This window comes from Barbus barbus (assembly GCF_936440315.1).
Source record: "Barbus barbus genome assembly, chromosome: 6".
Lineage (NCBI taxonomy): Eukaryota > Metazoa > Chordata > Actinopteri > Cypriniformes > Cyprinidae > Barbus > Barbus barbus.
Window position 1 is genome coordinate 2,767,658 of NC_136734.1, and position 72,089 is coordinate 2,839,746.

Consider the following 72,089-nt stretch of genomic DNA (forward strand, 5'->3'; position numbering starts at 1 on the left):
TGAATTCTTATTGTAATTTGAAGATTTTCAGAAAAGCAATAAGCCCATGAATTACAGTAATTTTAGCATTGGGTTTACCTTGCGTTCTATATGATAATGATAATAATAATGATGATAATGATAATAATAATGTTTCTTGAGCAGCAAATCAGCATATTATAATGATATCTGAAGGATCATGTGACACTAAAGACTGGAGTAATGATGCAGAAAATTCAGCACTGCATCACAGGAATAAATTACATTTTCAAATATATTCAAATAGAAAGCTATTATTTTAAATTGTAATAATATTTCACAATATTTCACAATATTTTGATCAAATAAATGCAGCCAGAAGATATATATTTTAAAAACATAAAAAAAAAACTATACCCTGAACTTCTGAATGGTATATATTAATAAATAAAACAGAGGAAAAAAATGGCAAAAACAACAATAAAAAACAATTCTCAGAATACAAGACTAACATTTACCTAAAATATTAAATGGTACAGAGAAGTTAAGCATAAGCACAAATGTCTGTGATTGCTGTCTTCGTTGCTCAGTTTGAGATTCGGGGCTGAACAGAGCGGCTGCTGCTGCTGTCTGAACTGAAGAGATTTCAGACTCATCAACCCAAGAAAGACGGCAGAGCAGTTGAGACGCTGACTAAGACTCACCCACGTGTCTGTTCAGTTATGAATTCAGACTAGATGACTGCGATATTTGAGAGATCACTGGACTAAAATGAATAAATAACTCCTCTTAGTGGTGCTAAAATGTGAGGGTGTGAAGTGAGGAGGCAGGGGTTTGAACCTCACAAAGGAAAAGCACTACAGATTGCACTTAACCACTGAATTACACTATCCTTTTAACATCAGCGTGATTCACAAACAGTGGCAGTGACTCCAGTGACTCTTTTCTGCAGCTGAAATAGTTTAGATCTGATTTCTGAAGAATGCGTCACCACTTCAGTTACAATTTAAGTAAGAATTGTTTTTCCATAGATGTTTAATAACTAAAGTCACATTTGCCGGAGGATGTAACCATAGAAACAGAGACGTCTTCAGCTCTTCCCATAGAATCAGTATTTTTGTAATGTTTCTGAAGTAATGTCTCTTCTGCTCACCAAGGCTGCATTTATTTGATTAAAAATACTGTAAAAACAGCAATATTGTGAAATATCATTACAATTAAAAAATTTCTATTCTATTTTTCTATTTGAATATACTGTAAAATGTGATTTATTCCTGTGATCAGGGGTGGACTGGCCATCTGGAGCACCGGGAGTTTTCCTTTTTTGTATTCTATAATCTTTGATTAATTCAACATTGTTGAAGAAAAATATTAATTTATATTTTTTAATCTTACCTAAGACTGAATGGTATCACATTTTCCACAAAATAATTAAGCAACACAACAGTTTTCAACACTGATAATATTCAGAAATGTTTCTTGAGCATCAAATCAGCATATTAGAATGATTTCTGAAGGATCACGGGACACTGAATGCTGGAGTAATGATGCTGAAAATGCAGCTTTGATCACAGAAATCAATAATATTTTACTATATATTCACATAGAAGACACCTATTTTAAATTTTATATCTACCTAAATACTTGTATCACTCCAGACTCCTTTGTGAATGTCATGTCGTTATAGTACATGCATTTTAACCGTATTTGTGTGTACATTAAATATTTGAACTGATCAGCGCCATGCTTGTGAGATTAGTTTACGCTGTTCGTAGCGCGAGATTCGTTCGATAGCGTGGCTCGGTCAATTGATCCGTGCCGATGACAGGTCAGCGCGGTACGAGCTCTGTAACATCACGCTGTTTCGTCCCACTTTCAGTGCATTTGACTTCCCATCTGTACGGCTGAACACTGGTTCTCTCGCTCTCAGTTATGTTGCTTCTACCGGGTGTTTATTGCTGTAGATATGCAATGCAGAGAGCCCTTTTCTGGAGACTCATTTGCATTTAAAGCCATACACTCCAAATCAGCTCTTTTTTAGACACACCCCAAAAATGAAATTTTCCAGCTCTTATCTGTTGGGTATTTTGGCCTGAAACTTCACAGACACATTTTGGGGCAAAAAGGGGCATAATAGGTGCCCTTTAAATGTATTAATGTATATCATTTTTAAAATAGCAATACTTAATCATTTTTTCTTTCTTTCTTAATTTTAAAGCCGTTTAGATCACGTCTGGACTGCAACATCAGCAAAGTACAAAACCATCCATCTTTTGTCCCATAAGCCTCTCTGTTTTCTCTTTAAATGCCAGTGGGTATTTGGCACAGTTTTAATTCATCCAGCTATCGCTCCTGAATTTCATTTCCTTTCCCTTCACCCTGCAAGGCCTACATTTGGTTTTAGGAGTGATAAGCCAGGTATTTGGAAGGAGAGAAATGGAAATAGAAATAAACAGAGTGAGAGAGATGAGTGCAGTGCTGGAGATCATGTCAGTATAGAGAGCCAAGTGACTTTAAATAGACTTCCAGTGAGAAGCAGCGGCCCGCAGGCTGTATGTCCCCTGTCTCTTCAGCTCACTCACTCATGCCCTTCACATAAACTACTCTATATCACTTTACTCACTGTGAAGAAACACTGTAGTAGTGCTTCCAAACCAGCGGGTTTCAGCTCTGTTCTGACAGGGTCACTGAGAGGTGAAACAGCTCTGATGCAAATAATAAAGTCAATTAAGAATACAATGCTTATATCCGATTGCAAAATAAATAGGCATAGTAACTTTGAAAAGGGGAGAAAGCTGCAGCCCTATTTTGCGGTGTGGACGTCATAAATCATCTTTCCAGTAAACGCCACTGTACTTAAGAAAAAAATAATCTGTCACTTGTTTAGAAAACCACTGTCAACATGGAAAGGTTGCAAGACATGCATTCATTCCCAAAAAACGTTTTTGGATGATTTTTTGTACTGTGTTGGGTATTAAAGCAAAACCATTTTAAGACCAATGCCAAAAATCCTTATTAATCTATATTTTTGTCTTGTTTTCGAGTTAAAATAACGAAAGTCCAAACAGCTGATAAAAACATCACAATAATCAAGTGATCTACACCACTCCAGCACATCAAATTTCAATTTTTGGGTCAATTATTCCTTTAAGAAACACTGTGAAACAATGTCTAGAAGGAAACATTATTATAAAAAAAGATTATTTTACAAAAATGCAAGATAATTATATAAATATTCTATAATATACTAGATTTCAGTATATACCTGTACAGTAAATATACTCTTTATCATAAAAATGGTAAATATATTGTTACACTGTTTCTATTGTGTTGCACTAACACATGCACATTTAGATACTAAGTTATTTCCATCAATATATGCAAAATATTTTGCAATCAAGTTGGTAAGTCAACATCTGCCAGCAGCATAAATACAGTGCAATTAGGCAGTCAGTTGTCAGCATCACAAATCTCTATTTTTTACTACAGTCTTTATCAGTGGGGTATAAGAGTCTTAATGTGAAGTTTCATTTGCTAAATCATAGGGATCTCTTAGAAACAGCTGAACACTTTCTGTCTTTTAACACTGTAATAAATGATCAAATTATTATGCAAATTATAATTATTTTCAATCTTTTTTCAACAGTGATGCAAGTCGCACATCTGTCCACTGCAATATTACATAGTAGTTTTATGAACGATAATATATTTATAAATTATTAATGTAGATTAATAAATGCTAAAAACATTGTTAATGCATTAAATAATGTTAACAAATTGAATCATGATGTAATGGGGTGCCTGATTTTTTCACCCATTTCACTTCCTTTGTGCCAATCTTTACCACCGTGTGTGTGTAAAATGTCACTGCGATGCATGTCACACACTATATAAGACATTCTGTGGGAGATTTCTACACTGCAAAATATATTCTAAGAAATTTCACAAAATGTTGAAAGTTGAAACACATGCACATTATCTGAGTCAAACTGGGAAGGAAACTTGCACTGTGCTGCTGGTGTGGTTGTCAGGGAGTGGCAGTGAGTCATCAGACGTGTGTGTGTGTGTGTGTGTGTGTGTGTGTGTAGTCAGGTAGGTGTGCGTTGCATATGGCAGCTCTGGCTTCTCCAGCCAGTCATGACAGAGCAAAGAGAAAGAAGTGACACAGCCATCTGCCTTCAGTCCACGGCCCACACCGCACCACCCGCCCCGTCTGGAGACCCACACACACTCACTTACTTAAAGGGGCCACTTTCTACAACTTACTTCACAAATGCAAGTCAAGGTTTCATGCACTAAAAAAAAAATTTGCATAACCACTTTAACTCTCCATTAGACTCTTAAAACAACAGGTTGTTTTTGCTACTGAACTGCATTTTTACACATTTCTGATCTTATTAACATTAATGGCTAATGCTCACAAATAGTCAAATCCAAAATACAGACTCGGTTTTTGAGCTACTGTTGCAGATAATGCAGCCTTTCTAAAATCTTGCCAATAAGTAACGTAGTAATTTAATGACAGTAAGTGTCTTTTTTTTTTTTTTGTAAATGAACAGATTTAGAGGTGTTAACAGAAAATTAAGTATTACCACTAGGATCAACTACTATAAATCAAATTTGTTAACTGAAATAAAAAAATTTGATGAAAAACCTAATCTTAGAAAATGGTTTTGAAAGTGAAAGTTAGGCACTGAAATAAGCGACTAAAGTACTGAAGTTATTAAAACTACCTCCAAATTAATAAATAAATAATAGCTAAAAAGAAATATTTTAAAAACAAAAACTAAGAAAAATAACAATTATTAAAACTTCAACTAAAAGGAATATTAACTTTAAATTGATATTTTAAATTAATAAAAAAATAGAAAAATTAAATCTAAAAATCTTACAAATACTATAACAGTTAAAATCTTAAGACACTGAAATAAATTTATTTTGAAGTACCAAAACTACTTCAATTTGAAATAAAAACTAATTAAAGATAAATATAAACTATAAAAATTCTCAAGAAAATGTTAAAATCACTAAAACTATCATTCAATTTGTTTTATAAAAGCTAATTCAAAATTTGAATAAATACTACAACAGTTAAAATAAGTTATTTTGAACATTTATAAAACTAAAAGAAAAAACATTAAAGCTATATAGAAATGTTAAAAAAATGCAACTAACAAATATACAATCACTCAAATTCAAACTAAAATGAATAAGCTAATAATTCAAAATATTAATAACAGTATAAAATAATACTAATATAACTACATTCTGATATAACATACACTTTTACATCCAAAAAAAAAAAAAAAAAAAATTGACACGTTGAATATCCTGTCATATCCTGCTATCATCCCAAAATATATCACATTATGTAAGTAAATTGAGCTTCAAATGCCCTTTCGTGTTGACAAAGTTTAAATACAGAAGTTAAGTCCATATATGCTGCTGTATAGGGTTCAGTATCGCCAGGATGCACACACACACACACACTTCTGAAGTTTTGCTAGATCAAGTGAATGACTTGGACTCTGTTTAAGCGTAGTCGTCGTCATCATCATCATCATCATCATCATCACGCCCAGTGAGCTGAAGAATTGCTGCTACGCTTCTAAAAGCCTTCGATATAAAAGTCTCCAGAGGCTGCAGGAGCGCGAAAGCAGCATCTCACCACTACTTCTCCAAATGTGCAGTGAAAGCTGATGTTAGACATTTTCATGACCACGTTTACATGCACAACATACAAATTTAGCTTTTTATTTTTTTTAAATTCAGATTTTTCCTTTATGCATGTTCATTAGAATATACTAGAATGTGGCCTTTACTGGATTATTGCAATCAGGTTAATGTATTGAAATAGCGCTCATAATAATCATATTCAGATTAAAACAGAAATATGCTTATGCATGTAAACATGACCTCTGTCTCTCATTGCAAGATTAGATTGTTTCAGAATGACATTTTAACAAAGCACACTAGAAAATGAAGCTGTCGTTGTTGAATGATTCCCGATAGTCTTCAAGGGCCGGGGAAGATCAGTGACGTCTCTCATTGATCACACTGGCTCGTGTGCTCTGAATCCCTCCGGTTCACATATTGAAGAAACAGATTTGTGGTATAAACCATCTGCTGTTTCTCACAAACACCTGTGAAATCATGACACATCCGTTACACAAATCTGTGTCAACTGCTGTCACACTAAATCTAATGCCATACCAGGAAAAAAAAGAGAAACCCCAAATATGTCAGTTTCAGCTTGGGTTTGTTGGACATCCTGCAATGTCAAAACACAGCCAGTTACACTGACCTGAAAATCAAATCTCTCTCTTTTTTGATATAGATTAAAATTATATATATATAAAAAAAAAAATATATATATATATATATTTTTTTTTTTAAATCTTATATACAAATAATATAAAAACAAATTTATATAAACATTAAAATAAAAAAATATATAAAATAGAAAACACACAAATGTTAAAAAAATATTCAAAAAAGTAGACCAAAAATAAAAAAATATTAAATGTAAAAAAAAAAAAATACACACACAAAATTAAGATATATATAAAAATACAAAATGGTTACACACACACATATACTTATATATATATCTATCTATAGATAGTGCGATGAAAAGGTTTTTGCCCCCTTATTTTTTTTTTTTTTTTTGGCATATGTCACACTTAAAAGGTTCAGATCAAACAAATTTCAATATTACACAAAGATAACCCCGAGTAAATACAAAATGCAGTTTTGAAATAATGATTTCATTTATTAAGGGAAAAAAGCTGTCCAAACCTGGCTGGCGCTAAATTAAAAAGTAATTGCTCTCTAAATCTAATAACTGGTTGTGCCACCCTTTGCAGCAACAACAGCAATCAAGAGTTTGCGATAATTGGCAATGAGTCTTTCACATCACTGTGGAAGGATTTTTGCCCACTCTTTGAACAGAATTGTTTTAATTCAGCCACATTGGAGCGTTTTTGAGCATGAATTGACTGTTTAAGGTCATGACACAGCAGACTTTGATTTGGCCACTCCAAAACCTTACTTTTGTTCATCTTGAGCTATTCAGAGGTGGACTTGCTGGTGTGTTTGGGATCACTGCTGCATAACCCAAGTGCGCTTGAAGTCACAAACTGACAGCTGAACATTCTCCTTCAGGATTTTCTGACAGAGAGCAGAATTCTTGGTTCCATCAATTATGGCAAGTCATCCAGATCCTGAAGCGGCAAAGCAGCCCCAGACCATCACACTACCACCACCATGTTTGATTGTTTGTATGATGTAACGGGACACACACCTTCCAAAAAGTTCAACTTTTGTCTCATCAGTCCACAGAATATTTGCCCAAAAGTCTAGGGGGTAATCATGATATTTTTTGGCAAATGTGAGACGAGCCTTTGTGTTCTTTTTGGTCAGCAATGGCTTTTGCCTTGGAACTCTCCCATGGATGACGTTTTTGCCCAGTCTCTTTCTTATTGTTGAATCATGAACACTGACCTTAATTGAGGCAAGTGAGGCCTGCAGTTCTTTAGATGTTGTTCTGGGTTCTTTTATGACCTCCTGGATGAGTCGCCGTTGCGCTCTTGGGGTAATTGGTTCGCTGGAGTCCCAAAGCCTTAGAAATGGCTTTGGGAAACTATTTTGTTTCTCATCTGTTTTTGAATTTCTTTAGATCGTGGCATGATGCGTTGCTCTTTAAGCATGCTTGGATTTGTCAGACAGGTTCTATTTAAGTGATTTCTTGATTCAACAGGTCTGGCAGTAATCAGGCCTGGGTGTGGCTAGTGAAATTGAACTCAGCTTTCTAAAATATTGTGGTTAATCACAGTTCTTTCATGATTTAACAGGAGGGGGTAATTCATTTTTCACGTAGAGCCAGGTTTTTTTCCCTTAATAAATGAAGTCATCATTAAAAACTGAAATTTGTATTTACTTGCATTACCTTTGTGTAATATTAAAATTAGTTTGATGATCTGAATCTTATAAGATCTGAATATATATATATATATATATATATATATATATATATATATATATATATATATATATATATATATATATATATATAGAGAGAGAGAGAGAGGGAGAGAGAGAGAGAGAGAGAGAAATATAAGAGGAAAATATATAAAATGCAAATATAATATAAAATTATATATGAAAAATAATATAAAAGTAAAATAAATATAAAAAATGCAACTTATATCCTAATTTTTTGTCTCAATTAATGGATATCATGTTTCACTGTGAAATAAACCACATTACTGAAGTTAAACGGTTTGTGAAAGTCATCAACATATGGACTATAACAATAAACAGAATTCGTATCGTCGTTGCTGCCATTGTAACATCCCTTAAACATGGTAAAAATGACTGTAACAGCCTCTGTTGGCTTATTGCTTTAATCAGTAGGCATTTGTTTCTACTTCAGCCTGTGTCACCTGCAGACGCGATGCATCATTAACTCTGGAGTGTGTACACACACACACACACACACACACACACTCCTGGCATGCTGTTAATCAGTTATGTGATCGGCATCACTCCAGAGACTCTCTACAGCCCGAGATAATTAATAAATTGTTGCACAGAAAACTCAGAGCTACAACAGAGAAGCCGAGAGATTGAACCATGACATTTCTGTAGTATAAATCCTCATTAGTGCTTCTCTGGGAAAGTGTGAGACTTCTGGTGAATCACATTTTTAGTATTTGCACATGTGTGACAGCCCATTAAAACGCCTGTTAAACTGACTGCAAGGCTCTGTTCCAACACCTAGTGAATGGCCTTGCTGTCTGCTGCCTACTTAGGCATCCTGATGTAACCTAATAAGTGATTTAGAACACTCTACACAGACAGCAACTCTAAGCATCATACAAATAAATTCTCTTCAGTTGATGCGCATAAAAGTCTCCACTTGCATTATTATACAGTTTGACGTTTACACATTGATAAGCTACACTCTAAGAAATGCTGGGTTAAATACAACCCAGCGCTGTGTAAAATATGGATGAACCCAGCGATTGGGTTAAACATTTAACCCAACTGTTGGTTGAAAACAACCCAGCATGTGTTCTGTCCAATATTTACCCAGCAACAGGAAAGCATTTCTTATTTAATTATGAATGACTTATTTCCATTTGGTCTTTAAGGGAAAACTAATCAGCAGAAAGTTTCTTAACCCTATAAAGCTGACGGTATTGTATGTAATACACAAATTTCTGTGCCTGAAAATAATCAACAAGATCAAAATGAGTCAAAACTACTCATTAAATGTTATTTAAATTGGTCTTTCAAGGCTATTCTAGGTAGATGGACATATATGGATTCATGTAAACGCATTGTCATTCACCTTAGCGCTAGCAACACCAAGGTCATGGGATCGATTCCCAGAGAATGCATGTACTGATAAGATGTATAGGCTGAATGCAACGTAAGCACTTTGAGTTAGATTTTTATGCATTAAGCGTCTGCCAAATTTATAAATGACAGTCCATGTACTGAACAGCACACCACAGATGCGGTCCATAGACATCAAGACAATGACCCAGATATTCCTTTAACACCCTCCTGGACGGAGGCCATGCAGTTAATGTGGTCTATAAGATAAGAGAAGGGGAAGAGAAGGACATGGAAAGAGACTTTGGCAGTATAAATAAGAGTTACTACTTACGGAAATGACAGAAGTTGGCATCAGTGACTGCCTTCATCAGCACTGAATACTGAAACACCATTCTGTGAATTATTAAATTAAGCAGGAAACAAACTGCACTGGAAATCACAGTTCATTGCTGATAAGCAAGCGAGCGAGCAAGTAAATAATAAAATAAAATAAAATAAATCTCTGAAGACAACTGCTGCTCCAAACACATCCTAAGGCTCAAGCAAACTCAACCAGGTTACTTGAACCTTCTGCTAACTGTATGGTTAAGTCAAAACTGCTCCCTCCAGTGGCAAGAAAACGTCACACCCAAAAACATGCAAGTCCTCGTTGTGAATTGGGCTGCAAAACTATAATAGCATTGAAGTGGTTGCTAAAATGATCTGTAAATAACCAAGAAAAAACATTGAAAGCACTGAAACCAAAGTCCTGGTGCTAATACTACACCTACATTTTAAAAGGTAAAAAAAAATAATAATAAAGTAAAAATAAAAATATCTATCCATCTATATATCTGCACGCACTCACACACGTTCAAAGGTTTGGGATTAGTAAGATTTTTAAAGTTTCTCATGCTCATCAAGGCTGTATTTGATTAAAACTACAGAAAAATATTGTGAAATATTATTGCAATTTCTAATATTTCTTTCCTATTTTAATATACTTTAAAACTATTTATTTCTGTGATGCAGCGCTGAATTTTTTCATCAGCCGTTACTCTAGTCTTGTGTCAGAAATCATTCTAATAATCTAATTTATTATGTGTTGAAACGGTTTAATATATTTTTTTTTGAACCTGTGATACTTTTTTCTTTGATTCTCTGATTTATAAAAATTTATAATTAAAAAAAAAATTAAAATTCTAAAAAGAACAGCATTTATTCTAAATTTAAATATTTTCTAACAATATAAGTCTTTAATATCACCTTTTGTCCATTTAACACATCCTTGCTGAATAAAAATATTAATTTCTTAAAAAAGAAAAAATATACACTGACCCCAAACCTTTGAATAGTGGAGTATATTGTAACACATAACATTTCTATTTTGAATAAAAACTGTTCTTTTTTACTTGTTATTTATCAAAGAATCCTGAAAAAAGTATCACAGGTCCCAAAAAATATTAAGCAGCACAAGTTTCAAAACTCATAATAAATCAGCATATTAGAATGATTTCTGAAGGATCACGTGGCACTAAAGACTGCAAATGGTAATGATGCTGAAAATTCAGCTTTGCTTTAAAATAGATTATATTTTATATTTAGATTATATTAAGTATATTAAAATAGAAAAGTTATTTTAAATAATAATATAAAAAAATATAAAAAAGATAGCATTGATGAAGATGAAACGTCTTTAAAAAAAACAAAAAAATCTTACTGATCCCAAACTTTTATATAGTATATTTTATATACTAATATACACTGTATATTATATTTAATACAATATATATATGAAAATATATAATAATTATTTTTCATCATTAAGAGACAAATAAATCACATTGAACTTAAGCAGCTCAACTCCTACAAACCTGGTCAAATTTCTCTTGCATTTATTACACAATTGAAACACATAAATCAAATATGAATAGGGTAGTGAAACAGGGTAACAAAAACAATAAATAGGCAAACACAATCATGTATGGTCCCAAACAAAGGCTTTGGAATGCATATATGCTGTATGAATAAAATAAAACCGATATACGGCTTAAAAATAGCGTTCCCAAAACATTTCCGCTCCATTAAAGAAGTCATTGTGAAACGCTGTGCAGGAAGTATGTTGATAACTGCATGCAGTACAACAGCCAGCAAGAGCTAGTGCAGCACCAATGCATTCATTTCCCATCTCCTTTTCTCGTACGGTGGGAAGAATATGCATGCCAAACGGACAGATAAATAAATCAATCAAGGGCCCAGAGTGAAGAGGAAGTTGATATGTGTTCGAGGTGCGCACTTCTGCTGGTTTGGGGTGAGAGTATTAACAGTGGAGAGCGTGACTATTTATCACAGTGAGCGTGTAGAGACGGTTTTCCCAGGCGTGTGCTTCCATGGTGACAGCGTGATGCATCACATGCTCTCAGCGGCGCGTGTGGATCCATCTGCAGACACCTAAGAGATGCAGACGATTGCCGCAAGAGACACACGGGAATCTGCACTTCTTTAAACGCACCGTTAGTTACCGGCTATTCGCCCCAAAGATATCAACAGGGTGACGGCGTATCCTGAGGGAAAGCCGTAGCGGGACACTCTACAAACGGACATCTCGGACTGAAACAACCAAAAGTTTCATGTCAAGGAGAATGTTTATAGTACCATCAAACCAAAAACAAGTCCTTCGTATGGTAGGCAGAAAGTACATTGTCATTTTGTCCCAACAATAATAATTGAAAAATAGAAAATCCATTTGAAATGATGAGGGTCGGAAGTGCAACACTCTATGGATTCTTCCACTTAAGCTGGAGCCAATCAGATTCCACGACATTGTAGTTCACTAGAGTAATATATTCCAGCCTGAAATTATTCGTCAAAACATGATGATAACATAAGAAAGAAAAAGGGAGGGGTGGGGGGCATTGCAAGTAAACAATGGGATTCATTCATGACACACATCTTGAAGTGAAACACTGGTAAATCCATTCTTATGTAAATACTCATTTCACATTCAATTCGATGCAAATTTACTAGCAATTTATCAATATGTGATAAAAGCTAATGGAAAAGCATAAAGGGGGCATTACTAGGATTCGTTCATGAAATACAAATAAAATGAAATATTGGTAAAACTGTACGTAAATATTAATTACACATTCAATTTGAAGAACACCTGAATTATTTGGTAATCATTTATCAATACTTGATGAAAACAAAAGCATAATGGGGGCTTTGTGAAGTAAACACTGGGATTCATTCATGAAGCACGATGAGAATAAATCGTTTGCGTACAGTAAACGGTTTTCAATCTGATGCAACCATTAAAGAAAACACTTGTGATCCAGATTCATGAATAACGAGTAAACAATCACTCGTCTATATAACTTTCATTCATCAAAATATTAATGGATCATTTCAAGCCAAAATATTATTCAATTTTATGGTGATATTACAAAGTATAAATGTGTGCATTCAAAATACGACTTTACTTTCACTATCATACGCTCAAGATTTTATACATTTACATAAATGGCCTGTTTTTTATCTTTTACTAAAACAAGTTTCTTTGCTTTAATTCACCAAAACAAGCATTACTATGAGGGAAAAGATCAGCTCTGTTTAGCTGCATCTAGTAATTTAGGCTGCTGCCAAAATTTATGAAATGTACTCATTTTTATGCACGGGCAGGCTCTGAATATGTTGGCTATACATAAAAGACGTTCAAGGTGTCTCAACATCACAGGATCAGAGACAATGTTCCTGGTTGTCCATCTCTGAAATGATCTGAAGTGTACAGATCCAAACACGAGATCTAAACACAACTACTAACATGTACACAAGCCATAACAAAAATAAAGATATACGGCGAAGGAAATGAATACATTTACCAGACAGGACATCACAAACAGACCATGAGAAGAAGAATTTTGACCGGAACCAGAAACTATCATTATGAAACTATAACATTTAACACATCATAATTAATAATAACTGCATAAATAGTTGCCAAAAAGACAATCTGACTAACTTTGTCGTAATTATAATAATATATCTAATTGCAAACGTGATTGCGATTGCTGCAAGAGTAATTCTGTCAATGTTAGCAGTCTGTCAGAGCCTCAGTCATTAATTAACTTTATAGGATTGCTCTATAAAGGCTTTCATTTTGTTAAGTGTAAAACAATTTAAGGCATTAATGGAAAGAAACTGATGGCGAAAGAGGCTATTAAATCTAGTTACGACTGAGTAATGATGTAGCGTCTGGAAGACAATGAACGTCACAACATGTCAGGTCTCATTCATGACGCACATGAGGAATGAATTTCTGTGCAAATTTATGAAAAATATTCTTATATTAATTGTTGTATAGAATTGCAATAGAATGGTTTACAAACGAGAGCGGAAATATTTAAATGTGAAGAGTTCTTTGAATGTTTGACAGAATCATGCGTTACGTTACGATTTGAATGCAAGTCTGATTAATCCCTCTATAGTTTGCTAAATAAAAATGCAAGCACACAAAGAGTTGCCAGAATATTCAGGAACACATATACACACACATTAGGCCTCAATCATGAAACACAAGCAGAACAAATTCGTGTGTAAATCGTTCGTAAAGCTGACGTAAATGTTCAGATTCATGAAAGTGTTTGTATTTTCAAAATGTTAGTTGGTACGAAAGAATGTACACCTGTTCCTTCCCACGTGTAAATGGTGCGTAACATGTTCTTTTTGGCAAACTGATGACACTTTTTTTAATGCGCTGCAATTTTTGATGCACATTTTTTGTTGTAGCTGAGAGTTGATAAACTGTTTAGCTTTGGGTAAAACGCAGTGCTTGCCCTTTTTACCCAGCCCTCCAATCAATGGAGGACGGGCGGGACGCATAGCCTACTACACCGACCAATCATGCTACTCCTACAACAACTGAACAACAATAGAGAAGTTAATATTTCTGGTAAATGCATTTTTATATTCAGTAACATTCTTAAAAATGAGATACTAGTAATACGTTACTGCTGTGGATATTCCTAATCATAGCACCCAAAACGCTGTGCCACCAAAGTATTCTCAAGCGCCGCCAGCTGGTCATTTTCAGAAGAGCGCCTGGCATTTTTTAGCTGGCTAAAAACGCTTTGATGGACACATTAATTGAATATTTATTGTTAAGCATATGGCCTATTAGTCTTTTTTGCATTTATGCAATATACTGGAGCCAAACTTGAGAAAGTAGACTTCTGGACACGCAATTTGCGTAGCTGTAATTCATAGGCGGGGATTATGCTAATTGTGTACGAGCGTGCACGAGCGCCCTATTTACGAATGACTGGAATTCATTAACATGCGCATGTTTTTTGCGCACTATCAAATCAGATGTTTACAAAGCATTTGTGCATCCAGAGGAGAGTTTTACGCGCAAATTACTCAGAATTCACTCCTATATTTACAAATGTTTCATGAATGAGGCCCATTGACAAAGACACACAAAACAAAACCAATAAAGCTAAAATTACCTCAAGTCTTTGTGGAACAACTTAATGAGTTCTAATCAGTTAACAACGGAATAAACTCTGGATCATTTGAAAATGCATCTAAAAGTGATATGTCTGAAAACACTGGAAAACGGCATGAGGTGAACAACGGTGCCACGTACCATTTCATAAAGCTGCAATGCTGGAAGAACAAAAACGCTGTGAAAATTCGAAAGGTTAGGCACTGAAAAACAGGTGGAATGGATTGGAAAAAGACCTGGCGATGTCACACGGCGTGGATGTCAAACCCTGATTGGTTAGAGTTCTTCATAGTCTCCGCCCTCACTGTTTCCTGGCCCGTCTCCACCCGCCAGGAAGGCCTCAAGATCATCCACAGTTCCTGCTTTCTTGGTCCTTGAAGATTTCTTCTTCTTCTTTTCTTTCTCATCTCCTGTTAGTGCCTCATCTTTTTCCTTTTTCTTGTATTTGTGTCGTTTCTTGCTGCTTTTCTCGTCCTCCTAGAACAAAAACAAATTTTTATTTTTATTTCACTGCATATAAAGACAGTTTGTGCACAAGCAACAAAATCTAATGGCACGAAAAAGTTAAGAGTAAATGATCAACCAGCTTTTTGATCGCTGATGCCGATATTGAGAAGGCTGACTGGTGTCCAGTGTAATGCTCTTATATATAATACTATTTAATGATATCAAATAAGATGCAAACAAAATTGTCGTCAGTAAATGAATACTTTCTTTAATTGAATAGATTTAGCTGTATTTGACATTAGTTCGGTTCAATTATTATTTTAAATTGCTTTGAAACAAGTTGTTTTGTACAAAGCACTATACAAGTAAACAAAATATTAAAAAATAAACTGGACGTTATTATTTGACAAGCTTGCTGGTAGATTTTGGAAGTGATACACATGGCCGCTGCTGCAAAACTCAAAAATCGTCAGTTTATTTACCTTGGCTGATATATATCAGTCACAATCAATCAGTAATATTGTCAGGTTTTTAATATCTTACCTCTTTGCTTTTCTTTTTCTTCTTTTTCTTGTCCTTTGTGGAGTGCCTGCTTTCATTATCTGCAAGATAATAAGTTATAAGTTATGCTGTTACTGGATTATTGGAGGACATTTTACAAGAAAATATTATTTCAGTCTCTATACTTCAAAATTATATATTTATTCAATGTGCTACTTTCGGTTTCTTTTTTACAGAAGTTAAATTTCACGATATGATTCGATTTTGACCCACTAGCTTGCAATTCGATTTGATTCTGATTTGATTCAATATTGATTATTTTGGAAATATATCAGGTACAGTACAGGCAAAAAAAAAAAATCTCTAAACTAATGCTGTCAAATATACACGAGTCAGCTGGTACTACATTATAATATTGGGGGTTGAAATTAACTCATTTGTATACAAACACCTAAATTACACACAATGAAGTTTTTATTATAATAAAGTAATAATATTAACAATTCTTACATAATTATATTTGTACTCCAATTCGTTTTTTGAAATATGAAGATTAAAATGGTGGTTGTCATAAAAACTTATGACTCTGCCCTGTGTTAGTCTCACCTATCCTATCTTAAAAATATTCAACAATGTCTTCAATGATCCACTACAAGGAATCTTTTTTTCATCTTAAGTGTTAATTAAGTTGACACTTAAATTAACCGTAAAAAGTAGGACATATTTCAGTGACTGATTAAATAATGTAATCTTGATTTATCTTGTACAGTGTACACAGACACACGCACGCGTTATTTACTGAACATACCTTCCTGGTCTTCACTGCTGTCTTTACTCTTAGGTGTCGTCTCTTTAAATCCCAGGCCGAACAGGTCTATGTCACTGTTGAGGGTCTTAAATGAGGGGGCAGCAGGTTTGGGGGGCTCTGGGAGTCCAGCTAACACAAACCCATCATCCGACCGGTCAGATAAGTCATCTCGTGCAGAAAAAGTGCCCTACTCAAAACAGATGAAGCATAAAATATGAGACTGAGCAGGAATTATTTGGTGGCAAAGTACTTATTTAATATCTAAATTGTCTTTTGTGGGGTTTCCTAATAGAGTGCATTTATTAGATGGTTTATATTTCTTTGAGAACAAAAATCATAAAACTTTCTTATTACTTCAAGTAAAACAATAGAAAAACACAAATAAAAAATAACAAGTTTATGTCAGCTATTTGCCAAGGCATCATTTCTCATTTCTCAAGTTAAAGTACCAAAAAAAAACTTTTTTAGAAAATAAAAAAATTATGAGATTAAAATTAGTAAAACTTTCCCTAAGATTAAAATGAAAACAGAAAATGTGAAAACAGGCTGTGGCTTAAGATTTAATCAATTGATTAGTAAGTCATAAGCAACAATAATCAAGAGCCTAGAACTATTCTCAGAAAACAGGATACAGGAGGTTTAACTCATTCTAAATACTTCTGCTTAATGTTACACTGTTAGATATGCAAAAGAAATCTCTCCTATCTCTTGCTCTGGCTACTGTGTATAGACCGCCAGGGCCATATACAGATTTCCTAAAAGAATTTGCAGATTTCCTCTCAGATCTACTAGTTAATGTTGATAAACTGCTAATTGTCGGAGATTTTAACATTCACGTTGATAATACAAATGATGCGTTAGGACTTGCGTTTACTGACCTAATAAACTCTTTTGGAGTCAAGCAAAACGTCACCGGAATTAATCTTACCGCTATAGATATCGTACCTCAAAGTGACGATGTTTCTGATCATTTCCTTGTATCGTGCATGCTGCGTATTACTGATATTAGTTATATGGCTCCGCGTTATCGTCCGAGCAGAACTATTGTTCCAGCCACCAAAGACAGATTCACAAATAACCTGCCTGATTTATCTCAACTGCTCTGTGTACCCATAAATACGCATGAACTAGACGAAATGACTAGCAACATGGGCACTATCTTCTCTAATACATTAGAAGCTGTTGCCCCCCTCAAATTGAAAAAGGTTAGAGAAAAACGTACTGCGCTATGGTACAACAGTTATACCCATTCTCTCAAGAAAGAAACTCGTAATCTTGAGCGCAAATGGAGAAAAACTAAATTAGAAGTTTTTAGAATTGCGTGGAAAAACAGTATGTCCAGCTATAGACAGGCTCTAAAAGCTGCCAGGGTAGAGCATATCCGCAAACTCATAGATAATAACCAAAACAATCCACGGTTTTTAGTTAGCACAGTGGCTAGATTAACAAATAAACAGACACCACCTGATCTAAATATTCCCTTAATATTTAGATCAGGTTTAGTCATATTTAGAGAAGATAGTGCCCATGTTGCTAGTCATTTCGTCTAGTTCATGCGTATTTACGGGTACACAGAGCAGTTGAGATAAATCAGGCAGGTTATTTGTGAAACTTATCAGTGCATCTAAACCAACAACGTGTTTATAAGATCCTGTACCCACTAAACTACTGAAAGAGTTGTTACCTGTAGCAGAAGAACCGCTTCTCAATATTATTAACTCATCGTTATCTTTAGGTCACGTCCCAAAACCATTCAAGCAGGCAGTTATTAAGCCTCTTATTAAGAAACCACAACTAGATTCTAATGAACTGGCAAATTACAGACCCATTTCAAATCTTCCGTTTATGTCAAAAATTTTAGAAAAATTTGTGTCTGCTCAATTGTGCTACTTTTGCAAAAAAAATTATCTCTATGAAGAATTTCAGTCAGGTTTCAGGCCTCACCATAGTACAGAAACTGCACTTGTTAAAATTACAAATGACTTGCTTCTTGCTTCAGATCAAGGCTGCATCTCATTGCTAGTATTACTTGATCTTAGTGCTGCGTTCGACACTATAGACCATGACATACTCATAGATCGATTACAAAACTATACTGGTATTCAAGGGCAGGCTTTAAGATGGTTTAGATCCTACCTGTCCGATCGCTACCACTTTGTTCATTTAAATGGGGAGTCATCTCAATTATCACCAGTAAAGTATGGAGTACCACAAGGATCTGTCCTAGGTCCTCTGCTATTTTCAATATACATGTTGCCTCTTGGTAATATTATTAGAAAATACGGGATTAGTTTTCATTGTTATGCTGATGATACTCAACTATATATCTCAACAAGACCAGATGAAACTTTTAAAATATCTAAGCTAATAGATTGTGTAAAAAATGTAAAAGATTGGATGACCAATAATTTCCTCCTATTAAATTCAGATAAGACAGAGATATTACTTATTGGACCAAAAAACAGTAGCATCTCTTGGATTACAATATACAACTAGACGGATGCACTGTCACGTCCTCTAAAGTCAAAAATCTGGGTGTTATATTAGACAGCAACTTGTCCTTTGAAAATCCTATTTCCCATGTTACAAAAACAGCATTCTTCCATCTTAGAAACATTGCCAAGCTTCGAAACATGCTACCTGTTTCTGATGCAGAAAAGCTAGTTCATGCATTCGTGACCTCTAGACTGGACTATTGTAATGCACTGCTAGGTGGTTGTCCTGCATCTTCAATAAACAAGCTACAGATAGTCCAAAATGCAGCGGCTAGAGTTCTTACCAGGTCAAGGAAATATGATCATATTACCCCAATTTTACAGTCTCTGCACTGGCTACCTATTAAGTTCCGTATCATTTACAAAATATTATTACTTGCCTATAAGGCCCTAAATGGTTTAGCTCCTGCGTACCTAACTCGTCTTCTACCACGCTACAATCCAACGCGCTCCCTAAGGTCGCAAAACTACTTTTGGTAGTACAAAGTCCACTAAAGGAGGTAGAGCTTTTTCACATTCGGCTCCCAAACTCTGGAATAGCCTTCCTGATAACGTTCGGGGTTCAGACACACTCTCTCTGTTTAAATCTAGATAAAAGACACATCTCTTTAGCCAAGCATTCACATAATGCGTCTTATAATCTTGTACTGCAGTTATATCTGATCAAATGTACATTATTATTATTCTTTAGCTTGGGTTGAACAAATCATTTTTGCTTAGATGGAACAGCAGCTACGCTAATTATGTCTCTATTTGTTTCTCTGTTTCTGGATTAACATCCCATGATAACTAGGAATTACAGAAGCTTCAGTCTGGATCCAACCCTTAAATGATCTGAGATGACCAAACACCTGAGAAAAGATAATGCCAACCCCTCTCAGAGGATGCCAACGCTCAGACAACATACAGAATTACCACATTTTGCCATAAGTTAAATATATTAAGGTTCTGCAATATATAAATATATTGTGGAAACTTAATTTCCTGTAGAGCTGCTTTGCAACGATTTGTATCGTAAAAAGAGCTATACAAATAAACTTGAACTTGAAGAACTGGTTTTCTACCTTCTTGATCTTGGGTCCATCAAACTCTTCGTCCTCAAAATCAGGGTCGTCCATGACAAATGAAAGCATCTGCTGAGCGACTGGAGGCCCTTGGTCTGAATCCAAGTCGGCCTGAACAGTGCCTCCTGTCTTCAGACCTTGTCGCTGCACTGCAGGTCCTGCTGTGGTTTTCAGGCTTTGGGGTCTCTCAGCTGGTTTAGACTTGGTTTGCAGCTGTTTGACAGAATTCACTGTAGATCTAGAATCGAAAGTCAGATTCCACAGAAAATATGAGGAAACAACATCTTGACTCCAAATAATTATTCATTAAATCTGAGATCTATCCATCTATCTATCTATCCGTCCAGCCATATATCCCCCAATCATCCATCCATCTAGTATCTATCCATCCATCCATCTTGTATCTATCCATCCATCCATCCATTCATCCATCTAATATCTATCTATCCATCTATCGCTCTGTCATTTTATCTATCAATCTAGCTCTCTATCATCTCTCTATCCATCTCTCCATCTATCTATCTATGGAAATCTCAAGAAATGGAAATATCAAGAAATGAAAATTGGCTGTGCCTTCATTAAGAGTGATTTAATTAAAGTAAATTAGACAAGTCTCTCTCTGCTGACGGAATTATTTCTGTTTCGGAAGCTCATCAACAGTGAGGGAAATTAATTAAAAACATACTTATTAATTAAAAAATCTTCAGGAACTTGTGGTCAGGTCTCAACACGTCTGCATCTCACTGAAGCCTTTCTATTAAAAGTATGATGCATTTGACACATCTGCATGCGGCTTCGTACCCCTTTGACTTTGGGCCCGAGCCGATGCCTTTGTGCCGGGCAGCAGAGGACAGAGATGAATCTTCCTCCTCTTCATCACTCGTGAGGGTGACGCTCATGCTCGGGACCACCGCTTTAACGGCAGGCTGGGACAACGCTCTGTCATCCGGATCTAAATCATCCTGGAAGCCGGAGACCAGAGGATTTCCCCGTCCCTCTCCATCACTGAGGAAAAGACAGAAACATGAGATTTTCAAACTCATTTACTTTCTCAATAAATGCCCCTGCTCTTTTTCTGTGATCAATGCATTAGTCTTTAGTGTAAAATAAAAATGTTTGCATGGTTCTTTTTCACTGTTCCTCAAAATTCTCTACTTTCTTCATCTCAAAAAAAAAACCCCAACTCATTCTGAGGCAGAAAAATCATGTTGATCTGAGGAAATTAAAAATCCCATCTGTAATCCTGTCCAGTCTGCATATGAGCTGCTGAAATTACTACAGTAATACTCAGACAAGCTAGAGATGATTTTTGCTTTTAGAAATAAACTGCATGTTATCACAGCTCACCTATCACTGTCCAGGATGGGAGCTGATGCTGGAGGTTTGTTCTTTGATCTAACTGCTGTTCTACCATCTTCCAGAAAGGTCCGGTCCAGGCCCACCTCTGGCACAAAGTCATCCACACTCCGCACCTTTCCAGAGGGCTTCGGGTCTTCAGAGCCTGTAGATTCTGATGAAAATAAAAGACCAGAAAAGGGTTTAAAATGAATGCATGCAATAAGCCAACTGCTTTTCTAGCTTCATGGCAACAGGTCAACATTTGCACATTTACACAGTTTAACAAAATGCATGTTTATTGAAATCATATTAATTGTGTAATGGCGAGATGCACAAATTGTTACGCTCCAGCAAAGATCAGATATTTATAACATATTTACAACTAAAACATATTTGACCATTACAGATTGTTCATGTTATTAAATTCTATTAAACCTTTATTATTAAATTTTTTTTAATATAAATGTAACGTTATTAGGTTAGTCTGTCATTACACCACAAGCAAACAAAAGAAAAATATTTTATGAAACAATATATTTTTAAAATTGCATTAATATAAAATGCAAGAATACACAACTACAAAGATCATGTATTTATACCTGAAACATACTTGACCATTACAGAATTTTCCTGTTATAAAATTCTATTTTACATTTATTATTAATTATTATAATTATTATAAAAAGGTTAATGTAAACAGAACATAATTTGCTAAATCTGGCAATAAACTGCAAGCATAAAAAATTATTAATTAATAAAAAAAATGGCAAATTTTTATTTTTTTTTAAAAACCATCAAGATATTCCGGCATTATAACATTAATGTTGTGACAATCAAGCTCATTTCCTCAAAAAATTCTCATTAAAAATCTTATTCCTTTAATGCAGACCTGGGCATTGTACGGTCCTCTGGCTTTCCTTGATCGGCCCGCATGAGGTAATTCGTGAATCGTGAATTAAAAAAGTCAATCGCAAATAGGCCTAGGTGTAATTACACAATACAACCGAACTGCTTTTATTTTCAAGGCAACAGCTTTGTTTCCTGATTATGAAACAACTTTAAATCAGTTCGAAACTGATTTTATTTCTCATAAAACTCATAAAAACAACAAAACGTTGCTTTTGTAAAATAATGAAAGCATGACGCACTTTCTGCCATCTCTGAAGCTGGAGCACGTCAGAAAAAAGAACCGAAACTCAGCAGCGCACGGCTGCCTCACAGACATGTGAAATAGGCTATATCTATAGAAAGTTTAAAATGTCTACCTTTAAACCAACCAATTCAAAAACAAAGATTTCCTGATTATTGTAATCTGTATGAAGCTTGCATTTCTCTCTAAAGGCATGTCCAGAGATGAGAGAGAATGAATAAATAATTAAAATATCCCCCCCCCCCCCCCCCCCCCCAACACATTCATAATCATTAGGCGACTTTTGCCTGACTTGTGCGGAATTGAAGCTCATTGGATTATTAGCTTTAATACAAACATGTGATTAATTAATGACTTGAACAACTAGTTAAGTTGTTGGGGGCAGCCCTATTAAATACCAGCTAGACGTCTCTGTTAAAGTTTTTAAAGCATTTTAGCTACGCATTTCCATTGTCGGATAAATTCCGCTTTCAGAGCGGTCACGTCTGTAACTGAGAGATGTCCATTGATTTTTCTTCTGAAACACAAAAACAAATTGATTTAAATAAAAATATATTTTATGTTGTGAATAGCCAACCCTTTCCATTCGGCAGATATTGTTGCTTCTGGGCTGTGTATTGTAAATCACAGAAAGTCTACAAATAGGCCTACGTTGTCTCCCAAAACCTCAGGTGTTTTTTTGTCACGTCCGAAACGCATGTGTAGCCCATCCTATTTTCTTCATCGTTTATAGACTGATACTTTACTGCTGCCTGGACTCTATTTTCAGCGGTTTAGAAAAATATAAAGAGATGGTCCAATATAGCTATTGGTAATGAATACATCGATGAGAATGTGTGTTTCAGGTTTTGACTGCAAACGTCACATCCATAATCTTTGAAATACTTGATTTTTTTGTTCAAAATTGTGATGATTTATAGAGAGATATAAAATATATTGGGCAGAACTTAATTAAGTGTATTGGTCCGGCCCTCTGCAACCACCCAAATTTCTCATGTGGCCCCTTGGGAAAATTATTTGCCCACCCCTGCTTTAATGTAATACAGTAATAAATACAGTAGTTAGCCTGATTATTTTGATTAAAATAAGCAATACAACTTTCAGTACAAGTAATTATATTTTAATAATAATGGGTGGTGATGGCGCAGTGGATAAGACACATGCCTTTGGTGTGAGAGACCCGGGTTCGAATCCACTGTGAGACACCAATGTGTCCCTGAGCAAGACACTTAAACCCTAGTTGCTCCAGAGGCGTGCGACCTCTGACATATATAGCAATTGTAAGTCGCTTTGGATAAAAGCATCAGCTAAATGAATAAATGTAAACGTAAATAATACTACAAACTCACAAAAAAGTTAAAAGTCCAGGGCTGCATTTCCCAAAAGCACTGCAAGTTGATCGTAGCTCCGTTGGTGGCAATGGGTCTGCAATGTACGATGCTTTTGGGAAACGCAGCCCAGTTTTGGTCCTAAAATTTCACCAAAACACATGAAACGTAGTATGGAAATTAATATATGAATATTATCTCAAACCTGGACCATCTGTGAAGCTGAATGAGTGATTAATGATCATTTATGATATTGTGGCACCTTTAATACCAGTTTAGACATATGGCGAATTGGATCAGCATTCCCCAGAACAAAAGGGACATTTTATGAAACCAAACAAAAAACTAAATTAAGAAAGCTAAATATTTGCATATGGTTTTTTGAATATAAAACGTAATGCAACATGATTATAGCCATTTTACACACTTTCAGTTTCTATGTGTTGACAGGAAGTGCATTAGCGTCCTTCTGATCTGCCCCCTCCCCAGGATCTGCAATGCAGCAGCAGATGCACTGGTGCAGAGCTGCGTGTGTTTGTCAGTCCACCGGTCTCTGTGATGACTGTGTAGCGGCGGCTCCAGTGTTGCCTGATAATATCTCATCGGTATTCAGTATACAAGGCAATGAATGTAGTCCCTGGACGACAGCCCCTCTTTACCTCAGTTCATAAAGTCACATTAGCAAACCTATACGCACGCACACGCACACTATGGCACTGTGTAACTTAAATGTTGTAAAGGCCTACAGCAGAGTTTGCCTCGCTTCAAGCCAAGGTACATATTGTATGTAATAGAGCATTCAAGTCCTCCTGGGTATTTCATTTTTATGAGTTGGCAAGTTGTGATTACAAAATGAGTTCAGAGTTCACAAATAATTCAGCAGATTTTTAACTCTACTTCCACAAAATGATGAATAAAGCATGTGCACGAGGTGTGTTTTTGCCTTTTCATGTTTTTATTCGATTTACTAAGGTGCTGTAAATCAAATTGTTATATATTCTAATGGTAACTGTACAGTACTATCATATTTTGTACAGTACATGCAACTACAACTTTTCATTATTTGACATAAATTAAACATAAACCTAAATAAAAGAAACTTTAATTCACTGTATTTTAGCTAGTTGCCAAGGCATAATTTCTCATTTTCATTTAGTTTAACCTGAAATGCTAAAATAACTAAAACTGAAATTAAAAAGCAATAACTTCATACAAAACTTTAAAAACATGAATAAAAATGATGAACACACACAAAACAATTACTCATATTTTAAGCAAAATGAAAATGAAAAGAGTAAATATATATTAAAAAAAAAAAAAGTATTGAACGAACAATTAGGTTTCAAGCACAAACTACTTAATTCTGTTCAATTTCACAGAAAACAAGATGTTATATCTTACATTTTCATCTCAAGTAAATGTATAATGATTTAAGGATGGTTAGGTATTCGTACTGGAAAACAAAAATGAAAAACTGAGATGCAACATTTAATGCCATGACTTTGAATTTAAGATTTTCTGCTCCAATTTAAGTTCTTGATTTGTGGAGGGGTGAATTAAGACCTGCAAAAACCCTTTATTAATAAAAACTATTATATCAACAATACTACAATAACAGTGTTCTGTACTGACCTGGTTTGTCTGGTGACGCCTCTGCAGCGGACGATCCGAACAGGCGTGAGATGAAGCCTCGTTTCTGGGCAGGAGGAGGCGCGGGTACCGGTGCTGCGGGCGAAGGCTCCAGGGTTTGAGATGGTGTCAGGGGTACATGGGCGCCTGTGGTCTGGGTGGGAGGGTGTGGTATAGATGGCGGCGGTGGAGGGGCGGATTGTGTCTGGAGCTGGACAGGGGCCTGTGGGGTGCTGGGGCTGGAGTTACTGGGGGAGGCGGCACTGGGCAGCACTACAGGGGACTGGGAGCCTGAGGACGGGCTCTGGCCATTAGAGGGCGCCGGAGAGCCGTAAGCTTTGCGTGCCACCATCATCTCAAGAAATCTGGAAAAACAGCAGTGAAATTTGGAAAATGATGGTTGGATGACATTCTTGGCTTAATGGGTGGCTCCAAAATCTTTTTTAGCCAAATCCCTTACACATGAAATATTTACGTGAAGTACCCCCTGATATTGTTAATATTTCCATATTTATGTTTAATTAATTGATATTATTAATAACAACAACAACACAATAATATATATATATATATACATACACATATTAGTGCTGTCAAATGATTAATCACGATTAATCGCATGCAAAATACAAAAAGTTTTTGTTTACATAATATGTGTGTGTGGTGTGTATATTTATTATGTATATAAAATACAAACACATGCATGTATACATTTAAGAAAAATATGTTATGCTTATATATTAAATATATTTACATATGATTTAAAATATAAGAATATAAATATATAAATGTATATGCATGTAAATATTTTCCAAATATACGCTGTGAGTGTATGTATATATATATATATATGTGATGAGGTTTACACTCACATGTCATAGTTCTGGTCCTCGGTCTCCTGCTGAACACTGAGCTCTTCTAGCATGGCATCGATGTCAAGCTGATTTGTCTCCAGTTGCCGTAATAGAGTCTCCCTCTGCAAACACAAGCACACCACATCAAGCATACTGTAAACTCACAGTACATCAACACTGACCTAATTTTTACTCAAGTAAACACTTTCCTGCTTTATTATTTCTAAATTAGCAGGAGGACTGGAAATTAATGTGTAGAGAAATATGCAAACCTTCAAGCTGCCAGCTCAACTATTTCTGAAATACACAGCCTAACCAATAACCAGGGGTGCACAGGTGTGTATGTATGACCAAAATAAAAATACTCTGGGTAAATAAGTTCAGACCGCTCATTTGCGACAGCTGTTAATGCACAATCACCGTTTTAGATAAACTAACTGTAATACTGTACATGACTTCCATTCAAACCAAATGTATAACTCTAGGCTATACATTGCCGGGTACAAAGCAAAATGCAAAACTGTGACATTTCATTCGCGTACGCACTTTACTCGGCAGAGCTAAAACAGGCAGTGCATATACTTACTCGACGGCAACCCGCCAAAATAAAAGCCTGCTGATTATAGGTTTAAAAATGTTCAGAAATCATTAAAAAAAGGATAGGAAAGAAATGAAAATATAAATATTAGCATTGTATTTTTTTAAACACTGTAAAATTTTTATTTTTATTTAATACTCATATACTTAATACTCACTTTTATTTAAAAATATAATCGTATTATCAAAGTTTATTATTATATTATGATTTTTACATTTTAAAAAACTAAAAGTGCAATAATACTATTATTATTATTTTTTTGACTTTTTTGAAATAGTTATATTTAATGGGTCACACTATGTGCAGGGTGAGCACCAAACCAAATCTCCAGGTGCTCTCTTGAAAACTAGACTGAAAAACTTGTGCACCCCGGCCAATAACTGTTCTTAACTGGACAGAACTGATACTTGGGGTTAGAAGTTTGTTCAAAGTCATGTAAGTTAGAAGTGGCCTTTAAACTTTGACTGAAAAAGATAGCAAGGAGAGGAAAACAGATCTCGGCACAGCACTGAAATTTTCATGAGCTTGACATGCTGTGCTCGACGGACTGATTGATTCTGAGGAGCGGGATTTGCATCACGTTTACTGCAGCAAGTCTGAACAACTTAGTCAAGCTGCTCTACCGAAAACACTATTCACAAATAATAAACACTCCTGTAGAACAGGAGAAGATCTAACAGTGTCCTACAGACAAAAGAGTCATAAACAGACTTGTTAAATAACCAAACCAGAACCAGAACCCCATGGCAGCATCCTGATATGGTATCTATTACTTTTATGAGCTATAGAGGTTGCATGAATTTATGATCTTGTACGACTGGTTAATTAAACTCTCCAATAGGATCAATAAAATACATTAAACTGAAACCAGTCCTCCAACCTGCTGACTACAGTGTAACCTCAGGAAGAACCTGAGATGCTGACACATAAGACAAAGCAGTCGCCATTGATCCCCGGGCTAATTTCAACCTACCTTATTAATTAATGCCATTCAGTCAGTCTCCAGAAACGCATAGCGAGAATACAAATAAAGGAAGGACTTTAACTCTACTGCTAAAGCAGGGGTGCTCAAGTCTGCTCCTGGTGGTCCACAGCTGCCTACCGAGTGCTCTCGAGAAGGCCTTGCTGTAACATTTGACCAATTAATTTCCATAACTTTTGTGATTAATAAGGGTGCTTTTACTGTTAACTAAAACTAAAAGTAAAACAAAAATTATAATAAAAAAAATCACTTTCAGTAACTGAAATATAATAAAATATAAATATCAGATGAAAAACATTGGCAACTAATTTAAATAAAATAAGTTTTAGTTGAAGTACTAAGACAAATTAAAAATTTTAAATAAAAGCTAAATAGAAATATATAAAAAAATAATACTAATAAAAATGTCAAAAGTACATGACAAAAATATTAAAATGTTAAGATAAAATTCTTCAATTAAAATGAAAACTGAAAATATGAATATAAAATTCAAAATATGAATAAATACTATAAAAATATTAAAATAATACAAATATCACTGGTTTATTTAAATTTAAATTGATTAAAACAAAGCAAAAAAGTGTGTAGAGAGGAGATTTAACTTTTTAAATCTTAACTAATATCAATTTATAGCTGACAGAATATTTATTATTTTTATTAAAAAATAAAAACGGAATTTTTGATGGAATTTTTCCTTAAAGACTTCAAAGATTTCATTAATTCCTGTGACTCTTCCAGGTCAGGAAATCACAATTTAAAATAGTCTCATATGTCTAGGTTTTCAATGTCTAGGTTTTCATCTCTGACTTTGAGAGTTTCCTCTGACCTGCAGCTGCAGGAATGGGATGTTGAAGAAGCGATGGAGGTATTTGAGACCAAAGCCGTTTTTCATGGAGGACTCGGCATAGTGGATGTAGGAGGAGCCCGGCGGTCTAAAATGAAAAAGGATTATGAGATTAGGGAAAAGTTGGCTGATACGTGACAGACATACATTATTCATAAGAGCTTTGCATGGTATATTTGGAGCCATTTTAACTTAAACTTTAAAAAGAAAAAAAGGTCATCAGCAACAGTTTTTTCTGTGTAGGTTATTCATGAAAGACAGATTTTCCCAGTATTTATTAAAATACTTGTTATTCCCATTGCGTGATTCATTAGCATAAATTGCTAAATTGTTTCACGTGGGCAAAACACTTCATTTTCAAGGTCAGATAATTAAGGAGGAGAAACTTTTAAGCTAACTGTGCAATTTTAATTTGTTAAAATGCTTTCTCATTTGTAGATTGGCTTACTGGAAAACGTTAACAGACAAAATGATACTTTGATATTTTTTTAGCCATCTGACATATAAACTTCTGGTTCAACCAATGGCATGAGTTTGAGGCGAGACTACCTGTTTGAAACTTAAATTGTACACATTTCAGGATTTGAATGAATTAGACATGCTTTTTGATTACTAGCATTTAATTTAGCCTTTAAAACAGAATCCACTAAATTGGAAAAATGGAATTTGGGGAAAAAAATCAAACTAAATCTAGTAAAAAAAATTAAATATTTTACAGGGCCCAACTTCAAGCATGGAGTTGGAATAAGATGGTCCGTAAGCCCCTTGTATTGATTGTTCATCTTGAACTGCCCACCTGTTCAGACTGGTGATGAAGTCTCTGATGTCGTCGGGTAAGATGACCCTGTGCTCGCCCATGTCCCGCTGGTTACCCAGGACACACACTGGGATGTGTGTCGGCACTTTTGGCAACTCCCTAAGGATGTAGTTGAACGTCCTACAGCAAAAACAAGAGTCTGTGATTCATATGAAACATACTTTGACGTGTAATGTACAATTTTATACATAGACATATCTCTTAGATACACATTTATAAACCAAAAATATATCTCTGTATCTAAAAATGTGAGTTTTAACATTTAGTGCAGTTTGGGATTAGGGCTAGGCGATATATAGCATGCGTTTGTCATGAGCATCTCGTCAGTAAAGCCAGTTCTGTGATTAGCGGTAAATCTCCATCACCTGCTTTCAGATGGAGCAGCATTTAATACACAATTGGTAGAAGAAAACAATTGGTAAGACACTACTCCGTGAAGGACTGAAATCCTGCAGCGCCCGCAAGGTCCCCCTGCTCAAGAAAGCACATGTACAGGCCCCTCTGAAGTTTGCCAATGATTCAGAGCAGAACTGGGTGAAAGTGTTGTGGTCAGATGAGACCAAAATTCAGCTCTTTGGCATCAACTCAACTCGCCGTGTTTGGAGGAGGAGGAATGCTGCCTATGACCCCAAGAACACCATCTCCACCCTCAAACATGGAGGTGGAAACATTATGCTTTGGGGGTGTTTTTCTGCTAAGGGGACAGGACAACTGCACCACACCAAAGGGACGATAGACGGGGCCATGTACCGTCAGGGCCAGGGCATTGAAGCCACCAGGGCATTGAAAATGGGTCGTGAATGGGTATTCCATCATGACAATGACCCAAAACACACAGTCAAGGCAACAAAGGAGTGGCTCAAGAAGAAGCACATTAAGGTCCTGGAGTGGCCTAGCCAGTCTCCAGAACTTAATCCCATTGAAAATCTGTGGAGGGAGCTGAAGGTTCGAGTTGCGAAACGTCAGCCTCAAAACCTTAATTACTTGGAGAGGATCTGCTAAGAGGAGTGGGACAAAATCCCTCCTGAGATGTGTGCAAACCTGGTGGCCAACTACAAGAAACATCTGACCTCTGTGATTGCCAACAAGGGTTTTGCCACCAAGTACTAAGTCATGTTTTGCGAAGGGGTCAAATACTTATTTGACTCATTAAAATACAAATCAATTTGAAAAAATTTTGAAATGCGTTTTTCTGGATTTTTTTGTTGTTATTCTGCCTCTCACTGTTCAAATAAACCTACCATTAAAATTATAGACTGATCTATATTGTCAGCGGGCAAACGTACAAAATCAGCAGGGGATCAAATATTTTTTTCCCTCCTCTCTATAATAAAAAATAAAGATAAATAATTAAATAACAAAAATTGCTATATAAAAATAATATAAAAACATATAATAAAATAATATGTAATGCTAAAGTATAAATATGATAAAAATTTATATAATATGTGTGTGTGTATATATATTTAAGGAACCAAGTTAAAGAGACATGAAACATGAAAAGTCATGATTTACTGTAGGTTTCTTTCTTCTGTTGAGCACAACAGAAGATACTTAGAAGAATGGCGGTAGCCAAACAGTTGACATTAGACACTAACTTCCATATTATGCAAAAAAAATACTATGGAAGTCAATGGCTACTGTCAACGGTTTGGCTACCAACATTCTTCAAAATATAATTTTTGTTCAATACAAGAAAGAATCTTGTACAAGTCTGAAACTTGGGGGTGAATAAATGATGGCAGAACTTTACTTTTTGGGTGAACGATCCTTTTAAGGCAGATAGAAATCATCACAACTAGCATATCTCATATATGTTAGATCATTCTTGTTAAGCAACGCACAAAGAATGTGACACTGATTAAATTTGGTATAAACAGCTAAAATGTACACACAGGTGACAACAAGGCTCCCAGGAGCACAAAAGCAATTGTTAAGGCAAAAAAAACACAGCCCTATCAATAAAGCACAGTCCAGGTTTGCAAACAAGAGGCACCTGTGATGCTGTGCTTGGGTCAAAAAGGAAAGAGCCATTGGCAGAATGCAAGGCAGATCCAATGAGCAGAGATAAACAGAGTCAGAACCTTTAAGAGCCACTGGGCTGCAGGTATTGGTTTCTTTGCTTTCTTTGTTCCTCGACTCTGAGAATGAGATACTGAGACGCTCAATGACCCGATGTAACGCAACGCCCAGTTCTGGCACCTGATCCTGACCACAGAACAAAAAGAGCGACAACGGGGTGGGAAAGGAGTGTTGGAGGAACAGGAGAGCGAGACGGAGAATGAATGAGGGGTTTGGAGAGAGTGAATGTGGGGAAAATCAGAAAGAAAGGCAGATTCCTTACCACTGTTTGGTGATGTCGAACATCATGATCACACCGTTACAGTTCTTATAAACATCCAGGAACTCTGCATCGAGAGCCATCTCGGTTTCCGACTGCACAGAGAGCAAAACAACTCCAAGATTACTAAAATTACATCTTGTTTCCAGCTGAATGAACATTAAAATCAGCTTACAGACTACATTGAGACTTTTGAGATGTCAAATGATTATTAACAAATCAAATGTACTACATAATGCATTTTTCATTCAGTCAAAACAAAACTTTGAAGTATTAATAACCTGGCAATTGTCCAGCAGATTTACACTTCCATCCATAAGTTTGTTGTTGGTAAGTTTTTAATTTAATTTAAAGAATTCCATTGTTCAAAAGTAACAGCAAAAACATTCATAATGTTACAAAAAGATTTCAAATAAATGCTGTTCTTTTGAAATTGGAACAAAAAAATATGAAGCAGCACAACTGTTTTCAACATTGCTAATAACCAGAAATGTTTCTTGAGCAGCAAATCAGCATATTAGAATGATTTCTGAAGGATCAAGTGACACTGAAGACTGGCGTAATGATGCTGAAAAAATTCAGCTTTGCAACACAAAAATAAATCACATTTTCTAATAGAAAACAGTCATTTTAAATTGTATTACATTTCACTGTTGTGCTATATTTCTGATTAAATGCAGCCTTGTTCAACACAAGAGACTTTCAAAATCTTACCAACTCCAAACTTCAGTGTACAAACAGTAGTGTAACTGCCTACAATTATTTCTTGTTTAACAAATACCTCCTGAGGTTCATTTTCCAATTTCAGATTCTCTCCATGTCTTTTCCCTTTCCCTGCAGTAGTTGAAGAAACATGGATATTACAATTAGGTAACTGTGAGTCTGAGATGCGAGAAGAGTAATATTCATATTCTTACCCATCCAGTATCCACCAAAGCAGCCAAACTATAATTCTGCTGTCCTCTTACATAAGTTGCCTTGAGCCTTTACACATTTTTACAAGACTGCTGGAACCCTGACTATTTTAAACAACTTCACAGTCACAGCAATCTATAAGTAATATATTACTCTTATTAGTACTAATACTATTATAATATAAATTGCATTTAGGGTACACATTTAATCAGTTCATGCATACCCATGGAATCGAACCCATGACCTTGGCGTCGCTATTGTCCGGGTTTGACAGTACTTAAACATAGCTCAAATATTATATTTTAAGGAGAACAAACTAAGGTATACATAAACTTGCAGAGTTATGCATTATTTTTTTTTTTGTAGAAACACATCTCACACCTTGTTCCCAGAAACCACATTATTCAGTATGACGTCATGTTAATATAGTATTCAATATCTTATTTCAATATTTACATGTGTATAAATGATAAAAGGCAAAAGCAAATATGAATCAACAGCAGCAGCTTCCTGTGCAAATATGTTCATGGTAACCACAGTTTACTCCTATAGTTACTATAGATGTTGTTACTACTATAAAACCATCATAAACTCATATGGGTTCACATTCAGTGTAATATAGCCAATCTTTCTCACAATTACATTGGATAACAGTAGTGGCTAAAGACAAACTTTTAACAACACCTTGAATGTGGTATTTGGATGAGAACTATGGTTACCATGGTAAATGTTTGCAGGTAACAACTACTAATTCACAAAGAGTGTAAATAGAAAATGCAGGTAGACTTAAGAGTATTATTATTGTTGATCATAATTTAAAAATCAACTGAATTTTCAATTCATGCATCATTTATGAACTTTTAAAAGGGGGCTGTTTGAAATAACGTTTACATTGTAGAAGATGGTTCTGGAAACAATTTCAAAAATGCATACAAAATGTGATCCATTATAAATAAAACATATCACATGCCCCCTATTAAAATAAATGTACTGTGGGAAAAATGTGCTCATCTGATTTAAATGCAAGTCCACACTAGGGTCTAATAATAGCACAAGCTACTGAAGGTAAGGTCTATTTTGAGCACGGTTTTATAGTAAAAGAAGAGAGGTGAAGATCACTGCACAAACACACACACAAACTGTTTAATGTTTGACTAACAGTTCTCACCTACACCTTCTGGAGGAGGAAGCTTTTGCCCTTTGAGTATTTGCAGACCATAAGAAAAGAAGTAAAATACATTGCATCTTTTTCCTTTACAGATAGCTGCAAACATACTGAAATTACCATTTAATTAGGTCTGCATTTTTCAGTGCAAATCTTTCAAGTACTTATTTCTCTGCAAATAAAATTTAGTTTGGAGTTCACACATTGAATTGCCACACCAGCTAACTTGTACTAACTAGGGCAAGTGCCGTGTCACTAGTACCAGAGTGCTTCCTAAAGACTCACCTTTATCTACCACATCCCAGACTTCAACTTTCACTACATCATCTGTTGCTGTGGGGCAAAAATCAAAGCAAGAACAAAATACAGTCAGAAATATTGTCAATAGGTTCTGATACTTCACAAAATATGACCTAGTATTTCTCTTTTCTGATAGGGAAGTCTATTTATATAAATTATTTTAGATCACTGGCAAGATCTTTGAATATAAACCACTTCCCTTCATAAAAGACCACCTAACCAGCGGTGAGCCAGAAATGAGTCGCAGGTCTGTGCTGAAAGGGTTGCAGACAGCAAGAGCATGTATTAGACTGAAATCTAATAACATATTTGGCCCAGTGATTGCTTAATGTGTTTGGCTGGTAAATCGCATGTGGGTTATTGTGTATGCTTCTGCAAAATTACATTTTGTCCTATTTTGATTTTAAGGACATTTTTGTTTACTTTTGCAACAATTTTGAATGAATTAATGGTTCTGTGTTGGGTTGAATATCCTGATATTCACCAAAATAAAAATTCTGGGCCAAAAACAGAAAATTTAGGATGCCTTTGGCCTGAAAACCTAAAATGACTTTAAAAATATATATTTAAAAATATTTTTTGTATAAGTGTATATTGCACCATTTTTTTTTTTTTTACCAAAATAGAAATTAAAATTTAGCTGAAAACTGAAAACAAAAATACATTTGATTTAATATTCAATTAAATATTTATTTAATAATCAACAAGTTAATTAAATTGCACATGCGGACTATTTTTTATGTCAACTTTCTATTTGTAGATAAAATATAAACATTTAAATGGTGGCTGTTAAAACTTGCTATCATGACAGATTTATCAAACATATATTAAATAACGAAGACAAAAGGTTAAGTAAAAATGTAATGTAGTGCATATATTTAGTTATTTTTTTAACTATAATTAGTAGTACAGAGCAAGAGAAGATGGGCTGACCTGAAGCAGCTACAGCGATCTGTTACGACACTGTCAAAACAACATTTACTGCTTGCATTTTGTGATTTAATTGACAGAATTTGAAATCTGAGACTTTGTTTCATATTACAAAAGCTTATTGTGATTATTGGATGCCAGGTGTGCTGCAATAATGTTCAGAAAAGTTCACGTATTAACAAAAAAAAAACCAGCATAGAATAAAATATTGAGTTTGAGATTTAAGAATCCATATCAGTATCGATTAAAACCAATATTGTTAATCCAATCCTAGCATTCATACTGCTGAAATGTTCACTTATTGAGTTTATCTACATTGTGTGAATGAAATAGACACCCACACATTCAACACGCAAGTCACTATTTTGGCCAATTATTTCAGCCCTCCAAACTATTTCGGGCTGGATCTGAAAATTGCTATTTTAGCCACTGAGATTTCAGGGCATCACTAACCTAAGCTAAAAGATGACGTTATGAGGTGCATTGAGGTACAGTGCATGGGGTACTCAGCGATACTCACTTTTGTAGCTCCAGTGAATGCTTGTGACCTGGATCTCCTGCGTGGGGATGTACTCTTCCAGAAAATTTTTCCCTTGAAGCCGATGCCAAAGTGCACTTTTACCCGTGTTTCTGTCCCCACGGATGACAATTTTCACTGCGAGAGACAAGAAGACACAAGAACATTAATATGATCTAAGGAACCCCAAATGAAACAATCCCAAGTTTCAATACATAAACAATGGGCACTGATTGGAAATGGAAAGATCTAAACCAAGACAAAAAGTTTCACACCAGATTTGTACTGTATTTGTATTGAAAAATTGCACTGATGCAGCACAGTGCCAGCTATATCTACCAAAACGTGCTTTTCACAGCTGAAATGCTTGGTATCTTAGGATATCTGTGTGTCTAAAAAAAGACACCTCTACCAAGGAGAAGCGACTGGAAAAATAGGCCAGTAGGTGGGTGATCATGTATCATTCATGCATTTTTTATTAACACAGAGCCGCGGAAACAGCACGACGTGTATTCAAAGTCAGATCAATAAAGAAACACCGACTGGCTCACTGATGCAGCATCGCATGTCAAAACACAACTTCAACAAAACTCCATCACACCGGCTGCAGGCAAAGCAAGGAGCATTCAGTTACTGCATGTCTTGCTGTGCAGTAAAACACAAAGTTTCATAACAATTGTTATGATGTCTCAAATTTCCAATGCATTCATTTTTAACTTTGCATTTCATAATTGTGAGGAAAAATAAAGACAAAATAAACCTATATTTTCAGGTTTTTGCATTTTCGTAACAATTAAATCAAATTCAGATTACTGTAATGCAATAAATAAGTAAATAAAATTGCTATTCTCAATGGTGATTTTCATCGGATTTGCAATACTGTAATGCTTTTTTTTCTTCTAAAATCAGCATAAATTGAAAAACTACTAGTATATATACTTGCAATAATATATATACATATTTTTTTATTCTTTTTCTATGTATTAATTTTTAATGATTTGTGAATGAAATATGACCAAGACAAGTTCTTGAGAGATTTCATGAGTTTTGTTTCGATTTGCTTTTCAAGAACGTTTAACCTCGCGAAACAAGTTTTCCCGAGTTCTATTCAACAGTATAATACTTTAGACAAAGAAAAACTCACGCGACAAGCCTAAAAGAAAACATTGGATGTTTTCAGCACAATTGAAAACTATTTGTGAGTGGCTCTATTGAAAGAAAGTTAGATTAAACACAAAGCTCTTACTGTTATATTGTACGCCCTTGGCGAAACGCCTCTGTAGACTCTGGTTCATGGACTGCAGGCCTGCAGGAATATTTCTATCCCTGAGCTGCCCTGCTTCAGAGCCCACCAGCTTCTTCAGAGCGGTAAACATCTCGATGAAAGCCTCTTCAACAGTCCAGCAATACTAAAGCCTGGTCTTCCAGGGAAACACTCACTGCGGTGTCAAAGATTGAAGACTTCAGACTTTCTTAACCTAACATATTGATGGCACGTGTGATGTGGTCTAAAGGCCAAAAGTGGAGTCCGTCTTCAATATATATTAATGCAGTTAGCAGCAGATGTTTACTTTCTATTTCAACAGTTTACAATCCTAAAATGAGCCATTTTAGCCACTGTAACTGTTGATATCTGTCCGTACCGGTCTGCTGGCATCACCTGTGTGGGTACATCAGATACAGGAATCATAGAAACTGCCATCAGTTATACAAAAACGAACTAAATTCAGTCATCATTTACTCGCTTTCATGTCATTTCCAGTTTCTTTCTTTCATGGAGCACAGAGATGTTTACCAGTATGTTCACATTGTCCCTTTCCACAAAATGAAAGCAAAGCGACCAGAGCAAAGCACAAAAAGCATAATAAAAAAGTCCAGATTCATGTGTGCTACAGTGGTGGCCATAAGAACACTAGTATTTTGCAGGTAGGTCTCTTGAAGCGTCTTGGAGACGTTGCCACAGTTCTTCTGGATTGAGTCTGTCTCAGTTTGTTCTGTTTCTTCATGTCATTCCAGACTGGATGATGATCAGATCAGATCTCTGTGTGTTGTCAGACTCCTTGTGCAAATCAAAATCTCACTGAATTATTACAATTAATGGCAAAAATGAATGTTTGGATATGTAAACTGATATTACCTACTGACACACTGCAGCAAAAGATAGAAATAACTGACTTAAAACCATTTCTTTAGCTGGTGAAAATACTAGTGTTCTAATCATTTTGGCCACCCCTGTATATTCTTCCAAAAGCAATACAATTTGTGTCAGGAATAGACCACAATTTAAGTTTAAAAAGATACTTGCATGGAAAAGAGCAGAGTGAACATTTAAAATACTGACTAGACTGATATTTATGAATATTTATTATAACATTATAATAATTTGCATAATAATAATAATTAACAATCTGTCGGCCAAAGATTAACAATCCAATTACGAATTAAGTAGAAAAGTGTGAATATAGGTACAAATATTGGTCAAAATTATTAACGGTCTAAATCCACACTATACACATAAGAAGGAGAACTAAAATTGCATTATATTTTAAAATTGCATGATATGTTAACCTTGCATTATAAGCAAGTATTACAAGTAGAAAGAGATCTAAACATTAGAAATAATTTTACATTATTGACATATATTTTATATTTACATCATATAACCTCGAAAGCAGCATAAACATCAACACAACCTCAGATTAAGACAGACGCAGCAGATTCATAGATCAAATTAGTTATATAAACAATATGGAGCACAAAACCAGTCTTAAGTCGCTGGGGTATATTTGTAGCAATAGCCAAAAATTCATTGCATGGGTCAAAATTATTGATTTTTCTTTTATGCCAAAAATCATTAGGATATTAAGTAAAGATCATGTTCTATGAAGATATTTAGTAAATTGCCTACTGTAAATATATTGAAACTTAATTTTTGATTAGTAATATGCATTGCTAAGAACTTCATTTGAACAACTTTAAAGGTAATTTTCTCAAAATTTTCACTTTTTTTGCACCCTCAGATTCCAGATTTTCAAATAGCTGTGTCTCAGCCAAATATTGTCCTATCCTAACAAACCATACATCAATGAACAGCTTATTTATTCAGCTTTCAGATGATGTATAAATCTCAATTTCTAAAAATTGACCCTTATGACTGGTTTTGTGGTCCAGGGTCACATATGCATTTGTAGCTAACCTTAAATACTAGCTTAGCACAATAAATGACATTATACAAAACAGTTCGTATCATTTTGCTCTAAAACTAAATAAGCAGCATTTAACAGTATTCTGTTATACTGATCTAACTATCTCTCACCTGTCAGTTTGATCAGAATCACAGATGAAGCAGCTGTTAAATGCTCTTTTGCAGCTCCAGTCAGCAGAGGTTTATATTCACCTTGTAAGCTGCTAAACCTCGCTGAGCCTCTGACGGGAAAGTGTGAAAACTGTGCCAGTGAAGGCGCTCATTGATAGCTGTGTGTGTTTAGAGAGGGGAATTATTAGCGCTCGTCTGTTTGAGGGCCAGCAGCTGCTAAAGCGACGTGTCAAATACAACACAAACCGAACAGCAACGCTTCATTTCTCACTACCTCCCTACCTGGTTGACGGTCTTCGCCTGCGATATTTCAGTCACATTCTGCTGTCTGCTGGGGTTAGCGGCAGCCCGTTTTCTGTGCTGAAGGAAAACATTTCCTTAGCATCCCTCTCTCATCCCTCGAGTCCATCAGCTGTGGAATGCCGTGAGGACAGCGAGAGGGGCGCGCGACGCTTGTGCTGCAGCGCCTCGTGCGGTAGGATGATGAATAGCGGCGCTACGGCGCTAACGCCTCTAGCGATAGAATGGGATCCTGCAAAGTACAGTATCTACACTAGTCACAACAGATATAAAATATAATATATACAGTAATAAGAATATATATATATATATATATATATATATATATATATGAATGCATAAAACAAAAAAAATCAAAACATGCATATAATATAACAATATTCTATAATATAATATATTATACAATAATAAATTGTGTGGGTGTGTGCGTGTGTGTGTGGGGAGGGGGGTGATTATGCATATATACAACATGTAATATAATAATATATTTTATAGGCTTATATTTAGAAAACCAAATATTAATTTGGTATTCATGTATACATATTCAACATATACAGTAATATATTCTAATAATATTCAAACATATGCATGTGCTATCTATCTATCTATCTATCTATCTATCTATCTATCTATCTATCTATCTATCTATCTATCTATCTATCTATCTATCTATCTATCCATCCATCCATCCATCCATGCATCCATCCATCCATCCATCCATCCATCCATCCATCCATCCATCCATCTATCTATCTATCTATCTATCTATCTATCTATCTATCTATCTATCTATCTATCTATCTATCTATCTATCTATCTATCTATCTATCTATCTATCTATCTATCTATCTATCTATCTATCTATCTATCTATCTATCTATCTATCTATCTATCTCATACGCTCTCTCTCTAAATAGATAGCACATGCATATGTTTTGACAATTTGGTTTTATAAATATTTTTGAATATTATTCTATAATATTTATAAAATATTATGCTATTTTTCTAAATTCCTCGATATTATTATCAGCACTATTATCATCATTATTCATTATTTTAGTTTTACATATGATGCTGTGCATGTACAGTAGATCTGTGTAAGAGTCTATATGAATATTATACATTTGTATGAATATTATGTACTATATTTACATTATGCACAAAAACTAAATAATACTAACAGTAATAAAATAAAGAATATGAGTGGCATACATTTAAATGGATTTTATGTATTTACATTATGCACCAAATACAAATTTGCCAGCATTTCAGGAGGTTATCATGATAAATAGATAGTCCTCCTGTTAGGGGGAAAAAAAAGAGAAAACTCAGGGATTCAAAAGCCCAGTGCACGCTCACATTATGACGTAATCCTGTGAAAGAGCACGCGCTCTTCTCAACAATGTCGACCACCAAAACACAGCAGCCGCGCCGCGCGCCTCCGTCCAGCAGAAGCCGCGCTCAACCGAGCAAATGAAAGCGAAATCTCATCGCTGAGCGGTAAGTCAGTGCGTCTGTCTCATAATTCTTATTTTGTCGCATGCATGTTTATTGTCAGGATCACCATATCCCTTTAATGCATGTAAAAGAGGCGTGGCGGTACAGAACGGACGCAACAACCATCTGAAAGATGTTATATTTGCTTAGCAACAGAGGAAAAGATTGTCAGCTGACTATATGATGTATATCGACGCGCTGCATGGTCCATATCGGACAAAAGTGCTTTGAGATATGCATGAAGGGTTCTAGTGTGCGTTTCATCTGAATGTTTACACCATGTACACTATTATCGTTTGAGTGGATGTCTGTGTGCAAACGCACATATACAAGCAAAACTGAAACAGAAACAAAGAGATGAGGTTTCATATTATGTGGCCTGCTGTGCACGAGTCTGTCAAACATTAAAGCTTAGGTTTTTTAAAAATGTTTATCTAATTACTTCAGAGTCTTTTATTTCACCCTGTGCAGTTGCTAACAGAGCATAACAATCTTATCAAACACAATAGATGGTATAAATACATAAACAATAATGCTATTTATTGTTCATAATGTGCTTACAAACAGCAATGCAGCTCTAAATATGTTTCTAAAAACATAAAACCACACAAAATGTGTTAGGTGCAATTCTGCATTTTGCATGTCAGTGCTTATTTAATTTAGTTATTTAAAGTGAAATTATTAGCTACATAGCTAGGTAAACAATAACGCACAATGCTAAATAAACTCCAGTCAGATCATCATAATTTGAAACTGAGGGTTTTGCATCACCCTGAACAAGTTTATTTCTTTGCATTATCTCACTGATTCACCAAATAAATACATGACATGAAATATTGATTTGAATTTTTGAATTATTACACAAGAAAAAGAGTGCAGAGTATGGAAGCCCGTTTCTGCCACAGGATACAAAAAAGTATACATCTTGCAAGAAATATCTCACAAAAAAGTCAGGATTGTGAGATATAAACTCAGAACTGAGAGGCATAAACTTGCAATTGTGAGAAAAAAGTTAGAATTGTGAAATAAAAAGTCACTTTTTAATTTTTTTATGAGAAAATCCTAGAACTGTGACATGTAAAATCAGAGGGAAGAAAATCTGAATTCTATGTTTATGTCTTGCAATTTTTAACTTTTTTCTTTAGAATTGCAAGAAACAATGTCTGAATTTTTAGATAAAATTCACAATTTTATTTTGTGGCAGAAACAAGCTTCCATAGTAGTGATGCAACTATATAGTTTAAATATATTTGACTGAGGGTTTTGCATCACCCTGAAAGGGTTTGACAAATAAGTCAGAATTTTTAGATTAAAAACTCAGAAATGTGGGATATAAAATAGCATTTTCAAGAAAAAGTCAGAATGATAAGATATGAACTCGGAATTGCAAAATATAAACTCGCAATATTGAGAAAATTAGAATTGTGTGAACTCAGAACTGTGAGCTATAAACTCGCAATTGTGAGAAAAAAGTCAAAATAGTGACAAAGTTTTTTTTCCATGACGGAAGCAGTAAAAAAAACAGAATTGCGAGATATAAACTGATATAAACTTTTTTGTTATTATTATTCAATGGCAGAAACAAGCTTCCATAGCAGAGCGATACATTCATACAGTTTATTATGATTACACAGAATGCCTTGATTAACCAATCAGAATCAAGAATTCCAGAGAGCTGTGTAATAATCTTTATTCTTTATGGAAAGTCCCTGTTGTTATCTATGTGTAATAGGAGTTTAACGCCACTTTGTGTATTCTCTTCTGTTTAGATCAGGAAGGTTTAGAGGAGGACATGGCTGCTCAAGAACCCTCTCCCCCGTCCTCCATGGAGAACAATAAGCCAGGGTTCCCAAAGAAGATTCTGGCCAACAAACTTGAAGACAAACATTTATGCAACTGCTGTCAGAACATTTTGAGAAGACCGTTCCAAGCGCAGTGCGGCCATCGCTTTTGCTTTTACTGCTTCAACCGGACTGTTGGGTAATTCAGTCTGCTGATCGAAAACAGATGCTGATAAAATTCATGTCTGATGCGTTGACTTTAAAACATTAAATCAAAGATCATAAGGGCCATTGACATGAAATTTCATAAACTTTTTGAGAACACTACTATTAAAAAGTTTGGGCCGGGGTTATAAGATTCTTTTCTTCTGCTCACCAAGGCAGCATTTGTTTGATTAAAATTACAGTAAAACAGTAAAAATGTGAAATATTATTACAATTTAAAATACCTATTTTCAATGTGAATATATTTTCAAGCATAATTTATTTCTGTGATCAAAGCTGAATTTCCAGCATCATTACTCCAGTCTTCAGTGTAACATGATCCTTCAGAAATAACTCTTAATATGCTGATTTGCTGCTCAAGAAACAATTCTGTCAATGTTGAAAACATTGTTTTGCTGCTTCACATTTTTGTGAAATCATGATTTTTTCAGGATACTTTGAAGGATAGAAAATAATAAAAATAGAAGTTCTTCAAAAGAACAGCATTTATTTGAAGTATCCAAATCTTTTGCACAATTATTAATGTCTTTGCTGTCACTTTTGCCAGTTTAATGCATTATGTGTTTAATATATGCATATATCAAAATAGTACACGTGTGTTGCATTGCCATTTTAGATCTGGACCGCAGAAATGTAATGCCTGTATCAAGGAGAACATCTTCGAAGAGCCCACGTCAATCCTCATACAAGGATGCGTAAGTGCAAATGCTTTGCTTCATGTGAAATATACAGACTTGTGAGCGTTTTTGAAATGATTTAAAGCCAAACCTTTATTGTAGAGCATGCACATTTCCCTGTGTTTTCTCGCAGGCGTTTCCCGACAATGCTGCCAGAAGAGAAGTTGAAAATCTTCCAGCTGTGTGCTTCAACGAAGGCTGCTCCTGGAAAGGCAGTATTAAAGATTATGAGGTAACAACTACATGCGCACAAATATCGAGTGGAAATGGACAGTTTCTCATTATTCAGTGGGTAACTTGTGTCATATCACTGTTTTGTTGTAGTTGAGCCATGAGGGGAAGTGTGAGTTCATGATTCTGCCGTGTCCCTTGTGCAAAGAGCTCATTAGACTGAACGAACAGGAGCGTCATAATGAACGCGAGTGTCCTGAGAGAACGCTCAACTGCAAGTACTGTAAAGAGCCGTTTCACTTCAAAAAGATCAAGGTAAGTGAGTGGTCTGAGAAAAGATTGGAAGAAAAAAGCTCTATGTCACAAAATATTGTGTTTTCACAGGCCCATGATGAGATCTGTCCCAAATATCCTATGATTTGTGAAGGATGTGCGAAGAAGAAAATCCCCAGGGAAAAGGTGTGCTAATCAAAAACATATGAAAATGATCCTTCAGGTTAAAAAACAGAACAAGCTATATGTATTGATTCTTTGCTCTCCTCTTTTTAGTATGTCGACCACATCAAGTTCTGCAGCAAATTCAGGACTCCGTGCAGATATCATGTGGTTGGCTGCGATATGTCAGTAAGTACAGTTTTTATAGCTAGTTTCCTGTTTTGAAAACAATTTTACAAATAATAAACACAATCAGTCCAAAAATGGTCACGAACTACACTTTTCCCAAAACTCAGTGTACAACATAATGTACATACAGCACAGGGTTATTATTGTTAAAACTAAATGCTAAATATTAGTTTAACTTCAAGTACTAAAATAAATAAAACTCACTGATAAAAACTAGACATTTAAAAAAAATCCCACTAATATTAAAATTACAAACGCACCAAAATTACTAAAGATTAACCAAAATTAAAGTGAAAGAAAATAATAAAGAATACAATGTAAAATGTTCAGAAAATAGCAATGGAATAGCAAATGAATAAATGTGGTATGGGAATAGACTGTTATTAAATAAAACTATTAAAATGTTTAACTGAAATAAAGTTTAAAAAATGTAGATGAAAAACAAACTTAAATTTTTTTTGAACAACAAATTGAAATAAAATAACTTTAAGTTGAAGCACTAAAATGACTAAAACTTAAATAAATTGAAATTAAAACTAAATAGAAATATTAAAAAATAAATAAATAAAAAATGACTAAACCACATACTAAAATGACTAAAAGAGTTAATGAAAAATATCCTGTGCAGAACTCAACTCACAATGCAGTTGCACGACGCAAACCACATGATTGGAGGAATCATTCACATCTGTAGCATGAATCAGATGAGACGAGTTAATCCAGTTGGTTTCTCTTTGAGGTGGAGAAGGAGAAGATCCACGATCACGAGCGTGCCTGTGCTCACGAACATCTCAACCTGCTGTTGCACTACATCATGGGCATGAAGGTCAGTCTGGAGGGCCTGCAGCCCCAAAGCCTGGAGCTGGCCGGTCACAAAGCACAGGAGCTTCATCAGGCGCTCCGAGACCTGGAGACCAGAGTCAGTCAGCTGAGCGTCATCCCCGGCCCGACCGGACCTCCCGTGCAGGGTGTCCCCTCCTCTTCATCCTCATCCTCCTCCGCGTCCGCCGCGCCTCCGCCTCCTCCTCCGCCTGCCGCCACGCTGCCCACCTCCTTCACTCCTCTGCCCAGCTCGGTGGGCGCAGCGCTGGAGCTCCAGCTCCACAGCGAGAAGACCAAGGTGGCGGATCTGGGCCGTCGCTGCCAGGAGCTGGAGGTGAAGGTGGGGACGTTTGAAGACGTGGTCTGCGTGCTAAACCGAGAAGTGGAGCGCTTCGCAACCACCATGGAGGCCAGCAACCGCCAACACAGACTCGATCAGGACAAAATCGAGGCTCTTAGTAACAAGGTAACCCTGTTAAGACAGATATAGAAAATAATAGTCAGAAAAAAAATCTAATTTTTTGAAATGGAACAGTTTATTGAAGATTTAGGTTGCTTATGTGTTTTTATTGAGTATCATATTTGATACATTAGGCTTTTATGGCTCATATATTACGATATAGTGAGAATATGGAAGAAAAACAGCTCAATTTTATTCAGAGGCCAAAACTGAGCAAAATATGCAATTTGATGTAGATGCTGATATTTATATGGCCAAAAATAAAAATTTAATTCTGATAGCTTGTAATGTAAATCAGTGAGATTTGTATAACACTATAGCAGATACTTATATAAAATGACTATAAATAATAATAATAACTTCCATAGCAAGATCATTTATGAATGCTGTGCTTTATGATAATTTCAAAACGTATAATGGAATGCAATACAATGATTGAGATAACAAATAAAAGTTCCTCAAAAGACTGATGGCCATATTTGATATTCACATTTTAACATGAAGTGATTATTTATTATTGTGAATAAATTTAGGACTAAATATATTAATATAACTTTTTTCTTGTATTTACTACTACTTCTAAAAAATTATAATAATAGGCCTACATAACTTTGAAGCCTTTTTTGATCATATATTAAAACAGAAATGTATTTTTGTGAATAAATTCAAATGTAAATATATGGTAATATAGCATTTTTTTATTTTCAATATATATAAAAATAAACTTATGTATGCAAATATATAAATGAAACTAATAGAATACATGATAATAATAATAATAAAATAGAAGCTTTTACAAATAAAAATAGGGGAATTTTAAGTGAATGTATTATTTTTTAGCGAATAAATAAATATCACTTGTCACAGTATAGTATATCTCCCATTGATATGACTTAAGATTATATTTATAAACTGCTTAGTTTTATGATCAAAGCTCTGTAGTTTCAAATTATATATTGCAACACAATACAATGATGAATCAAAAAAAAAAAAAAAGTTCCTCAAAAGCCAGATGATCATATTTGATACATTTGAACATGATTTAAAAAAAAAAAAAAATAGGTATAGATAATCAAGTAAACTTAAGTGTTCATCTTGAAATATTAGTAACAATATAAGAGCTATTCTTACGTTTACTCTATAAAAATCAGTATTTCACAGCAAAAAATATAAGTGAAGCACAAGCTGAAGGCGGACATTTGTACAATTACAACTAAAATGCCTTTTGCTTGCTAAAAAATATAAACTATCAGTCAGACGACAGAAAGCATGTCACAGATTGTGTACAACAGGTTTTTCAGAAAAGTTCAGATGTTGTAGATAATTTAGAGGCTTTAGAAATGTGCGTATTGAATATAATACAGTAGGCTTTAAAGGGTTAATATTGTCAGTATAAATCTTTAGCTCCGTGATTGCATCTTTCTTTGCCACGTGACAATCACTTATGCTCTAAATCTAATCAAACAGCCTCACGTCTGTATTTGTCCATCATGTCTGTCTTCCTCTCATGTAGGTTCGTCAGCTGGAGCGGCAGGTGGGCATTAAAGACCTGACTGTGGCAGAAATGGAGGGCAGATTGCGGGAGATGTCTGCTACCACGTTTGACGGTGTCTTCATTTGGAGGATATCAGATTTCACTAAAAAGAGACAAGATGCCATTGCTGGACGTGCGCCTGCCATGTTTTCACCTGGTAAAAACAATCACATTAGTCAGAACAGACACAGCAATTCTTTTTGATTTGTCAATGAAATATTTGGACCAACATGCTCTTTGGTTTTGTTCAGCATTTTATACAAGCAAGTACGGCTATAAGATGTGCCTGCGGATTTACCTGAATGGGGACGGGACGGGTCGTGGAACGCATCTCTCGCTGTTTTTTGTGGTGATGAGAGGAATGAGTGATGCGCTGCTCAAATGGCCCTTCAACCAGAAGGTACATCACCATTTTGTTCACTGCTTGTCTTCAGACTAATGTTAATTGTGACCCTGCACCACAAAACCAGTCAGACGTGTCATTTTCTTTAAATTGAGATACATCATCTGAAAGCTGAATTAATAAGCTTTCCATTGATGTTAGGATTTCCATTTGTTAGGATTGGACAATATTGGCCGAGATACAACTATTTGAAAATCTGGAATCTGAGGGTGCAAAAAAATCTAAATATTGATAAAATCGCCTTTAAAGTTGTCCAAATGAAGTTCTTGGCAATGCACATTACTAATCAAAAATTACATTTTGATATATTTACGGAAGGAACTTTACAAAATATCTTCATGGAACATGATCTTTACATAAGATTTTTAAGATTTTCAGTCAATTCTTAAGATTTTTGGCACAAAAGAAAAATCTATAATTTTGACCCATACAATGTATTTTTGGCTGTTGCTACAAATATACCTGTGCTACTTATGACTGCTTTTGTGTTAAAGCTGAAATGAGGAGTATTCATTTTTACAGTATTTTTAGCAAAACTCTTGATAAAAATAAACTATATTGTATATACAGTGCCCTCCAAAAGTATTGGAACAGTAAAAACAAAATTGCTCTGTTGGCTGTGGAGTCAAGACATTTACAAATATGATTAAAAGATGAATATGAGACAAAACTACAGAATGCCAAAGCAAGCAATTTGGATGCTAAAAGAAAAGAACAACTTCCAGAAAGCTGGGGTGATGCTCTGACAATCTACTGTCCTCAGGAGACTTTGACACAGAATTACAGATGCTACACAGCAAGATGCAAACCTCTGACCAGCACCAAAAATAGAAAGGCAAGATTAGAGTTTGCAAAAAAGCACAAAGGTGAGCCAGAAGAGTTTTGGAACTGTGTTTATGGACCGATGAGACAAAGATGAACCTTTATCTAAGTGATGGGAAAGCAAAAATGTGGAGAAAAAAAGGGAACTGCAAATGATCCCAAGCATACAGCCTCATCTGTAAAGCATGGTGGAGGTGGTGTCATGGCATGGGCATGCATGGCTGCCTCTGGAACAGGCCCTCTCAACTTTACTGATGACTTAATGTATGATGACAGTAGCAGAATGGATTTGGAAGGGTACAAAACCATCTTGCCTACCAGTATTCAAGAAAATGCCACCAGATTCATTGCGAAGTGCTTCATAATGCTTATTTTGCATATTGCATATTTGCTTTAATAAAGCAAAGCTCTCCCGTGAACTGCCAAAATACAGACAGCACATCACATGTCCCACCAGAGACAGTAATATATTGGATCACTGTTACACAACAATAAAGGATGCATATCACTCTGTTCCACGTGCAGCTTTAGGACTCTCTGATCACTGTTTGGTTCATCTTATTCCGACCTACAGGCAGAAACTTAAATCTGCAAAACCTGTATTAAGAACTGTTAAAAGATGGACTAATGAAACAGAGCGGGATTTACAGGCCTGTTTCTCTCTCACTGATTGGTCTGTTTTTGAAGCTGCTTCCAGCGATCTGGACAAGCTCACAGAGACTGCAACATCTTATATCAGTTTCTGTGAGGATATGTGCATTCCTACCAGGACTCATTTAACCTACAACAATGACAAACCATGGTTCACTGCAAAACTCAGACAGCTCCATCAGGCCAAATAAGATGCTTACAGAAAGGGGGATAAAGTCTTGTATAAACAGGCCAAATACACACTGGAAAAGGAGATCAGAGTGGCAAAGAGGAATTACTCTGACAAGGGACAATTCCTTAAGACAACAAAACAAGATGATGCCAACCCCTCGGAGGACCTCAGAGGATGCCAAAGCTCAGACAACATACAGAATTACCAAATTTTGCAATAAGTTAAATATATTAAGGTTCTGCAATATATAAATATATTGTGGAAACTTAATTTCCTGTAGAGCTGCTTTGCAACGATTTGTATCGTAAAAAGCGCTATACAAATAAACTTGAACTTGAACTTGAACAAATTCTCTTCCAGTTATTCTGCTTCAGTGTGGAAAGGTATGAAAGATATCACCAGTTACAAGACACCATCCCCCAGCACTTTGGAGAATCAACAACTAGCAGACGACCTGAACAAATTTTATTGTAGGTTTGAAAAATCACGCCACTGAAGCTCTTCCATCATAAAACAATGAACAGTAGTATATATAAACAAACTAGGTGAATACATAAAATAATAATAAAAAATATAAAAATTTTCAAATTATGTATAAGGGAATTTTAAGTGAACAGACATTTATTTTTTGTGAATAAATAATAGATATTCATAGTATATTCATAGTATACAAATAGTATATTCATAGTATACAAATTAATAATAGAATTCATTTGTATATTAATATTGCATATTTTATTTGCAATAACAACAAATAATAAAACTGTATTATATTAACAGTATGATTAAAACATGATTAAAATTAAATATTTAAACTGTAGTATATTTTATGTTATTAAATTATATATTTGAAAATCTATTTTAATATTAAGAATAGTATTAACATTCTGTGGTGTAACCAAGGCCATGCAGGTGGGGAAAATGAAATGAACCGATTATCCCAGCCTAACCTAGCCTAGTTCAAAATGCAGGCATTGTTATGAGTTTGTGAGCTGAAGTTAGTTACTTTCTTCCAGGTGACGCTGATGCTGCTGGACCAGAGTAACAGAGAGCACATCATCGACGCTTTCCGTCCTGACATTACTTCCTCCTCATTCCAGAGACCTGTAAGCGAGATGAACATCGCCAGCGGCTGCCCGCTCTTCTGTCCGCTGTCCAAGCTGGAGGGCAAGAACTCATACATACGTGACGACACCATCTTCATCAAAGCCATCGTGGACCTCACTGGCCTTTAGGTTTTCTACTTTCGTACGACCTGGTGAGACACTGCCTCTGACGCGGGATCTGCTTCACCACAGCAGGAGATTTGTTCCATGATGTCTGTTTTGACACGTTTCCCTGCATGTGCTAAGCTGTCACAAATGTTGCACTGATGCATAGTTCCAGAAAGGGTTGGTAGAACTCTATAATAGGAAAAAAGGGTCGTGAAACACTGGAATTGAACGTGAAGTCCGGTCCAGTTACATAGTGTAGGTTATAATGCAAAATTTAAATGAATAGTTCAGCCAAAAATGATTATGTTCTGAAAACTGGACTCACCCTCAGGCCATCCAAGATGTAGATGAGTTTGTTTCTTCAGTAGAACAGATTTGTAGTGAATCCTCTGTGATCCTCTGTAGTGAATGGGTGCCGTCAGAATGAGAGCCCAAACAGCTGATTACACAAGTAATCCACACCACTCCAGTCCAGCAGTTGACTTGTGAAGAAAAAAACTGCATATCTGAAAGAAACAAATCCATCATGAAGGCATTTTTAACTGCACACAAGGCCTCTAGCCATAATATTGCTTTTAAAAGTCTTCTTGACTGAATCAGGAGAGAAATATGCACAGATCAAACACTGTTAACAAACTAAAACAGTTCTAAACAAATATATGGGTGGATTTTGAGGTGAAAGGACACCAGGGATGGACTTCTTCACTGGAGGAAGCATTATTATGAATTATGGGCTCGTATTTTGGCCAAAAACAACTGCGGTTTGTAGTTAATATGTCTTGATTGATTTGTTTCTTACAAACACGCAGCTTTTGGCTTCACAAGATGTTAACTGATGGACTGGACTGCTGTGGATTATTGTGATGTTTTTATCAGCTGTTTGGACTCTCATTCTGACGGCATCCTGAGGATGCATTGGTGAAAAACTGCTATAATGCTAAACTTCTCAAAATCTGTTGCCATGAAGAAATCTACATCTTGGTTGGCTTGAGGGGGAGTACATTTTAGGCAAATGATTATTTTAGTTTGAACCATTCCTTTAAGCTCTTCAGCACAACATAAGACTTTTTTTGCATTTACTGTACTAATTACTGTAGGTGGAAAATGGATTTAATCACGGTAAAATGTGTTAATATTATCAGTAGCTGAATGCATCCTCTAATCAGACAAACACACCGCTTAACATTCTTAAAAATTGCAATTTGCATGTCGGAGACCACGAAATGTAGTCAGCACACATCATTGCTAAGTGGATAAATCGTGCTCCTGTAGTGCTAAACTGTTCTTTTTTTGAGGGTCATGGGGGGTTTTAATTGTCACACAGTAAGTATAATGAGGGTCATGATGGTGGATTTCCTTTAATCGGTGTTTGGATACATCTGTGGAAGATAGTTTGAAGTTTAAAGGTAAAAATGGTATAAATCTTACCGTAGGTGTCTGTGAAATATAAACGGTACTGGGCAGGAGTCCTGTGCACATGAATATTCAAGTTATTACGTTGCATTTTGTATATTTCTAAGAAACAATGACAATTCTTGTTATTACTTTTGTAAATAGGAATATTTCTACAGTTTACATGCTACATCGGAGCTTGAGTTTGTAGTGCTTGCCGGCTTCATGGAGTGCGAGTTTGTATTTGATTCCTTTTCGATTCTTCTCTGCCAAACGCCGTACGAGGCAGTTTGTGTATTTTCTAGGCCAAATTGAGATGTTTACACAGCACCAAGCATTTGAAAACTTTTGCTATACAATTGTCTTTTATATTTGGCATTGGGGGTGTAACTAGTTAACCAGAATCCACTGATTTTAAACCAGTTATGACAACTATTGAAACTTCTCTGTGCATGGGAGGCCTCAATCTGCAAATGCACATGATATTTATCACACAGTTTACTCATCCAGTGAGTGACGACACCACTGCTGACATACTTTAGAGATGGATAAAATAAATATTAAACATAATGATTATTATTTGATGATACACTGCTTCTATTCTTAAAAGATAAAAGCAGATATATTCATACTATATAAGCGATCGATATGTATCTTTATATATAACCATAAACTCTCAAAGTGAGGGATCTTTATACAGTAAATGTATATAGTTTACATCTATTTTATTATATTTAATGCATATTATTTATATAGCTGTACATGTGCAGTCATGGTGGTTTAAAACTAATTTTAACTTCTTAGTAAATTGTCAGAAATACAGATTCATTTGTTCATGCGATGCCTAAATCCGATCACTTGATAGGAGAAATAGTTCATCTCAAAACTGCAATACTGATGAAGCTCAACTTTAGGGCATTTATTAAAAGGGACGAAATAATACCAGACATTTAAAAAAAGATATGTTATACTGTGTTTCTGTGACATTATTTGTGCCAAATATGCATAGTGAAGTGCTGTTAGAGTTATTAGATAATGAGCTGTCCTTTAATGAAAACGGATTGAATGTATGTCAAACTCAACATGTGCAATTTTATAAAAACAAAAACTTAATTTCAGTTTAATTTTTGTTTTCTCTTTAAATTGAGATTTGTGCCAACTGCTAATTCAAAACATTTTATCACTTTTAATGAACAATTTAATTTATTGAATAATTATTTTGGCTGACAAAAGTTACTAAATGTTGTATGTACCAAAACGTTATAGCTACAATAATTAATGCCAAACTTTCATTTCGAGTTGATTGACTGCTCACTTTTTTCCAACTATTTAGAAAAAAATGTTTTTCCTGTACCTTTATCTTTTTATTTTTTTATTTTATCCAAGTATGTTTCTATGTAAGATGCAAAAATGGTCATAAAACATAAAAAAAAAAAACATTTCACAAACCTTTATCTTGTCTACTGTTGATATTTTACAACCTCATTGGTCATGGTCTGCTCAGTCGCTTGCTTTTACGCTAGGTTCAAGAAGACTACAATTAAGTCACAAACAAATAAATATTGTTATTATGTCTAATTAACATTGCTGGTTGTTTTAGAAATACATTTCAGAATGATAATACAAAATTGATTATTTTAATATATATATATATATTCTCAATGAGAATTTAATTTTTTTAACAACTAATAATTAAATATTTGTATGATCTATTATATAATATATAAGTCTTAGTGTGTGTATTAATAATATTAATTGTATGCATATGCTTTTTAACAATGAATATAATTATACTATTATTATTTAATAATATTATTATTCATAATTTAATAAAAAAAAAATTATATTAATTGTTAAAAAACACATTTCTCTGTGAGAATTACTATTTATTTATCTGGACAGGTAAAGAGAAATTGACAACACATAAAAATCTCAACATTAAAAATTACATTTTTATTTCCTATTTTGTTGAAGATCAATTTTAGACACATTCCAGGAGAAGAGATAAAGTTTAATCAACACTTTTTTAGGGATTATAGATACTGAGGACTCTATGGGGGAAAAGAAAACATTATAAAAATAAATTTCAAAACAGATTATCATACATCAGTAAGCAAACTGGCTTGTCATACAATCCTTTCAGAAAACAATCACATTGAAATTTGCTTCTTTAATTTTGAAAACGGACAAAATGAACACTTATTTGCACCATCCTGGCTACTGTATATCAGGCCTGAGCGTGGTAATGATTCAGTTGAGGAAATGATCAAAAACTATATAAGGTCACTGAATATTTCCTTTGATCATTCTGAAAATGGATGTTGTTTGTTAAAAAGATCTTGTACCATGATTCAAATATCACATTTCACGTGCCTGTTTTTACCAAGTTTATGTAAAACCCTCCACCAATCACGGCCGTTTATAACATATCAAAGGTCTAATGAAACAGTATTCGGTGGCGTTCGCTGGTCCAGTAATGTTGACATGGAAGGCAGAGTTCAAATGGCTAGAAACGTTTCCCTCAGGAGATCTAATCGTATCTGTCTGACAAGAGACGAGCTGTTGATGAGAGATGTGTGGGATTTGGGAGAAAAGAGAAAGAGGGACATTTAAAGTCTATGATCTTTTCCGTCTGCCTTCCAAGTTTCTGAAATTAACTGGCCGGATCTTCATCTCCGCGAATGGAATCGAATGCTCGTGGCCTTTCCATTGGAACCAATTGATGCCCTGTGAATTAAAATAGTTTCATTTAATTTAAATATGTTACAAAGCATTTCACTGTTGTATATGAAGGGGTGTAAAGTACTTAGTTGTATATCGTTATTGCACTCAAATATTATTGGGAGCAATCTGTAGCATTACTGAACGTAAAGACGTAAAGATTATATTTCCAAGAGAAAAATACTATGATTCTACCATGTTTATTAGTCCTGTTTAATGTTCATTTCAAAATTTACTAGTACATTATTAAAAATCAATAGAAATATATTTTTAATTTTCATTTGTTATATTTTTAGTAATTTTGTCATTTTTATTTTATTTTAAATATTACTATTATTTCAGTTTTAGTTTTTTATTCTCCTTCCATTTTTTTGTTCCGTAATTTTACAGTTTAAAAAAACTTAAGCTAAATGAAAATTAGAAACTGAAATTAGTAATTACTTACATAACTTATTTCAGCTTTATTTCAATTAACAAAATAGTCAATATTTATTGAAAATTTTCTAATACATTATTAAAATCCTATCTGTTCATATCATTTAATGGAGCTGAACTAACAATGAACAGTTGTATGTTTATTAACAAAATAAATAAATACTGTTAATTAATAGATACCAGGACAAATGTGCTGCTGATTGTTAGTCAATGCATTAACTGATATGAACTAATGGGTCCTTATTGTAAAGTATGTATATTTTTGTCTATATTTTACAGAGGGAAGTCAGATCATGTTTCCATTGTTTAACTTTCATTTAAAACAACCAGTAAAATTAATTCTGATATAAAATGTAACGGGCCAAAACAGCTCTTTACTTTGATCTGTGAGTGGAGAATACGACTTACTTTGCTGTGACTGCTGTCTCCATATTTCCCCATCAGGTTCACTCGATGGCAGTTTTTATACCAGAACGCTCCCTTGTAGGACAGGGCGCAGTTGGTGACGGCAATGTCATTGTCATTGTCATAGGTGGAGAAGGGCCTGTTCTGGTGATACGACAAGGAATCACCTAAAAAGAGACAAAAAGACACAATATTACAAAACCTTTGCCATCATCATGCATGAAATATTAGAAATCATTTAAGAATGATGCATCATGAAGTATGCATGTATTCTAGAGTCAAATGATCTTATGGTCTTCATATTTGCATGATATACTTAAAAAAAAAAATATATTTTTTTTAAATTGGCATTGATGGTTCTATGAAGAACCTTTAACATCCACTGCATTTTTTCATTGACTCTTTATAGTGGAAAAATGTTCTTTAGATTGTTAAAATGTTCATGACACTTAGAAAACAATGGTTCCCCTTCAGGAACTCGAGCTGCGTCCAAGCACTATGGGAACGCCCCCAGCGTGACGGCGTTCTGAATCACGTGTGTAATCTGTCCAATGGAAGGGCGAGACGTCACAGACGGGTGACGTAATCGACCAGGAAGCATAAAAGCACGTGCGGTGGAACCGGCGTCAGCTTTTGTCATTCAGCAACCGCTACTCTGTGTGTGTCTGTCGATCTGTTGTGAGTATTATTTAGTGTTGTTTGTCACTTGAAATAAGCTCCATTATGTCTAAAGTGCAGAGAAAATAGCACTTGAAGGGCGAGAGCAGATCGCATTACAGACTATGTATGCTTGCTCTCAGAGGGCTCTCTTTGAGGAGGGAGCTTTCACCTGCATTCCTTGCGGTGCCAGTCGCTGAGGCTGCGCTTGTGGGAATCGCAGATGGGTCAGGTGGAGGGAATGAAGACGGTGCCCGTCTCTCCTCAGTGCCCTCAGGAGATCGGTCTGCCAACCCTGCCACGTATGGTGTTCCAGGGCGCAGCGATCTCCAGCGAGTACACATCTCAGTTTCTTTCACCCGGAAACATAGCGGAGCTGGGGGCGTTCCCATAGCGCTTCGACGCAGCGTCTCGTTCCCTTCAGGGAACTATGGTTACATACGTAACCTGAGACGTTCTTTTAAGAACTGATCACTGAAAAGGTCTTTTTGGATCCAAAAATGTTTCTTCTATGACATCACTGCGAAAACCTCTTTTTATTTTTAAGAGTGTAATATGTAAGACAATGGATAATGTACTGTATATGTAATTCACCTGCGGTACCACTGTATGCACCAATCTGGATCTTGTAGCGGGAACGAGGATCTGTGATGTAAAATTTATCGTAGACAGCAAACACACTCTCCTGTCCGTCACGCAGGTCCACGCGCAACTCGTATTGGCCTGCTGAGGTGATTTTGTGAAGATTTGAAAGTCCTGAAAGACAAAGACGTTACATCTCTGTCAGTAAACCCAGATTTAGAAATGGATCCAGTAGATTTTAGTGTTATAATGACTTTGGTCTGTTAAAATGAAGTCGCACCGAGCCAGAACTCATCGTTCATGTCACCGAATCCTGCAGAGTAGTTCCTCCAGTTCCTGTTGAAATCCACCTTGCCGCTCTGACGCCGTAGGAACACCTGTGGAGACAAACACAATCGTTTACAGGTGAAGTATGTCAGTTTTGCATTTCATTAGTTCATGCATTCCCCGGAAACCGAACCCATGATTTACTATTTGACCTTCAGTAAGGTGTACAGCGTAAATGTAACTTTCAGTCTGTTTAGAACTTTGTTTTCTGCGTCTCCAGATCTTGATTGAGCTATTTTAAGGACCAAGCTAGGCTTGCACCAGCAGTTTGTAAGTTCTTAGTTAAACTGCATGCTCTCAAAGTAGAACATAGCTAGTAGGTTGCAAGCTATCCATGAAGTAATGCATAGTCACATAATGACATTTACCCTCAATGATCCAATAGCAAGTAGCCTTCAAATAGCAGAAGTTGTGTTAAAATGCTGTGAATTTCAGTTTACCCTTGATTCTATGTTCTTTTGCCTTTGGAAGCATGTTTCCACAACGGAAAAATTGTGAGAAAAAAAGTCAGAATTGTTAGATAAAAAGTCTAATTTACCTTTTTATTTTATTTATAAAATTTTGGGCAGAAACAAGCTTCCATACTTGCTTCCTGGTAAAAATATTCATGGTGACAATTCAGTTTCCAATGAAATACAACTTAATCGTGAATAATACAGTATAACCGGTATGTATGTAAATATATGAATATGTAAGTATTGTAATATGTAAGTATACATATTGTAAATATGTAAATAATATTCAGAAACAAATGTGCAATTCTTGTTTTTCTTGTCTACCAAGTATATTACTATTGCTCAAACTTTGGGTATGGGTTTGTACAAATCACCCATAAAGTCATCATGCAATCAAAATGGTAATTTATTTACATTTTACATTACATATTGCAATTTTTTTTATTTAATTTATTAATTCATGACAGGGTTATTATCAATAGATAAAACTGAAACCATAAAAAATTAATTACTTAAAATAAAATTAATATGAACTGAAATAAGTTAAAAATATAAAAAAACTTAAACTAATATTATATCAGCTAGTTGCCAAGGCAATGTGAAATACTAATATAACTCAAACTATTATATATATATATATATATATATATATATACACACACACACACAGTATATATAAGTTGGAACTGAGTGTGTCTTTATGTCAGAACTAGCCAGTGTAAATAAACAGCTCTTCTGGACTCACCATCCAGCCACCGCCGTCAGTGCTCATGTCACAGTAAACCTGGACCGGCTGCTTCTCGTCTCCGCTGATGTAAATGGTGTACGACCCAGAGGACGTCTCTCCGTTCATCAGAGCTTCTGAGCAGTCCTTGGCGTTCTTGTAGCGCATGCCAACTGCACACAATATGAGGAAGAAAACAATCAGACACAGATACCAAACATAGATCACTACAACAGTGAGTGCATTTTCTCACAGTCAAAAAGTGGATGTATTTTTAAAGAACTTGCATAAAAATGACATCTGACTGAACAATAAAACTGTAAAATGACATCTGACTGAACAATAAAACTGTAATAATGAATTATTACAGGGTTATTATTGTTAACTAAAACCATATTTTTTCCTCTATTTGAAATAAAATAAAGAATAACTGAAATATATATATATATAAACTTATTTTATTACAGCTAATTGTCAAGCTAACTTTTCTTGGTTTTATTATATACATATATATATATATATATATATATATAAGAATAATTAATATGCTTATAGTACTTATAGTATATACTTAGTTTTTGCTACTGTTTTGATTTACATTTTATTATATTTTTTGTTTTCATTTCAATTTTAATGTTTTTACAATTTTCTTAAGAGTTTCTGTAATTTTTATCAGTTTTTTTTTAAATGTCTAAATAATTTTATTAACCTCTAGTTTTCATTTTTTAGTTTTAGTTACTTTAATACTTCAACTTAAACTGAGCAAAAATTAGAAAATGCGAATTGGAAACTATTATTATTATTTTGTAAAGGAATATAGCAGTAAGAATTGTCAATTTTGATTTCATGGTGACTTAAAGGGTGATTCGAACAAATCCATAAGTCCAGAGTTTTGAGTAGAAGTTGAGCTGCAAGTAAAGCAGCAGTGTGTGACCTGTGGTGAAGACGGTGCTGATCTGAGTGCTCCTCTTGTCCTCAGCGACGGCCTGCAGACGGACTGTGTATTCAGTGCTGCTGCTCAGATCAGACAGACTGTGTGAGGTTGCAGATGGCTCCAGATTCAGCTCCTGTGTGAACATACAGCAGCTATGATCTGAATATCAGTCAAAAACTCATCTTTTTAATAAATGTTTATAATTAAAGATGTGCATCATATATTATGTATTATTTTGATCACTTATAAGCTATAAGCTGCATTACAAATAAAACATATTATTATTATAATTTTTATGATGATGATGATGATGATGATGATGATTATTGTTGTTGTATAATTATATCCAAAAATATAATTCTAGAATTTGCAAAATGAACAAAACTCTCCAGATGTTCAAATTGTGCCTTGAGCCATATAAAGTACTAATGTACAGTATATCGGTTATATTAGTTCTGTATGATGACTAACACAATTTAAATCTGCATGAATTGTTTACAGAGTTGATTTTTGGGTTAGGGTTAGGGTTAGGGTTAGGGTTAGGGTTAAAACAATCCTTTTATATGGCCTATATTCTAGAAACATCTGAAGGTCAGTAGTATGTGAGAAATGTCTGACCCTGACATCGCCGTCAGACGCTTGAAAGGTCAGGATATATCCAGTGATGGCGGCCCGCGGCGGTGTCCAGGTGAGAACCGCGCTGTCTGTCTGAATATTACTGGCAACCAGATCAAGCGGAGCGTCCACATCTACATAACAGCAGAGAAAGCAGATCACAGCCACAGTTATTCAGACAGTAAGATGGAAATAAATGAAAAACACATGTACTCTTCAGAATCGATCATAGAATGAGAGTACATTATTTTGAGAATCAGGTGAATGACAGCATTTGTAGTGAAGAAAAATTAGAGTAAAATGTTTTTTTTTTTAAGTATAAAAAAGTATCTCTCACCGATGCATTATGAGAGAAAATATATATTTTTGTTATTTATTTACAAAATTGCTGACAAAACAAAGTGCTGAAATGCATTGGTCTGATAATATCATTGGATTTTTTGGATCTATCTATCTATCATATGTTAATAGTATTATTAGTATTACCATTATTAATAATAATAATTATAATAATTTATGATGCACTAAATGATTTTCATCTTCAATCAGGACACATGAAAATCTAATAGTGCATTTCTTAAAAAACAAAACAAAAAGCTGTGTTAATGCTGCTTTTAATATTACATATTTATTATTGTATATATATATATATATATATATATATATATATATATATATATAATTATTATTAGTAGTATTAGTATTATTATTTAGAATTTTTCTGATAGATTAAATGGCTTTCATTTTCAATTAGGACATATGATTAAATAACAGAACATTTCTAAAAATTTCATTTAAACATTTCATTTAAAAATAAAATAAAACTTTATTATAATTGTTCTTGTTATTGTTATTAATGTTATACATTTTTATGATACATTAAATGATTGACATTTTTGATCAGGACACATAAGATAAAATAATAATTAAATAAATAAATTACTTAAAGAACAAAACATTAAAAGTTGTATTAAAGCTGTTTTTAATAAAATATTATTATTGCTACTACTCTTATTTATTTAAAAATCGTGAAAATATTTTATGTTAATATTAATGTTGATATATTAATGGTGTGTTTTGCATAAAAAACATGCAAAAAAACAAACAAACCCAAAAACAAACAAACAGCACATGTATAAGAGAATATCACTATATTTGTATATACTAATCCTCTCCGTTTGATGCAAGTCCTCCATATAAAGTGCTCAGTAAAGGTGTGCCGCTGTATTTGATGCGGCCTGTAAGAGGCGCTGGAGCAGCAGTAATGGCTGAAGCTCCTCTCACCTGTGGTGAAGGCTGTGGTCGCTGCAGAGCTTTTCTCTCCGTTTTTGATGGCGTGAACATTGACAGTGTATTGAGTTGCTGGAGCCAGTGAGCTCATCTCAAACTCCACCGTGTTTCCAGAAACCTGCTCTGATATCTGTGGCACTGTGCAGAAAAACACAAGAATCAGAAATCATTCTATAACACTAAAAAAGATGAAAAATAACAACTGAACAACAGATGTGTGTTTATATATATATAAACTCTTTCTCTTCCCTTCTGGGATGATTGATTCATGTTTTATTTGTAAATAGGCTACCTTTGAGTCATCTTTGCTTCTTGAAAATGTATATTCACAGATGTATTTATTCAAAGAAAGGTCTTAAACTCCTAAGAGACATCTAGTGGTTGAGTCTTGAACATGTATAGTCACAGGTGTATCTATTTAATCAGTTCTCACTCTTGATTGTCTTACACCCTCACGAAGGCCTGCTTGGGCTGATACGCATTGGTGTTTTTAATATGTAGCTCTGTCTAATAAAAGTTTTTTGTACTTTGCTTGCTATGTGAGTGCTTGGATGTGGATTTTTTTTTGTTTCAATGGAATCCACTTTTTGTTTTTGATAGATGTGGGTTTATTTTGGGTTGTTGACACGTCAGGCAGTGACAGCAGTGACCTGCAGTGTGACACACGATACTGAGATATCTTAAACTATTTCTGCTCTACTCAGGGCGAGCAGCAGCCAAGTCAACCATGAATAAATAAACCCAAAATAGAGCAACAGAGGAGTTTCCTCACCAGTGTCTGCACTGTATGTGATCACATATCCATCCACGGTTGCCACGGCAGGTTGCCACAGCAACAGCGCCTTTGTGTCAGTGACATTGACAGCAGTCAGGCTGCGTGGCGTATCCAGGGCTGGAGGTAAATAATAAAATAATACATAAAAAAAAAAAAACCTTACTTTGTTACAGTATTATTTGTATAAACTATACGATACATAAAATTAATTATACTGTATATATAATTTTATGTACCTGAATACCTTTCTGTTATATATATATATATATATATATATATATATTACATTATATTATATTATTTGCTATTTATAAAAAAAAAATAAAACCTTGATATTATTATGTTATTAATTTGTAAATATAAATAAATTCAAAATAATATTTTATGGTATAATTTTGTTGTATCTAATATCATTAACATTCAATGTGAGCAATACTCATAGTGAGGCTTATCTTATAATAGTTTTAGTTATATTAGTATTTCACATTGCCTTGGCAACTAGCTGATATAATATTAGTTTAAGGTTTTTATATTTTAACTCATTTCAGTTAATATTATTTTTATTTTAAGTAATTAAAACACCACTAACCGGTTAAGTTACTAAACCAACCTGTTGTAAAAGTGTCGGACACTGGTTCGCTCTCCTCCAGACCTTTCACTGCAACAAGCGACACCTGATACGCCTCTCCGGGAATCAGATTTGTCAGGGAAACCTGAGACTGTGACCCGTCCAGCGTCAGGATCATGGGAGTACCTGGAAAAACACAGAAGAGAGGCAAGACTTAATACATGAATCGCATCAAAGCAAATGTCTCAAAATTTGCTCAATGCCTTTTAATCGAGTTTTTTTAGTCTTTATTTACAACACAATTTTTTCAAGCATTCTTCAGGGTTTAAGAGGACCCAGCACTCGCCTCCTTGGACTGGGATGTAAGTGATTCTGTAGGAGTCCGGCTGGGATCGCGGTACAGTCCAGGAAACCACAGCTGTTGTGTCCGTGATATCAGAGAAACTAAGGTCCCCTAGAGCTCCAAGGCCTGCCAGACAGCAATGCAGATACAGATTTAGCAGTAGAAAGAAAATCATTGAAAAAATTGGGAAAATTATCCACCCAGGGTCCTTATGGCCATTAGGTTATGAAGTTAATTCAAACAGCCACTGGAAAATGGACAAAGAAAGACCACTGAACTGCAGGAGAAGCGGGCCTTTCCCTGGTGCAATGAAAAAAGGCCTAAAAGAAAGATCCATTAGTCATAATAGTGCAAGAACCATCCGCAAACGCTTCCATTTTTAACATGATCAATCATGCCAAAATCATTCAAGTGCATTCCACAGATTTAACCTGGAGCGAGACAATGACAAAAAGAAGGCATGTTATTTTGACCATAAACCGACACACAGTCATTAGTTCTGAGTGCATGCGGACAAATGAACATCACATTTCCCCACAATGATGAGACTTGATGGTTTAGTAGTGAAATGAACATCGGGACACTTTCCTCTGGATGCATGAACAGACACAACGTTCCTTCATGAGAGCATGCAAGGTTAAAGTCAACATCTTACTTCATGACGCTGTGTCTGTTAATGGTGTCTAAAAACCCACTTTTTATCAAATGGATAAGGTCATGCACCAAGCAATAAACTGGCTTGCGAACAGTATTTGCTGTTGACTTTAACCCTGGATTGAAATATATCATGATAGATACATTTCAAATCACGGTGCATCACAGATCAGTTCCTGTTAAGGATGAAGAGTGTTACTCAGTTGTCTTCCATCACATTGCAGCCAAGAAAGCCCCTGGAGTCCAGAAATGAGCTAGTTTGACAAGTGCAATACCTGTTCTGGCAACAGCAGTAACGGGTTGGGAGCGATGTTCCAGTGTTACACCGTAAAGCTCAATTTCATACTCAGTTCCCCCCAAAAGCTGCGTTAAAACTTTGGTTCTTTCATCGCCCGACACAACGAACTCTCGAGGGTGGGAGAGCTTTCTCGAATCTCTAACTTTGAGCACGAATCGATCAAAGACGTCATCTTCTGCCGTCCAGGCCAGCCGGAAACTCTCAGGGGTGACGTCTGACACGAAAAGGTGCTCAATCTCTGGTTCTGCCTCTGATTGACAAGTAAAGGACATGTGTCTTTTTCTTCTTTTAACAAGAGTTTGAAACAGACTCGAGTGTGCCTGCCGGTCTCCACGCATTCCACATGCATCAAGTATAACTACCCGTGTTAGTTAAACCATGGACACATGGACACTTTTATGACGTTACTATTGTAACTGGCATTACAAATCATGCATGCCACTTACATAAAACTATCTTTCCCACTTCACAGTGATTTCATGCAAGACTGTGGTTTACGGCCTCAAATAAGACTGTGTTTCCATATGGACTGCTGGTGAAACACTTTCCCAGCTAACAGGGAAGGTTCTGGCAATGTTCTTTTAGTAATATTCAAAGAACGTTTATTTCAAATTGTTATTGAAATGTTGGCACCAAAATGTTATTTACACATTTAACTTGTTACATGTTTCAGATGATTCAGAGTACATTCAAAAGTAATGTATCATTTGAATGTACATAAATTACATTATTTATATACAGTATATATATATATATATATATATATATATATTTATTAGTGCTGTCAAATCATATAACAAAATATATTTTTTTAATTATATTAATTTATGCAAAACAAAAACAAATAGAAAAATACAAATAAAATATAAACTGTTAGTTTATATTAATTTGTTTTATATTAAAAATGTAATACATATTATTTATACAATACTATATATTTTTTTTTTAAATTAATACATTTTACATTAATAGGATGTTAACAGAATCTTCATTTAAATGTATCTGACACATTTAGTTGAATGTTTGCCTAATGTTTTTAAATGTTACTGCTTGTTACTTCAAAATTCAAAAGTAACATTTTGTAACAAAATGTAACATTCCCTTAATGTTTGCTCTAACATACAAATAACCAAGGAAAAAAGTAAAAAATAAAAATAAAATAATAAATAAATAAAAACAGGACAGTTTGATTGTTCTGAGAACATTCAGAAATAACGCTTTCATAACTTAATGGGAACATTAGCACAACGTTCTTAGAAAATATTTGTTATATACAGTTTTGCCAGCCATTCAGTAGAAAACACAGTTCAAATATGGCATCACAGATGTGTATGCTCATATTGTTGAGGCAATGGGACCAGTGAAGCATGTATGTTCTTACGAGCAGCACTAGAAACCAAGCAAAATGCTTTACTGATGGGGGAGACCTGGCAAATAAACATAGGACAGTGTTGAGGAGGTAGTTGAGTTGTGTAGAAGTTTCCCAACCAAAGCTTATATCAAATAGCAGACTGTAACATCTAAATTAAAGAACGCGTAAACACAGGACATGTTCATCTGCACTTTTTATTGTTATCTTCTGATTAGTATTTAGTTTTAGTTTCTAGATCAGTTTGTAAACCGCATCTATCTATCTATTGAAATTCAGCCTTGAAACCACATAAATGTAACTGAGAAGCAACACTGCATAATGTATTAAAGTGCCCCTATTTTTGAAAATGAGCTTTCATGCAGTGTGCAACACAGCTCTAAGTGAATGAAAACATCCTGCAAAGTTTTAAATCTGAAAGTGCACCGTGTATAAAGTTATTGTCTCTCAAAGAGTCGACTCTGAATCATTGAAACGAGTAGTTTTTAAAACCAATCCCAAGCCGTTTCATATTGACGTCAACATGAAATATTAGCGCAGGCATGATGAAATGAAAATGAGACCAATCACCGCAGATTAGCGTCACGCTAAGGAGGGGTTTGGAAAAATGAATTGTTAAACCAGATGGGGGGCCAAGATGGCGTCTGTAGGTAGACGTTGTTTCTCTGTCGCAGGCAAATTTGGGGTTTGCAGCTGACAACTATGCAACGTTTTAACATGCAGATGCCTCTTACATCTTAACTGGGTTGGAGATATACCCTAATCGTTGAATGGGTAAAAAAAGAAACAGGAAACAGCAATCCGCTCTTCTCAACGTTGAAGCAGACGAGATGGATCTTTCTTGCGAGCCTGCCTTAGTACCCTGATGCCTCACTGATTTCCCAGTCTGTCTGATATACCTCAAAAACTGACTCTCCTGCTAAAAAAAGAACAAAGTCGTTTCGAAAATGGACCCTGAGAATACTTCTGAAGTTAATTGCAGCTTCAAGACAATAAGGCTTGGAGTTTGGTGTTTTGTAAAGTAATCTTCATTGTTCTTTTTTCTTGTCGATTTATTTATTTAGCTTTTTTCTAATGTTTCATTCTTTAAGCATAGCATCTTTGAATGTAAGGGGTATTTGTGAAAACGCGAAGCGAAAGGCTTTATTTCTTTACTTTAAACGGAGTGATGCTGACATTATTTTCTGTCAGGAGACACATTCTACGGACTTGGATGTGAAATTTTGGAAATCTCAATGGGGAAACTATCTATTTCAGTCATGGAACGTCATAGTCAGCAGGAGTTATGGTTTTGATGCATCGATTTAAAGGAGACATACTTAATTCTGTTGCAGATGCAAATGGAAGATGGATAGTCTTGACTGTTAAATTGGACAACACAACATTTATACTTTGTAATATTTATGGTCATAATTCCAGTGTGTTAAATAAGACCCTGTTTGCCAAAGTTTCTAATGTTGTTCAGTTTATGTTCATAGTTATGCCCCATTAACTGATCATAAATGTATTTCTTTAACTCTTGCAGGCTCAGAAAGGTTTTCTAGTCTTAGAGGGTACTGGAAACTTTAATGAAAATCTACTTAAAGATGATAACTTTAATGCTTGTGTTAAAAATATTGCTAAATATTGCTAAATATTTTTTCTGATATTATTAGCTCTGTGATTCTTAATACCTCCACCACTAAAAGATTCAATATTAATCACTGGGTGCGTCAAGGTTGCCCAATTTCCCCTTTTTTATTTTTGTTAGTGGTTGAATTATTATCAATCGGTATTGTTAATAATGATGAAATCCAAGGTCTTCAAATTTTTGATAATGTACTTAAGATATCCCAATTGGCAGATGACTCTACTTTATTTTTAAAGAACGTACTTTTATTCCCCATGCTATTTCCTTCATCAATAATTTTTCAAGGGCTTCTGGCATAACTTTAAATTGATCTAAATGTGAAATCGTCCCTTTACACACTTTAAATGATAAATATATAATGAACATTCCAGTAAATCCTCTGTCAAATATTTAGGAATTTTTGTTACAAAAAAAAGTTCTTGAAAGGCAAAACCTAAATTTAAAAAAAAGCAAAAATCAGTGTTAAATTGCTGGTTACAACGTGATCTTTCCATTTATGGACGTGCCTTATTATCCAAAGCGGAAGGCTTATCTCGATTTGTTTATCCCGTTTTATCACTGCTTGTTAAAGATTCTAACTGCAAGGATATTAATAATTTGTTCTTCTCTTTTATTTGGAAAAATAAATCCCAAAGACTTAAAAAAAAAAAAGGGTTCTCGCTAATAAGAAGGCTGAAGGAGGTCTGGAGATGCTTTATTTTGAGGATGTAACTATCACACTCTTGAACATGTCTTGTGCATACAACCCCTGAAAAAACTGCAATAGCTGTAAAATATTTGTTACATATTAAAACATTTCGCTATTCAACAAAAAATAAAAACTATCAAGCTTGGGCAGTGAAACGTTTAATGTGAAGGAGTGATGTGCAGTTGAAAAGCAGAGAGCGGTACCTGTAACAGCCACTGTGGTGATTGGACGAGACTGTAACCCATTCCCTGACACCCCGGTCACACTGACCTCATAGCCAATGCCCAAAACATCCAGTACGGTCTGGTTCCCCGGCACTACGAACTCTTGCGTCTCCAGCAGCTGGCCAGAGTCCGACACCTTTACCTGAAAATGCCTGAAGCCCTCAGAGGAATCTGCCACCCAGGACACCCGAAATCCGTACGGGGTTATATCCGAAACCGTGAGCTTTTCCACTCTAGGTAATGATGCTGGGTTACGTGGTACAGCATTCGTTTGGGTCACGTGGTTGCAGTGTTATAGGAGGGGACAATACAGGGTGAGGATGTATAATTGATTCTGCAGTGATTGCAAGGTCAAAATAGCTTGTTATTTGTCAAATGTTGCTGATCAGTTTGTCAGTATTAAGCTATGACTGTATGAGCTTTCCATTCTTGGTTTCTCCATGTAAAATAATAGAGCATTCAGTGGGTGCAATGTTAATGCCATTAGACAACATGAGCTCAGGCTGATGCAAAAATGAGTTTCCACACTGCAAATACTACTTTCCTTTCCTTAATCAGGGCAAGTTAAATTGCAAACTGAAACTGCATCTGAACACAAGCCCTTTGTAAGATATCTATTGTCTACGAAAGCACCTGAAACTAAAATCTCAGGTAACTGAATATAACGCAAAACCACAAGGGAAAAACCAGCTTTTAAAAGGTCTATTTACACCAAGACCAATGTGACAAATGATCACAAACCAATAACTAAAATAAAAAAAAAGTATATATCCAAAATAAAAGTTTTTGTTTACATATTACGTGAGTGTACTGTGTATATGTGACCCTGGAGCACAAAACCAGTCTTAAGTCGCTGGGGTATATTTGTAGCAATAGCCAAAAATACATTGTATGGGTCAAAATTATAGATTTTTCTTTTATGCCAAAAATCATTAGGACATTAAGTAAAGATCATGTTGCATAAAGATATTTTGTAAATTTCCTACCATAAATATATCAAAACTTAATTTTTGATTAGTAATATGCATGGCTAAGGACTTCATTTGAACAACTTTAAAGGTGATTTTCTCAATATTTAGATTTTTTTACACCCTCAGATTTTCCAGATGTATCTCGGCCAAATATCGTCCTGATTTCCTAACAAACCATACATCAACGAATAGCTTATTTATTCAAATTTCAGATGACGTATAAATTTCAATTTTAAAAAATTTACCTTTATGACTGGTTTTGTGGTCCAGGGTCACATATTTATTATGTATACATAAATACACACACAAACAGCATATATTTAGAAAATATTTACATGTACAGCATATATTTATATCATATATAAATATATTTAATATATAAACTTAACTTATTTTCTTAAATATATACATGAATGTGTGTGTATTTATATATGCATAATAAATTTACATAGTACACACACATTTATTATGTAAACAAAAACTTTTATTTTGGATGCAATTAATCACGATTAATTGTTTGACAGCACTAATACACACATTTATATGTTTACCAAGCACATACACACAAAAAAAAAGAAAATTCTCATTTGGTGTAAAAAGGCCTTTAGGGTTATTACAGTAAGCATGTAAATTATTACATGCATGCAAGTATGCTAAATAAATAAATTAATTAATTAAGTCACAGGCAGTTTCAGAAATTCGCTTGCAACTAGTTCTAATCAGATGCAAAAATTGTTAGTTCTGTCAAAGTTCTGATTTGTTGTGATAGAAGCATGAAAAACTTGCACAGTACCTGTACTGGTATTGAAGTAAACTGCTGGAGTTTGACGGCCACGAGACAGACCATAAAACACTATATCATAAACCGTAGAGTCCATAAGACCCAGGACGGTAACGTTCCTCTCTGTGCCTGACAGCCTGAGCTCTACAACATCATACAGCTGCTCACGGTCAGTGACAAGAGCAGCAAAGCCATCGAAGTGGCCTAACAGTGTGCTCCAGGACAGCGTCAAGCTATTCGGCCGTCTTTCAGACACCCCAATGGGGCCCAATTTAGGCTTCGGCTCTGGATGAATGAAAAAGAGTATTGGGTATTGTTACGAAACTTAACGACAGCTGAAACAAGTGAAAACTGGAGGTTTAATACAGCAGGAATATTCTGGATTATTTGCTTTAATGTCTCATCGCTTTAATGGTTGTTTGCTTTAATGTAACTAGTAAACCAGTGGAAATGATAAAAGCACACACGCACAAAAAAAATTATGCATAACATTATACACACACACACACACACACACACACACACACAAACTGGTTACTATTCAAACAGACTAATCTTGTGCAAACACATGGATGGGAAGCAAATCTATCCAATTCTATTTACACTCAATAACACGCCACATGCCAAACAACCAATAATACTCCTTTTTCTCAGGCAAGCATGCTGCTTTTTGGACAACTCATTATGAACTGATGCTGTACCTGTGGTTACTACAGTTGTCAGGGCAGCTGTGTTTGTGCCACCAAAGGTGGCGTACAGCTTGATCTGATATCGCGTGTCTCCTCTGAGGCCGGTCAGCACCGTGGAGCGAACACCTGCGGGCAAGGTGCGCCCCGTCGCCTGCGTGGGCAAAGCAGACTCTCTCACCTCGACTATAAAATTATCAAACGCCTTCTCTCCCGTCCGCCAGGAGAGCGACACTGTGTCTGAGGTAATGTTTGAAACAACTAGCCCAGACAAGTCAGGCTCGGCCTCTACAAGGGGAAAAAGCCAGCCATGACGATTCATTTCTCTTTCTCTTTCGTTTAGAGGTCTGTCCATGCTAACTTGGTGCCTAAGTGACACACAGCCTTGGTTAAAGGGATAGTTCACCCAAAAATCATTCACTCAACCTCATGTCACCCAACTAACATTTAATTTTCCAATTTTGCAAACATTATTGGAATGTTATTTTCTGAATGTTCTAAAACAAGAAGTAACATTAAAAAAAAAACAACATTAGATGAAAATCCAAGCAAAAAGTTTAAATGTGAATGATATATAAATTGTTTTTGTGCTAATGTTTCGAGAACATTATTAAAGACCAGATAACTTTGAATAAATATTCTACTAACATTACTTGAAGAGAACCTTGCTAGAATGTTATGAGAATATTAGCTTAGACTTAATTTAGATTTAAATCGAACCTGATGCAACATCTTGAGGCACCAGATTTTAATGTGCACAAGCAGAAGGTAAAAGTTTCAGTGATTTACATCTTCGACTTTGCATGTTTCTCACACAGAGCTATCATATGACTTCAGCAGTAAGAATTATAGAGCTTGAGTTACACAGACCCATTTTAGAGAGATTTGCAACATATGAAGAAGGGAAAACATACAGGTTTGGAATGACATGAGTAAATGTGATATTTTGGTTGAACTACTGTACTCCGTTAAGGCCTGATTTATCATGTCCAATATGAACAAACAGGGGAAAACACCAAGGGAACGAGAGAATTGCAGTTACCTGTGGAGGCGACAGCACTGACGGAGTCTGTTCTCCTTCTCTTCATGACTCCAGTGAGGTAAGCTATATAGTCAGTAGTCGGCCGTAGCCCAGTGATTTCATACGACTGTGTGCTTTGTGACAGATTATATTCGACTGGCTCCCGCTGCCAGCTAGAGTCTATAATCTCCAGGATAAACCTATCAATATCTCCTCTCGTGTCATTCCATGAAATGGAGAAGCTCTCTGATGTAATATTAGAAACATACACATTGCCAACCACTGGAGCACTATCTAAAGGGAGAAACGGTTATTGGAATAGCACTTCCTGTACAATATGCATGATTTGCATGTATTATTTCTGTTTAACTGAGAAACTAATGACAGATTAGTTATAGGAAATACTTGCTTTTCTCCGGTAAGAATACTGACTAGTATTATGGATTAAGTTTTATAAAGCACCTCAAGTGTGCTTGAAGTATTAGGTCTGTTTTCCATACCCCGTGTCTGCGGCATGCAAACAGCAAATATTTATTTTTACATGCAAGCATAACGTCCTTTCTTATGTAAATTAGGTTTCATGATGATCATTTTTGTAATAAATATCACTAAAACATAAGGCAATTAAAAAATTATAATTTGTTGGATATTAAAAAATATACTCAGTATATTAACACAGAAATCACTTAATTTCCTGTATACTGTATAGATGCTTTGCTTACACACTGCAGATCAAACAGGCCTCACTATCACTAAGAAAACACGAAAGCTGGGCAGAAAATAAAAGCAGAACAAATATTAAAAAAGGATAGTTATGAATTCTGAGGTTGTTTTGTTGTTTTTGTTCACTGTAGTGTCAAAACATGTAAACAAGAATACTGTGTTAGTGCATATGAAGCAATCCACACAAAAGATGCATCAAGATTGGTTTCTATTCTGAATTATTCCCATGCCAATCTTGCATTACCCAATCCAAACAATAATAATTAAAACAAAAAAAATTAAAAGATTTGTAGTGTTAACGATTAGCTATAAACAGAGGATTAAAAGCAGATAACTAATTT

General features: G+C 35.1%; 3 protein-coding genes across 4 annotated transcripts in view; 1 reads left to right on the plus strand and 2 right to left on the minus strand.

Moving 5' to 3' along the window:
- Nucleotides 1-11,167: 11,167 nt before the first annotated feature.
- Nucleotides 11,168-39,553, minus strand: LOC306871635 (rab-like protein 6). 2 transcript variants are annotated; one of them, XM_079419696.1, is made up of 17 exons: nt 39,410-39,553; nt 39,128-39,285; nt 37,058-37,471; nt 35,815-35,949; nt 34,350-34,397; nt 32,766-32,818; nt 31,988-32,079; nt 29,623-29,763; nt 28,809-28,914; nt 26,421-26,524; nt 25,552-25,913; nt 21,451-21,613; nt 20,905-21,108; nt 20,104-20,341; nt 16,545-16,731; nt 15,779-15,837; nt 11,168-15,265 (listed from the first exon to the last, which is right to left on the minus strand). In XM_079419696.1, the coding sequence occupies exons 3-17, from the start codon at nt 37,185-37,187 to the stop codon at nt 15,065-15,067; spliced, it is 2,223 nt and encodes a 740-aa protein (XP_079275822.1). In that variant the 5' UTR covers nt 37,188-37,471; nt 39,128-39,285; nt 39,410-39,553; the 3' UTR covers nt 11,168-15,064. The 2 variants fall into 2 exon arrangements, with proteins under 2 accessions (XP_079275822.1, XP_079275823.1); XM_079419697.1 differs by having other exon boundaries at nt 37,058-37,250; nt 39,410-39,543.
- Nucleotides 39,554-42,716: 3,163 nt separating this feature from the next.
- Nucleotides 42,717-53,324, plus strand: LOC306871641 (TNF receptor-associated factor 2-like; the record flags this gene model as incomplete). The annotated part of the gene is made up of 10 exons (XM_079419708.1): nt 42,717-42,904; nt 43,547-43,625; nt 43,741-43,839; nt 43,932-44,093; nt 44,163-44,237; nt 44,328-44,402; nt 45,142-45,690; nt 47,198-47,375; nt 47,470-47,618; nt 50,283-53,324. 10 exons carry the CDS (start codon nt 42,717-42,719, stop codon nt 50,499-50,501), a joined length of 1,773 nt encoding a protein of 590 aa, XP_079275834.1. The 3' UTR covers nt 50,502-53,324.
- Nucleotides 53,325-53,742: 418 nt separating this feature from the next.
- LOC306871633 (tenascin-like) overlaps nt 53,743-72,089 on the minus strand; it is a 52,058-nt gene continuing 33,711 nt past the window's right edge. The window contains exons 14-29 of the mRNA XM_079419694.1: nt 71,047-71,319; nt 70,020-70,292; nt 69,331-69,603; nt 67,546-67,812; nt 63,633-63,905; nt 62,707-62,829; nt 62,403-62,546; nt 61,790-61,909; nt 61,012-61,155; nt 59,731-59,861; nt 59,113-59,245; nt 58,200-58,351; nt 56,953-57,049; nt 56,685-56,846; nt 55,437-55,600; nt 53,743-54,599 (exon numbers count right to left, since the gene is read on the minus strand). Coding sequence (XP_079275820.1) covers nt 54,489-54,599; nt 55,437-55,600; nt 56,685-56,846; nt 56,953-57,049; nt 58,200-58,351; nt 59,113-59,245; nt 59,731-59,861; nt 61,012-61,155; nt 61,790-61,909; nt 62,403-62,546; nt 62,707-62,829; nt 63,633-63,905; nt 67,546-67,812; nt 69,331-69,603; nt 70,020-70,292; nt 71,047-71,319 — 2,840 coding nt within the window. The 3' untranslated portion in view covers nt 53,743-54,488. The remainder of the gene's footprint in view (nt 54,600-55,436; nt 55,601-56,684; nt 56,847-56,952; nt 57,050-58,199; nt 58,352-59,112; nt 59,246-59,730; nt 59,862-61,011; nt 61,156-61,789; nt 61,910-62,402; nt 62,547-62,706; nt 62,830-63,632; nt 63,906-67,545; nt 67,813-69,330; nt 69,604-70,019; nt 70,293-71,046; nt 71,320-72,089) is intronic.

Bases quoted from the DNA above. Each gene is read 5' to 3' on its own strand.
- LOC306871635 (XM_079419696.1), bottom strand. From the start codon at position 37,187: ATGTTTACCGCTCTGAAGAAGCTGGTGGGCTCTGAAGCAGGGCAGCTC. The intron at 32,080-32,765 runs GTATTTGTTAAA...CTCTCTGTGCAG, and splicing joins TGGAAAATGAACCTCAGGAG to TCGGAAACCGAGATGGCTCT. The intron at 29,764-31,987 runs GTAAGGAATCTG...TTTTTGCTGTAG, and splicing joins TTCGACATCACCAAACAGTG to GACGTTCAACTACATCCTTA.